The sequence below is a fragment of the Vigna umbellata genome, chromosome 1 (genome assembly GCF_029865625.1).
Source record: "Vigna umbellata cultivar VRB3 chromosome 1, Vumbellata_1.0, whole genome shotgun sequence".
Classification (NCBI taxonomy): domain Eukaryota; kingdom Viridiplantae; phylum Streptophyta; class Magnoliopsida; order Fabales; family Fabaceae; genus Vigna; species Vigna umbellata.
This window is the reverse complement of record NC_142165.1, coordinates 72,573,956-72,640,774: the sequence shown is the minus strand read 5'-3', so window position 1 is coordinate 72,640,774 and position 66,819 is coordinate 72,573,956. Positions and strand designations below refer to the sequence as shown.

Genomic DNA, 66,819 nt, shown 5'->3' with positions numbered 1-66,819 from the left:
GTAACTACTCCAAACCAACTTGACTACTCTAAACTTACCCAATCTCATTTGACCTCCTTCTAACACCAATTTTAGCAAACCAAAGGTATGAACAAATCATAATGGACTCAATAATACACCCCAAAACTTCAGTTTCCTCACAGCCTTTCTATTTTAAGTTTTCACTAGTTAGAACCTCCAATGAGAACTAAAATGTGATAGAAAATAAACATAATGGCCAAATATCAGTTCCACCTCCAATATTGCTTAACTCAACACCTAAACAAGTCCCAAATGACTTAAGAAATGACCCTAAACTTATGATTTTATCTTCCAACCAGAATCTCAAACCCTCAACTATTAAAACCCCAAAATTGACCCTAAAACCTTTTAAAACCACCACATTGACTTATATATTTCCTTATCATATTTTTAGCAATTCAAGGTGTTATCTAGTCTTTAATAAAATAGAACCAGACCTGAAATACCATATTTGTCAATCCAAACACTATTTCCCAAACTTACCTATCAAAACCTTCATTTTTAACCACAAAAACCTATGTCTTTTACAACTAAATATTCCTTAAACCTTGCAGCCAATTTCAGACATCAAAACAACTTTATAATATACAATTCATGACAACAATGACATCCAAATTACAGCACAACAGAAATTGATCCTTAAATAACCAAACATACTCATTTAAATGAACTAACACTATCATACGTATTGAAATTATAACTTAATCGATTTAACATATTTACAAGCACAAAAATTACATAACAAACATAATTTAAAGTTAGACATCTAGCTTCCCTTACGTCACAAAGAACTACCAAGCTCTAGAATTGCACCCTCGTTGCTTCAATCACAAGAAATTCTAAAACAGCCTACGAAACACTAAATGGTGATCGGATTGAGTACTTAGGATATCAACTTAACAAAGAACGAAGAAAGAAACACCAATGATACATGTGAAAGAGGTTTCCTAAGCATGATCACAAACTGATAGTTAAAGAAAAAGGAGGTAGAAACTTACATGCTTTAAACCAAGAACTGATTGGTAGAGAATGAAGATTACTCAATCGTGATCTCTTAGGAACTTTCTGTCGTCAAACATATGATCAAGGAGTTAGAAAAGGTAGAGAGAAGTGAGAGAGAACTCAAAGACATAGTTTTAGACAGATGGTTTGTAATTTAAGTAATAAGACGAGTTTACAAAATTTTATTTATATTATTGAATTATTTTAAAATAAAAAACTCAGTCTCATTATTTTAAAACACCTATCAAATCTAATACGCTATTTTCTAGGTTCTTACATTTTAAGAAAGTTAAATTATTTATTAAAATAAATACTTAATAATATTATGAAAATTAAAATTTGTTTTACTTTTACTTTTGTTTTTAAGAAATGTTAGTAAAAATGAGGTTTAATTGCTTATTTAGTTCCTAAATTCACTGTTAAGTCTCAACTTCGTCTTCATTTTTAAAAATGTCTCAACTTCGTCCTCACTTTTAAAAAATCTCAACTTCGTTCTCACTTTGTATAATTTGCACCAATAAAGTCCATTCTGTTAATTTTGTATAAATAGAGCTAACTGTGTGGTGACGTGACAAACAATTTACATTTCTTCTCTCTCTCCCCTGCTCCTCTACATGCGACGCATACTCATATCTCTCATATCTTTCTTTCTCTTCTTCTTGTTAAATAAATTACTTGTAGATCTTTGACAAAACTCTCGAATGCCATCTTCATCATACTCCCTCATTACTTATTCTGGGTGAGCAACTAATATGATTACTTTGTTCTGGCACTATAGCAGTACTCCCTGTAGAATGTTTAAAATAAAACCCTTTCTTCTTCTCAAATAGTCTTCTCTCATGACGCGTCATGCCAACTTGCAAAGCTCTTTCTAGATCTTCATCAGATATGTCCCTTCCTCCATAATATCTCTTTATAATCTGCATGTAAATTAACAAATAACTAACAATGATAATCACTACAAAAGTATAATGTAGAACCCATATTTTATAGGTATAATGCATTTAATATATATGGACAAAAATTCGTAAATATCAATTTAACATGGCTATATCTAACGATGTTTAGTTGAAATTATTGAATAGAATTTCATCATGTGGGTAACTACAATAGTCAATAACTATGTCAAAGCAACCAAAATAACAACACAAATACAAGCAAACCTTAGTCAGTTCTTCTTGGTGATTGAGAGGCATTCTTGGTCCATGGCATAAAAGAGCCATAAAAATTGTTCGAGAACTATAATGGAGATAAACCACTCTCTTCAATTTGTTTTTCAGTATTTTGACCTGAATGAACTACCCTCCGAAGGTAGAGAGGAATCCAAAATTCAGCAACTATTTTTCTCTTGTACTTTTCTCCTACGACATGTGCGACCTCATGGAAATCCACACAAAGTAGAACAATATCATGAGAACGGTGGCTTTTTAAATGCTCGGGGAAATGTATTCTATAACACGATGGAATGATTCAATATCGTAAATAATGATTTCCTTCACCACATCCAACACATATTTTTCTTGCTTTGGATATAGAAGTCATTGTCTTTGTCCTCTAGACGACTTTGGGTTCAAAAAGAAGTAGTATAGATGCATAGGAAAACTAATCGAGGTAAGCAAATTTGAAGTGAAAAATAAAATTAAGGAAAAGAAAGAAAGAAAGAGGAAAATGATAGAGGAATGAGAAAGAATCAGAAGTGAGATCGGTCGTGGTGATGTTTTCGTTGTTGGACATTGAGAAGAAGGTTGAAGAGGAAAAGAGGAAAACAGGAAGAGAATTAAAACCCTAGAAAGAAAGGAATGAAGAGAAGCAAAAGAGAGAAAGAGATGAGTCTATGTCGCACGCAAAGGAGTAGAGGAGAGAGAGAAGAAAATGCAGACCTTTTTGCAAACTCACCATGCAATTAATTTTGTTTCTGCAAAATTAATGGATTGGACTTGATTTGTGCAAATTATACAAAGTGAAAACAAAGTTAAGACTTTTTAAAAGTGGGGACGAAAGTTAGACTTAGCAGTGAATTTAGGGACTAAATAAACAATTAAACCTAAAAGTTATAGATTTGTAGGTAAAAATTAAATTATTGATTTTTTAAAAAAATTAATTGTTAAAAATTTGGAAGTGTTTAATTTTAAAAATGAAATGGTACGAAACATTTGAATATTAATGTATTTCTATAATGAATTATAAAGTTATTTATGCAAGGTTAATTAAATTAAAAATGTATAATTGAATAGAAGTTTTATTTATTGAATGAAAAAAATTACAAAAGTTGAAGGCAATTAATTATTAGATGTGGATCATCTCATGTTAGAGTTGTGATGACAATGATTTTTTGTGTGCCCTAGTGTTTGACCCTATAAGCACTTTTTTGGGTGTGCTGCTTGCAAGTATTATTACACCATTGCTGGTTCTCGAGTATTGTCAACTACTTCTAGTTCCCTAGTCTAACCTGACTACTACACAAATTTAGCTTAAGGGTTCAATACAAAAACACTTGGTGTTTGGTTACAAATACAGATTGAGTAAACTTTCATAGAAAGGATTACAGAAATATAAATCAATATGTGAACTCATGAGATTTGTACTCTTAAGTTGAGAAGCATTATACAGTATAAGCTCATGAAGTTCTTTCTCTCTTTTCTTTTCTTCTTCTCTTCTTTCTCTTTTCTTCTTTCTCTTCCTTTCATTCTAAAAGCATCATACATTGTAGGATTGAAGATATAGTAGAAGACTAGATGTGATGATAGCTTTGTCTTCACATTTTATCTTGCTTGAGCTTGCTTTCATCATATCAGTTGGGTTGAAGAGCATAAAATGATGTAAGCTTTAAGATGAGGAAAATATGATAAATGATGATCTTTCTTGAGCATACTCTTTCTCTATCTTTTTCTTCTTCTATTCTTCACTTCTTCTCTCATTTTTTTTTGCTTTAAATCGGAAACACCTTCTAGAACACCTACTTCATAATAAATAAAAATGAAAGTGTTTGTTTGAATAAATGATAATGTTTTTGCATAGTGACATCCTCAGTGACTTTGTTAAAGGTGAATGGCCATAGTGTGTGGTGTGTCGCATAAGACTCCTTCATCACCTCCTACAAAGGTTGAATGAGAGTTGTTCCAAAACATGGTAAGGGAGAAGGAGAATAAAGTATTAAGTAGGATGGAAGTGCAATAATATTGGTGGAAAAAAGGGATTAGAGAAAAGGATGCAAGGGAGGATAGTGTAGGGTGAGAGAGGAGTTGTAGCACAATGTTGGAAAAGGAAAAAGTAGGGTTCACTTTACAATTAACTTAAGGGTAGAATGAGTAATTTATAAATTAAGGGGTGTTGGATGAAAAAAAAATGGGGTGTAAGAAGTACCAACCTTAACCCAAGATTGTTTCATTTGGTTGGCTAATGTGTTTATCCAAACTTAACCCAACCAGCTCATGTATGCCAATAATCCCATGAGAAGAAGTGCTTCTCAAAGTATACACGATTTTCTATACATGTATTTGTATATTATGTTGGAGAGCTTACTTATAGCTTACATGTAAATAAAAGGCACAATGAGCCTACTTCTTCATGTATGCATTTAATAACAAACACTAACATTTCTTTTTAGTGTGATGAAATAACAATGGTTGTTTTAAATGTGTTGAATGTTATGATGACATGCTATATGTAATGCTTTATACCTTGATCCAACATTGCAAATACGTCTTGCATTATTTTATTGCATGAGGATTTAATGGGTTGGTTATTACTAATAGAACAAATGATGACTTCACTATTTAATTCTTTCACCTCTTATAAAATGTTCAAAGGTAGATGATGAGTGCATATTTATGCCCACATTTATGCTTTAAAATTAAATTTTTGATGAAATTCATGTGCTTGAATGATTGATTTAAAGAGGATTTGTGATGATTTGATATATTGTGTTTGGGATTAAAAGGGACTTAAAAAGTGATTTTAATTGCATAAATTATTCTTGGAAATTCTTACGTTTATTTGTGCAGCTAAAATTATAAGTTCTATTGGTCCAAATGGCAATTCAAGGCCCAAAATCAGGTTTTATTTGGAAAATAATGTACATATGGGCAAAACAGACAGACTTTACCCTTACACCTCCTAAAATCCCTACATACACTCCTATTTCTGAAACAGACCAAACAACCAAGCCCAAACACTAAGCCTTTTCTATTACACCTCCCTAAGTTTCTATTCCTACCCCTCTTAAATCAGATTGCACCAGATTCTGCCATGTGTCCAAATCCTCTACACACAGATTTGACCAACCAGAACATGCCACCTCATGCCTCTTGCCACGTCAACCTTGTCTTCTCTAACAGAGAAAACCTAATCCAGCATAACCCTAGCCGCCACCATGAAACAGAGTCTTGCCGTCAGCCGCCGTCGCACAGGAACTGCGCCGCCAGTGACCACCATCAACCACCTTCTTCCACGGCCAATAACCACAACAACCGCGCCGCCACCAAATCCAGTCCGTCGTCAACCTTCGAGCCACCACCGCGAAACCCCACCATCGACGCGAGTCCTCCTTCGTCAATCGCGACACCTTGCCGCCTCCACGCCACTCGCGCCTAGCCACTACAACACCGTCGTTGCCATTGACGCAACCATCAACACCAACACAACACTTCCATCGTCCGCGAGCACCTCCCCCAAACCAGCATCCAAAACGGCTGCCACTTGTACCCAGAAAAACCACACAGCAAAACCCAATCCTTTCGTGAAATCGACGCACTAGCCAAATCACCGTCAAGGCCGTAGGTTCTCCACGTTTCCGCTGCAATCGCCTCCACCGTGAAGCAAGAACGCGTCAGTGTCGCTGCCAACATCCCAGACCTGCAAATCTCATATTCCAGAACACATAAACATCCAAGTTCAGAGACCCTAGTCTATGAATCTAATGACAAATTTATGAACACCGAAAAACGGCGCCAAAAACTTGTTTAACCCTCGGCAAGTGTGACCGAATCATATCAAGTGATAAACTCGGTAAGACCAAGTATCGTTCTCCCAAAGGACTTACGGCCTAGTTAGTTATATAATTTCTTGATTATTTAAGACTTGGGAACAAATTGTTGTAAGTTTCAAATGCAAAAGACAAAATGTAAACATGTATGCATGTGATGATCAATGGGAAAGAAGAACACAAACACTGGATGAATTATATGGATGAGTATGTTGTTGGGGTAATCAATTTCATCTTATCCACTCTCATATATTTTAGGAATTCATCATTCTTTTCATCAATGTTAATGTCACTCTCTAAATCACCTTGCAAAGAAAGCCTATCCTTAATTACAAGTTTATACAATTCCTAACATCCCTAATAATTAATTCTGAAGCATAGAAGCTTAAAGGCAACCAACTCTCATATCCCTATGTCTAGGCAATATGCTATTGGGAGAATTTCCCCGGATCTAGATTTCCCCGTATGTGTCCATATCGACAAAATCAATAATCATGACATCGAATGAGTTAAACAATGCATGCTTTGAGCAAAGAAGAAAAACCCTAACTAATGATGAAAGATAGCATGTATCATAAATATGATGTTTAAACACAAAATTCCATATATGAGAGCTTCAAAAGATTACATTGATTCCCCAGCAACAATACGAAGTTTAGTTCACCATATTCATGGTGAAACTAGATGAACAATAATGAAAGAATGAAAGAGATAGAAAAACCCTAGAAAGAGAAGAGGAGAACCGTCACCATCTCCCAATCTATCCCCAAGGGGTGAAAAGTGTGTTTCTGCTTCCTCCCAGCCAAAGATACAAACCCTAGGACATCCTAAAGCTTATATTTTATTCTAAAAAATACAGAAAATTAGGCCCAAGCCCATAAAAGTAACAGAAAACCGGTCCAAGCCCATTTAGAATGGCGCTCAACGGTATTTTACCGCTGAGCGGTACTAGCGCATGATCCATTTTGCCCCTCAGCTGTTGTTTTGCCCCCCAGCGGTGATTTCGGCACCTGAAAACTGCCGCTCAGCACGAAATTACCGCTCAGCGCCACTTGGTCGCACTTTTTCTGCATTCTGGTTGACTTTTCAGCATTCTGGTTGACCGGTTGACTTTTCTGGTTGACTGGTTGACTTTTCTGGTTTTTGATTGACTTTTCCGCATTCCAATCATTCGGTACTTCAATTCTTCTTTCAAATCATTCAATTAGCCTACAAAATCAAGGGAATCTTGCACAAAACCATTAAATTCACCTTTAACTCTCTTATTCACAAAACTAAAGAAAAAATATGAGTTCAAGCTAGTTTCTAAGTCTTAAAGGTTGCTTTTGGTATCAATTTTAAGCATAAAAATAACAGTTTTTCAACTGTTATCAGAATCGCCACTATGCGAAATCGCAATCATCTTCTTCCTTGAGCCATCACCACCATGAACTTCTTCTCCATAGTGGCAGAAGCAGGAGCAAGAATTTTCTCCACTCTCTAAATCGCGGCGCAGGCATACGGCAAAGGGGGAAGCCCTTTCCCCAATCTGAAACCCTAATTGGGGAAGGAAGAGGGCAACCACGTGGCGAGTTCTCATTGGCCACGCCCTCTCTGGTCAAAACTGGTCAACAGATTTGAATCTGGTCAAGGTTGGTCAACTAAGGGGCTTTCCTGCAATTTTGGAAAATTCAGAAGGGGCTAAAGTGCAGATAGAAGAAATTTTAGGGCATTTGTGCAATTTTGGAAAGTCAGAAAAGCTAAAAGATAAAATTCAGTTGTTGAATTAATGTAATTTGGGAATATCAACATTAAATATCTTCCAAATAATGTTATAATTATCTAAATCTTTTAGTTATTTGGAATATATAAGATAAAAGATTTTGTCAACTGAATATTCAGAGTCCAAACCCAATTAAGCCCTATATAAAGAGACCCAGGGGGGACTTCACTTTACTTCATTCATTCATTCACCACTTCTCTCTCTCTTATTTCATCTTGTATTCAACTCCATTCATAGAGAGCTAAACATCTAGGGTTATTCTGTTGTAATTCCATTATGGATTCTAAGGTTAGGTTGAGTTAATGCAATTATTTATTTTGATTATTGCCTTAAGTTGTTCTCTCTCTATGTCTTTCATCTCTCTATCAAATTAAAAGCAAAGATTCTTGCATCATAATGTGTTTGAATCCACATGCATATTGATTATATGAGTTCTAGGGTTTCTAGGTTTAATTGAGAATCTACTTTGATTTAATTTAGGAACTTTCATATGATTAATTGGTTTTTACTATCAATTGAGAATGTACTTTGATTGATAGTAATAATTTCAACTATAATCAATTGAGAATTTACTTTGATTGATTAGTTTTTAATTTGGTTAGGCGATTTAAGAATAAACATGATTAAACACAATAGGATTTGATTTAGAATGTACTTTGGTTGAATTCATTGTGAATAATCTAGAAAGGTTTTGCATTTGATTGAGAATTTACTTTGGTTAAGTGCATGATCGCCCTCAAATTAATTAAGAATGTACTTTAATTAATTTGAAACTTAAATAATAATCAATTGAACAATTATCTATGAATAACCGATGATGAATCTATCTTGGAAAAGTAGTGGAATTAGCCTATTTCATTATAATCGTTTTTAAGTTTCTTATTTATTCTTTAAACATTCTTCAACCATTACTTTTATTCATAAGCATTGCATAACATTCATAAGAGTCAGATATTCGAAAGCAATTTCGTGTTCGTTGGGAGACGACTCATGGTTACTTTAACCCTATCTACTTTCTTGAATACTACTTGGCAATACTAAAGTTGCCTTGAAAAGTAGTATTAATTTGATAGCTTCAACGACAGCGTATCAGTAGACTTTTTAAAAAGGGTAGTTGAGTTTAATGGTAATATGTTTTTTATGGTGATGATAAATCAAAGTTCCATTTTTATTGGACAAAGAAGTTGATAAATTATAATGTACGGTATAAGTTTGGTAGGTCCTTGGAAAATATTAAGATGGTGGATACTTTTTATTTATTACCTCGTCATCTACCCACTTAGCACCTTATCAGTGTTGATTTACTGCTTCATGTCTTTAATATTTGGATATTATGTTTTGTTTTACTATGTGTCGATTTTTATTTGTGATTTTAACTTGGTTGAATATTTCTCCTTATTGCACATATCATGATGCTTGCAAAATCTAAAAGCAAAATTTGTTTAAGCAGTTAAGAACCAAGTTATTGTAAAGACTAAAAACGATTGTTCTTACAGAGTCAAATATACTCTACAAGGATTTTAATTTCAAGCACTTATATCTTTAAGCACGGGGTATTCTCCTTTTCAAGGGTACTCGTTCTCTTTAGGGGTATTCGTCGTCTCTAGTCTGAATAGGAGTTGTGTCTACAAAAGACAATCCAACGTTCAAGTTGATCAAGTGCATCAAATGATAATAAATGCAGTTATTAATAAATATAATTAATGAATGTAATTAATGTGCTCACAGAATGTGTTATTTATACTAATATTCATGGGTATTTATCTAGGCCTTACTTGGATAGGCTTGGGTCACATGGCCTAATTATCTACTAATATCAAGTTAAGCTTTTATCCTTACTTAATTGTGGACTATCATGATTGATAGTCCTCTTGGTATGATCCTATCTTGGTCGAATATGTGTGGGTTGGATACATGTTGATTAAGTTAACCAATATATACTTGGTCATGGACAATCCTTATTCTGATGTGGCCAAGGTACACTCTAATATGAATAGTACAAGGAAAATAAACTAGTTGGAGAAAATTGGGTAGAACACACAAACTTACATCCATTAAAAGTGAATTATAAGAGATTGTTTCATATTAATAGGTCTACCCTTTGTTCTTCAAAGAGGTTGAATCAATTGAAGGTTTAATTCCAACACTAACTCATGTTCCTTGGTTGAGATCTTTAGGTATAATAAAGATAAATTTTGCTCTAGCTCCTCTTGACAATGATGTCTACACTTCAATATCTTTGACCTAATTATTGAATTCTTCTATGAATCTTCTTCGTTCACATCTTAGGAGGTAGAAAGTGGATGAAATTTATTTTTGTATCTCATCTAAGTATGAGGAGTTAAAGAAAGAATTGACTATCTCGTCATGGGTCAATAAAAAAAATAAGTTCTTGAACAAGTATAGAAAATAATCTATTAAAAGATCATTACGAAGAAAGAAGTACCTTGAAATCAAGAAAATTGAATAAAAACTTAAAAAAAACATATGTGATTAAGAATTGAGTTTGACTCACATAACTTTACTTACACATGTCGAGCTCTATATAATATTAAAGGCTAATAAAGAAATAATTAAAATAAAACATTTTATAATAGACATACATGCGCTTGTCAAACTTCATTTTAATGCATACGTTTGAAGACAAATGTGTTTGATTTCAAATCCAACCATATAAAATATATCCTTCACACAAAAAAGAAATCGATTAAGATATATATTTTTGTAAGTAAACTATATTTATAAGGTTTAATACATTATTTGGTCCCTACTTTTAGGGATTTGATTCAAAGTAATCCTACCTTTTAAAAAAGTTCAGTAAAACCCCATATTTTGTTAAAAAATGTTCAATCTGGTCCTTTTCGCTCACGCCGTTAAAAACATAATGGTGCAAATACCACATCATCATCACCATCTCTAGACAAACCCTAATTTCTCTCCAAGAAACCCTAGCTGCCGCACCATCCAGCGTCGTGACCGCCATCCTCACCGGCAGTCACGCCACCATCAAAGCGTCTTCTCCCTTTTGTTGCACCTCCATCACCTTCGCATCTCACCTTCGTTCTCGCGCCACCACCCAACGTGATCTCTTGCTATGCCGCGACCACCAATCTTCACCATTTTCACCCTCGCGCCAGCCAAATGGTCGTCGCGCCAGTAGCACTGTCGTCCAATCTCCATCACAGAATCGTCCACAACTAACCACTAGCCAAATCGCCAGCTGCTGCATATCGCAAATCGCCACTCTTCTCCACCACTAATTGCGCCACTGCTTGCCTCCATCTGCAACCACAATCAGACCTACAAGCAAATCGTGGAGACCTAGGGTTTCTCGCGTTATCGTCACATAACTTTGGTTGTGGCGTGTGATGCGTTGGAGAGGACGGCTGCTGGCGAGGATGGTGGTGACGGTGCTGGATGGTGCGGCGGCTAGGGTTTCTTAGAGAGAAATTAGGGTTTGTCTGGAGATGGTGATGATGACATGGCAGAGACTTTTTTTTTTAAATTAAAAAATCATTTAAGTCCACCTATTAACGTTTGCCACGTGCTTATGAGATGCCGCGGTGGCATTTGTACCGTTATGTTTTTAACGGCGTGAACGGAAAGGACTGGATTGAACATTTTTTAACAAAATATGGAGTCTTACTGAACTTTTTTAAAAGGTAGGATTATTTTGAACCAAACTCCTAAAAGTAGAAACCAAATGATGTATTAGACCTATTTATAATAATGGTTTTCAAAATCAGTTAATTATTCCTTAATGAATATATTGAAGGATTAATGGCGTAATACATTGCACTCTTTCTCTTTTAATTTATTATATTTTAATTATTCATTTTATTAAGTTAAAATTTTAAAATAATAATATTTTATAAATGAAAATAGTTTACGTCAAGCATTTATATTATGCCATTATAATGTGTGGAGTGTTGCTTCTTCCACCACCACCAAATGTTTTCTGCATCACCCCATGCCTAATTTGTCCTTCCAATAAAACGGATGTCAACATCCGTTTCACCTTCAACCGACGTTGATATACGTGAACGGATTTTCACAGCCGTAAAAGGTTACATCTTTTAATTTTTTCTGTTATTTTAGTTTATTGTTTTTATCTGAGATTTTATTTTAATAATGCTTTTTATTTATATATATATTATATATATATATATATAAAATTAAATACTCTATAAATTAATTTAAAATATAATAAATTAATAAACTAAAAACTAAAAACTAAAAAAAAAACTTTGAACGAATGTGGCACATCCGTTAATGGATGTTCCATATCCGTTTAACTAATCAAATAAAAAATATTTAAATAATCAATTAAATAATAATACATAATTAAAGTAAAATAAAAGTCAAATTAATTAAATTAAGGGTTAAATATGTTTTTAGTCCCTAAACTATTAAGCGAATTTGTTTTTAGTCCCTCTTCCAAACTAAGCTACATTTTGGTCATTCTCCTTATAGAAACCATAATTTTTCGTCCTCCAAAACTAACGACGTTAAAAATAAGCTAAGGTGGCTAATGGTGGTATGTCACGTCATTTTTTTTTCTGACACTATTGAATCTTTCCCAGCTCCTCTCCCTTTCTCTCCCTCCGACTCTACCACATCCACCTCCGGCGCCAACTCCGACGCCACCTCTGGTGCCACCTCGAACACCTCTAGTGCCACCTCCGGTGCCAGATGGATGATACTTCACTGTTTTTTCTTCTCTTTTTTCGTTTCTTCATTTTTCGTCTTATCAGTCTTTAAAGATTATACCTTTGTAATTGGGCTAACTGCGTTTTACAAACTCTTGAATCGAAGGTTCAATTGTTTGGTATTCAATTGTGGTCGTAATAACTGATATGGTGTGTGCTGATGATTACCCAACTAAAACTATGCACAGGGGCACAACCTGTTATTATTTATTAATAAAATATTGCAAAGATATGTGTCATCACTTGCGGAGGAAGTTGAGATTGGACCGCAAGTCTCTGCCTTAGAGATATTTTCCTATATGCACGCAGCCAACGTCACTTTTGGTGTGCAACGTTCTTGTTTGTTTCCAACGGTGCTTTTCTCTCTCAACAGCCACCGATTTTGTACTTTAATTTTAAGGTTTGGTGCCACTTTTTACGTGAAGTACTCCTCAAGCTAAGGAGGGTTAGTTCCATCCTAGGCTCTATAAATAGAGCTTTACTTTCATTCAGAAAATATGATCAGAATCATTCTTCTCTCTTTCTCTTTTCTCCTAATTTCATTCTCTCTCTTTGCCTAAAAATATTCTGGGTTTATTTATTCTCTTTTTAAGAGATCCTTGCTAGTTCTGAGATCCTCAAAAATTCTGAGAAGTTATTGTTCGTGATCTTTATTCTACTATTTTCAGCTTTTACAACACAATCTCCTTGTGTGCGGATGAAAACCATCACAAGAAAGCATAAACACTCTTTCGGTGTACAAACAAGATCCTGGATTCTGAAAATACACAAATAAAATATCAATGTCCTGAAACTTCTTTTCCCATGAATTAACTGAATATTTCAGCCATCCACACTCCATTCGTTTAATGGGCATGCTCATATTTCCATATATTAATTTTAAGGTCCAGATGCTCTAATTTCCATGGATGAACAATTCAAAGAAATATCATGTAGGTATATTGTAAGATTACTGTATATCAAGCAGAAATTTAATTTAATATAAGCTACGGAAACGTGGAGACCATATAATATTCAAAGATTTTCCAGCATATTACTATGGTGGCATTTGAAGAGAAAATAAAAAAGGTACAAGTCGCCAAAAGGATTCTCAACGCTTATGAATGATCACCGACCACCTTCAACATGGAGTTTTGAAATTAAAACCACCAATTAATGGTTCTTTGAGGGTGCACACATTAAAACAAATACAAGCCACTTCAAACAAAATTCCAGATTCAAAGGACCAGTATTAGTAACTACAAACCAGTAAGGGATTAAAATGCCTGCCCACGGTGGCAGAGGTGAAGGACTTCAAGAGCTGGCTCTAGGGGACGGCCGTGGCAAGGAAGGGACGACTCGCGATCACGGTGGAGGTGTTCGAGGTGGTGCCGAAAGTGGCTGTGGTAGAGTCGGAGGGAGAGGAAGGGAGGGGAGCCAAGATAATGAAAAATTATGGTTTCCTTAAAGGGAAGGACCAAAATGTAACTTAGTTTGAAAGAGGGACTAAAAACAAATTCGCTTGATAGTTTAGGAACTAAAAACATATTTAACCCTTAAATTAATAATAAATATTTCATTCAATAAAATAAAATTAATTTATATATAATTAGGTAATATATTATAAAAAAAATATTTAAATACTCTATAAATTAATTTAAAATATAATATTTTAATAAACTAAAAACTAAAAAAAACTTGAACGAACGTGGCCCAATCGTTAAAGGATGTGGCATATCTGTTTAACATAATTAATTAAAAAATAATATAATTTAATTAAATTAAAAATAATTATTTTATTAAATAAAATAAAATTAATTTATATATAAGTACGTAACAAATTTTAAAAAAATATAATATATATATATTAATTTAAAATATAATAAATTAATAAATTAAAATCTAAAAAAGAAAAGATAAACTTTGAATGTGGCAGATGTGACATATTTGTTGAAGAATTTTTTCTTTAACATGCGTTAAAGAAAAAAAGTGGAGTGTAAGATTTTTTAAAATATAAAAGATAATTTTAGAATTTAAAAAAATGTGATGATCGAAAGAATAACGTGAAATGGTGTAGGGACTTTGTGTCTATCAATAATTTAAAAAGAATATATAAAGCCCATATTGAAAGAATGAGTTGAAAAGGAAAATCAAATCCTAATTTTAAAAGTTAATTTGACAGGAAAAAACAATTGTGAATAAAAATATATAGTTTTATAATATTTTTGTTTCAATCTTTTATCAACACGCCAAGATCCATGCAATTCATATTTTACATGCCACGTTTACAATATAACAACTAAGAATAAAATATCATTTGTGGAAGTTTATAAATTATAGAACACCGAGATCCATGCAGTTCATATTTTACTTGCCACGTTTACAATTTGACAACTAAGAATACAAAATCATTTTGTAGAAGTTTATAAATTATATCATGCTTATTAACAGGTGGATTTAAAATAGTGAAGGTAAGTTAAGTGATATATTTATTCACTCTCAATTACACAAGTCTATCATAACACAACGATCGATAAATTAAAATATATAAAATTATAAGAATAAAATAAACTATTTTTTAAATGTTTAGCAATAATTTTAAATAAATCATGAATATATTTATACACCCTGGTGGTGTACACGTATGTCGGCCATTGCTTGTCACGTGTAATGATGTAGAGTGTGTTCCTAGATTATTTTATTTTATATTTTCAAAATAGACAAATGGGCATTTGACTAAAATAAAAAGAGTACAATTTCTTTAAGATTAACAGAATGATGTGTTTCCTGTATTTTTCTTTTTAGTTAAATGTTGATAAATTTTATTTTTTATTTTATAATAAAATAATAATATTAATAAAAACTATAAGAAATAACAAATAAATTAAAAATAACAGACAAGGTCATTACATTTTTATTTACTTTTTACTTCTTACCAACAGACTTTACTTTCTTATATTAATTATTTTTTTCTTTTGTTTTTTACTTCTCACCTTCCATTACATAATTCAAATAAAGCCTCAAAATATGTTCGACTTAGAAGGGAGAAAAAAATGAAAAAGAAAATTCAGTGTAGAGGTTAAGTCACCGGATGAACTAAGTTAATTTTAATCTTTTTGGATTATTAACAATTTTAGTTTTAACTTGAATTAATTAAAAAAAGAATGCATTATAGCATAAATTATTTATCATAAATTAAAATATAATTTTTAAATAAAATGTTTATTTATTGTATATTTTAACTACAATACAATTTATATATTTAAAGTTACTTATTTTTTAAAGTTATTTGTTTGGTACATATTAAAATACAAGCAATTATAATTTAAGTATATAGAGCATAATACTAAATTGGTCACGATGAAACTTGGTTGGTGTTCTTGTCTCATGGGAAAGCGTGTCATCCATTTAATTGACATGTGAATAAGTGTGTGAAAGGATGTGATCTTGGTTGGTTGGGTTGTTTTTGAGAGCAGCGTAGCCTATAGCATCTATCTAGTACCTACTTCCTTTCCCATTTCTCTGTCTATCTTTCCCTCTCATTAATTCTACAAACCAAATTCGAATGAACTTTTTTCTTGCTTTTTAAGGTTGGGTGCAGTTTATATTTATTATTCAATTAATTAGTTTATTAATCATTTCAATTTCTTTAAAAAATATGTAACGATGAATTTGTAAATTGCTTTTCCGAGGGGAAGGGGCTTGGCAAATCACTTTATATAACTCTACTTTACTATTTATTAATCCTAAATTCAACTTAGGATATTAGAGACTGAAATAACAAAAGCAATGGATCTCAGAGATGGTCAAACTCAACAAATTTTGGATCCTAACCAACCCACTCATGTATATCATCTAGCTTTGGATATTGGAGGTGGGTTTCATCTCTTATCCTGTAAATTTTTTAATATTTTGTTTCTTTCTTGTTTTAGTTTTCAGAGTTGCCCCTTTGGTGTTTTTCATTCAAATTTAACATCTTTTCTTTGTGAAATTTTGTGTGATATACGTGTTTAGGTTAAACATTTCAATCTTTATATGCTGTTTCGTTTCTGGTTTTGGGTAGCTGATAGTTATGTTTTTTATTTTTATTTATATGTCTGTCATTGTTTATTGAAAACCTTTGTTTCACAAAGCAGTTTAGTGTTTGCTTGGTAATTGATCTTGCTGTTCAAATTCGATTGCATGGACTTAAGTTTCTCTGACACCTGTGTATTTGGACGGAACTCTTAATTCGTAATTTGATGCACTTGTTGATTGATTTAACTTGCTGAGAATGGAGTAGACATTGTAATTTGTTTACTGTTGAGAAACATTGGAGATCTTCTTGATTCAATTCCACTAGTTTAAACCATGTCAGACTTCTGGAGATCATGATCTCTAGTTTTGGATTTTTTTTTTAATTGGACTGCTAATCTGCATGGCGTCATGCACTGTTATTGCACTGTTCTATACTGATGTCATTTTTCTTGAACTAAGAGGCGTATTAAGATTGCAGATACATAGACTCTTGAGAACATATTGCAATTTTAGAAAATAAGGAATCATGATTATTATCTTCCTGTGCAACTTTCATTAATACTGTCAGATTTCTGCTTGTTATGGTGAATTACGAATGGAAGTTATGCTTCCGTTTCAACTGTATCTTGCCTAAAATATTATTGTCCATCTGTTGACAGGATCTCTTGCCAAGCTAGTATACTTCACAAAAGATGACAATCATTTGGTTGATGGTGAGGAGGGGATATCTCATAGAAAGACTTTGCAGAAGTCCAACGGACATAAGCAATACCCTGTTCTTAATGGGAGGCTAAATTTTAAGAAGTTTGAAACAAGCAAGATAAATGATTGCTTAGAATTTATCAAGTCCATGAAACTTCATATTGGAGGTGTGTACATATAATCATATGTGTTTATGGTTGACAATATTTGCCACAGAGTAACTGAAATTTCTGAAGCATTCAACCATGTGTCTGGTTAGCAATATATGGTTCCTTCCGTGACTTGATCACTTTGCATACTGAACTAAACTTGACTAACAATTTTGGCTCCTTCAACCACCTTTATGTGGATCCCATATTAGTTTAGTTTACCAAGCTGGCTGAATAGAACCTCTCATTCCTCTTTATTCTAAATTGTTCCTTCCTCTAAAGTTTGCTGTGCTTGTTTTATGTATAATTGGTCATAAAAGTCTTGAGTACTTGTTAGTGAGACTGTTGTTGTCTTTTATATTTGTTATCCTTTGACTTTGAATGCTGAGCTGGATCTTATTTACATATTAGATGACAAATAAACTACACAGAATTCGAAGCCAAAGTACTCAAAATTTCAAAATAATGGATATCCTTTAAAAATATATATATTGTCTTACTAACATAATCCCTAAAAAACATATATACCCATCTTTTATATCATCATGGTGTCCAATCCCTTTTTGAGGCCATTCTGAAATTTTTGCATCTGATACTGAATTCAGGTAGTCAGCCACAAGAAAATCCTGGAAGTCAGCCAATAGCTGTTAAGGTAATCAAACTAAAATGTTTAAACATGTCATTTTATGAAGATTTTGTTTCTATATCTGTCTTAAGTGTACAGATAGATCTATTGAAAAGAATCTTTAGATTCTAAGTTAATAACCAATTCAATCTTGGTCATGTCATGATTTGAAACAGTTTCCATTCCTTGTCTTCTTTTTTTTCCATGGTTGGAAGATATGTAATTCCTAAAAGCTGATTAAAATTAAAAGATTATTTATTAGTAGTTCCCAAAAGGTAACGCATTCACATGTTCCAGCTTTAATAGATATTTCTAACGAAAAATGTTCCATTCCATAAAAAACAATGTTTAGTTAGTCTTATGGTACTTGGATTTATGTTATATACTTATTAATAATGAAAAACTACTGGTGAGAAGGCCACAGGTGGTGGTGCATACAAATATGCAGACCTCTTCAAGGAGAGGCTGGGAATCATTCTTGACAAGGAAGATGAAATGGATTGTCTTGTTGCAGGAGCGAATTTTCTTCTCGAGGTAGGATTTAACATAAACTAATTTTTCCATATTGTTGGTAAAAGAAAAATATTGTCTCATTTTTAAATTTCAAATTAAATTATTCAGATTCGGATTCATTTTTTCTTCATTCATTCAACAAATAGTCTCTTATTAAAGATCAGCATGTGTATCTGACTGTGAAACTTTGACAGTACATACATAATGGTTAGGGACTTACGGTGCTGTAAGGTTTAGCCCAGATCTTATAGGGTGCTGTAAGGTTTAGCCCTGATCTTATTTTGGTGTTTGCTCACAAGATGCTTGTTATGAACAATTAGGTTTTGTAAATGGTAATGTTGTCTTAAAAATAAAACTTTTCCTGTTAGATTGAGCAAAATGTGTTGGAAGGTATTTTATGTTTGTTGATGAAGTATTAATTTCAAATAATTTTTGAAATGGTCATCTGAAAGATGGTTAAAAATTAAGGCTTTCGTGTGTATTCAATCTGAATGTAAATATTTGTGTCAGAAGACATTTCTGTCATTAATAAGCACAAATATTCTTTCCATTCACCAATGAATGCCTCTAGTTGTATAAGTAGTTTTCCTTTTCATAGTTTTATAAATATCTATCTTCAAGAAATATGTAAGCAGTGGTTGTGGGAATAGCAATGGTTATGGGTTACTAAATTCATAAATTTTTTGAAGTTTTTCAGGACTTCGTATTTTTTGTTTTTTTATTTTATTTTAGCTCTTGTCATTGTCATTGGCTATGTATGAAGTGTTTATATTTGGCCATGTGAGAAGTTATCTAGGTACAAGGCTGTTGTTTGAGATACGCCTTGTTCTTATTTTTCCAACTGTGCAGAAGATAATATCAAATCAAAGTAATGAACTTTAACCGTGGTTATCTTGTGGTCTGTCTTTGTAAAGAAGACTACACCATTATGTACTTTTTATTGTGATTTTGAGAATACCATTTTTTTAGTTGGCTATGAGTTTACTATCCAAACCGCATATGGGGTAAAATAACTGTTAGCTTTGAATGTCTATTCCCATCTAGGAAATGAAGCCAAAAACTTCAGTTTAGGACTGTTGTACCCAAGCTATATTTTAGTATACTTTTTCTCTCTATAGTTATATTTATATTTTATTCTTGTCACTGCTGCCATATGAGAAACCTTTTAAGGCATATGGTATATATACCTTTCACTGTCTCGTATTTGTAAGGAAATGGTACAGCAATTTCATTTTGTTTTCCTTTTCATTTTTCTTAAGAACTGCTCCCTCAGTTTTCTGTAAATAATTCTAGATTCTTCATACTCAAACACCTTGATAATTTCCTTGTATATGTCTTGATCTACTTTCAATAGGTGGTCCACCAGGAAGCATTTACCTATATGGGCGATCAAAAGCAATTTGTGCAGATTGACAAAAACGATCTGTATCCCTATCTTCTTGTTAATATTGGGTCTGGTGTTGGAATGATTAAGGTATTTTATCATGCAAGCTGTATTACTTCAATTTGTTTTCAAATATGCACTCTTTTTTAGACACTAAAAGTAATATTTTAATATTTTCATAAAGGTGGAAGGAGAGGGAAAATTTGAGCGAGTTAGTGGAACAAGTATAGGTGGAGGAACTTTCTGGGGTTTAGGCAAACTTTTGACCAAGTGCAAGAGGTGGGTATTTCTTTTCCTGAAGCCTATGAACTATTATTGATTTCTATGTGAATCACATAGGATTACCATTAGTGTACTTCATGATTCAGTTTCGATGAGTTGCTGGAATTAAGTTATCGGGGGAACAACAGAGCAGTAGATATGCTTGTCGGAGATATTTATGGTGGAATGGACTATTCTAAGGTATGACTGGTGTAAGTTTATGTCCCTTTTCCTGTTTAAAATTATAAGAGTATTTCTTCTGTTGCCATTTGATGACTCTAAAAGTGATTGTTTCAAATGGAGAATAATATAATCTAATTATTCTAGTGATTATTTGCTGGAATATATTTTTTCTTTGATTGATAACAGATAGGTCTTTCTTCCACTGCAATAGCATCTAGCTTTGGAAAGGCAATTTCTGATAATAGGGAGCGTGAAGATTACAAACCTGAAGATATTGCTCGATCTCTTCTAAGAATGATCTCAAATAATATTGGACAGGTCAGTTGTGTACTGTAGATTTCTAGTTAGACGAACACCACTCTGCACTACATGATGATATTAACTATACGTGATATTTATATATGTGTATAGTACATCTAGTGGAGTAAAACATCATGACAAGACTCCAAACCTGCAATTTGTCTTCATTTTCTGCAACGATTTTCAATGTTCTCGTTGCCTCTTACTATCTTTATATTAGTTGGTTTGTGTCGGATATCTTATGCTTACCCTGGTTTAGACATTAATGCTCGTTATTCTCTTTATTTTTTCCCTCCCATTTTTTCTGCTGATGCTTTAAATGGAGTGCTTAAAGGCTTTTGGATTCAACTATAATCGAAATATTACAATTCTGCAGAAGGACTTATCTCTGATGTAAAATGCTGGAAATTATTCCTCCAAATCTTCCACGGGAACTTTCATGTTCTTCGTGCAGGCTTTTAGTACCCTTATACCTTGTGAACGCTTAAATATGGACTACTCCTGACAAATGAATGATTTTGTACATTCCATTGTTTCCACCCTTGACTTACTTAATAATGGAATCTTTTATTAAATAAAGTTAAAATAATAATTAGAGATTTGTATCTTAAGCCAAGATGCCACCTTGCATTTTATTGACATTTTTTTTATCTTTCTCTTTTGGTTGAGGGATGGAGGGGTGGTAAGTAATAAATTTGTTGGAGATCCACGTCGACTAAAGATAAAATAGATTTATAGTATATAAATAGGTACAAACCTCACCTTAAGAGGTGGATATTGACTTAGACTTAGAGTTCACTTCTTAATAAAGTATTAGAGTCATGTAAAGTCTATCCTAGTAAAAATTGTTATTTATTGAATCTATTGTTCCACTATTATTGAATCACCCATTAATGTTTAGTCTCACATTTGAGATGTATATTCCTCAACATAAGGGGTGTGTGTTAAAGATTCACAGTAACTAAAGATAAGATAGATTCACCATATATATAAGTAGATGCAAACCTTATCTTACAAGTTGGTTCTATAGGGTTGAGTTAGCATTAAAGTCTACTTCTTAACAAAACTTCATGGCATATGCACAAGGTCATATCTCAGCTTTAGGAAGGACAAAATTAAAAATATCTAATAATTCATGCACAAAAATTTATAGAAGTTGCTGTGATCCTGTTAATCTGGATATTGTTTAGACTTCATTGGTATTTTCGATATAAACACAGCATATACTTAACAACTGTTAGAAAATGTAAACTGTTTCATTAAATTCTCATTCTTCTCCTTTCCATTAAATTTAAATTTGAGGTCCAAGACCCACGTCTTTGTATATTTTCAATGGTTGGATAAAAGTTAAAAGCCATTGTAAAGCATCGATACTGAGGATAATGAATACTTAGATCGGTTAAGAAATCCCTCTTATATATGTAAAATAATTGTCACGTCATCTAAACTGTAAATCTTCTTCACTGGCTGATGGTTTTTTGTTTGAAAAACATATTTTACATTATTTATACAGAAGGAAAGGATGGTTAGGTAATAGAATTAGGAGTCTTGTTCATTTGGGCATCTGTACTTGTCTATATTAATAGTAAAAATAGGTGTCACTTCTTGTATTGTAACACAATTTGGTAATAATCTCTCTCCATTCAACGAACTACCGTAATATCTGCATGATGCAAAGTTTCAATGCAAATGTGATTAAGGTGGAATATTCATTTTATAAGTTCTTCATGGACTTAACATTTACCACCGTGTGCATCTTTGTTTGTAATAGTTATGCTGTGCCTTCTCTTTCATTGTTCCCAATCTTAGACATAAGATCATGATAATATTTATCCTATCCTAAATAGTGAAATGTATTTAGGATGATTTGTTTATTCTGTTGTTTGCTTTCAGATCTCTTACTTAAATGCCCTTCGCTTTGGGCTGAAGAGGATTTTTTTTGGTGGATTTTTTATTCGGAAGCATCCTTTTACTATGGACACATTATCTGTTGCTGTTAACTTCTGGTAAGTGAGAAGGACGTTCCTCCACCCTACTGCAAACCATGGTCTATGTTGAGGGACATGGACTAGTTCTTACGTTTAGAATTTATGTGATGGCCATTTCCATGAGTGTGAGGGCTATATATATATATATCCTTTTATGAGCCTCACGACATGTTCACCTCTAAAACTCATGGAATTGCTGAAGTCCATCTCTTAAAAAACCATAATAGTTTGAAGATACAGTGCCAAAGAAATACTAGTCTCAAACATTATATTCAGAATGATCAAAGGGAATCGTAGAAACATAAGTATTTTCTATGTTGTTTGTTCCATCAACAAAAGCAAGTGGATTCTTAACTTTGCATCATTAGCATGTCCTGATTCCTTTTGGGTGGCAAGGAGGGTGTTGGGTGTGGACAATTGTAGGTTTGTATGTGCATGATGATATATTTATATACAGTTGGAACATAAAATTCAGTCACTGTAATTTCTCACAGTGGCTATAATGCAGGAATGTTTGATTAGACTTCTGAGCATGCTTGCTTCTGGTACAATTATAAAAACATAAAACAAAAAAGCATTTGACTCGTTATTACTCTTTTTCAGGTCTAAAGGTGAAGCTAAGGCCATGTTTTTGCGGCATGAAGGGTTTCTAGGTGCTGTAGGCTCTTTCATGAGTTCTGATAAACATGGTCTCAAGGAATTATTGGCCAACGAAGTGGTGCCAAGAAGTCCCAGCAAGTTATCTTTTGCCGTGGATAAAATATTGCGTAGTTTACCAGATGGAGAGTTTAATGGAGATGAGAGTATAGAGTGCAGTGTATATGCAGCTTAGATGAAGCAATTCCTCGTTGCTTCCACGACTTGTAGTTGTAATATAGTTTTATTCTGTATAATGGTCGGAATTAAGGATTATAACTAGTGATTATTATTGGCCTAGAATTAAAGCAAGAGGGAAAATTAGAATGACAACGAGTTATTTTTCAGTTTCTATCAATGAATTGTGTTGTATAACAAAAAAATGATTTGTATGAATAAATAAGGCAAAGCCATGTTACTCATTTAATGAGATACATTTTTTCTGTTTGTGGTTTTGTGTACATTTGGTGCTTTGGAATTTGAAATCAGACCTCTCTTATCAGAACTATTCAGTCGTTCCTTGACAACTTTATATTCAAATGAATCGAGCAATTTAAGATTAAGAACTCTGGGATCTAAAATCAGGTCTCATATCGAAACTATTAAGTCATTCCTTGAGAACTTTATATTCAAATGAATTGAGCCATCTAAGATCAAGAAGCCTCGCTCCAAAAAACAAAAAAAGAAACAATGAAAAGAAAACAAAGTTGATTATTTTCTATGGAAACTCATCTGACTGAAATGTCATGCAATGAGCTGAAATTAGTGACTGTAACATTGTGTGATAAATTCTTTAAACTGAACTACATGTAAACAATCTATATATAGTGCTTAGAAAGTTAAACAAACATAGGAAAATCACATAGCAGTCAGCTGTTTTCTATGAGTACGCTTTGCATTTTTTCTACGCAAAATCCATCTTTCTTTAATGTCATTTGAATTAGCAACCAGGTCCACATTTTGAGCAGGTTTTCCTTGCAGGTCCTGTGTCTCAGACTTTTCAACCTCATACCCTCCTCTGATTCTAGCAGTTTCTGCAAGCATATCATATATAAGCATCTCAGTTGTCCGGGCAGTAATTCCTCTCAAATACCACGATATGGGAGGGGGAGGGACAATTGCTGGCTGGAGTATTTGTTCCAGACTAACTTTAGATCCAATTCTTCCTTTGCCTCTTGTACATGCATTATAGTCTTCCTTTGTCATAGGCTTAAAGGGATGGCACATTGCTTCATCAACAAATAAAGGCTCTACCCTCCAGCAGCCCTCAAACTTTGTCATAAATCCAGTCTTAGTTTGCTTGAATTTCATCTGACACAAAATTATTTAGCAGTATGTAAGACACACACACTTCGTAGGATGAAAAGCAGAAGCTTGTAATGCATTTAAGAAAGCAGCAGTATAACTACGTTGAGTTTTGTGTGCCTTGAATAAATTACGTGCAACAAATAGGAAATCCATCAATTATTTAAAAGTGGGATAGATCCTTACAGAGTGGTCTTTCCTGTTTTGATCTACCAAGACATTAATCGAAATAGTCCCGGACCACCAAAGAAATTTCCAAATGGCTGCTTGGTCAAGATCAACCACTTGCCTATGACCCTCATCAACCAAAACTGTTCTGGATATCACTTCCTGACAAAAAAAGACATCACCAAGTTGAATTGCACAAAGTTCGGAAATTGCTAAAATAGTGGAGCAGACAGACTATACAAAACTAGAAGCTCAGTAAAAAAGCATCTGGGCCCACGAAGAAATAGAAAGTTGCATCAATGGTAACCTTCAATGTTTTTTGAAGTGATTTTGAGAAAGGTTGTAACCAAACACACTAAGCAGAAGTAAGGACATAAAGTCACTTACTTTGATATTTTTGAAAACTCTCCTATTATCAGGATCTGTCACTATATTATATACTGCATCAGGGGGCAACCCAACATCAACTTCTGCATTGAGGTTGCAAAGAGATCCTTTGGGAACAGTGACCTGCCAAAAGGAATATTACATTACATATACACGGAACACAGACAAATATAGATATTTCCTTAATAACTTAAAGTTTGACAGACTAGATTCTACATCCACTAGAATCCAGCAGGTCTAAATGATTTACCCAGTTCCTTTTTTGGTCAAGCAGTTGATCTGCCATACGTTACTAGATCTCACCAACAAACAAAGCATCCATCTTGAAGGAGTAGAGAAGTAAACTGCAAAGTATTTTTAAAATCTGAAAAGAAAAAAATAAAAATACCTACTACATACTTAATTTCTAAAATTTCCAAGTATCTGAACAGTTTAGAAATACATCTCTACGGTAAGCTAGTCTACATAAAGCCTGAAGCAACTAAAGTCCACTTATCATTTGTTTTATTAAGAAACCAGGATTTTCAAAAGGAAATCAAACTTTCACAAATAGTTGCTGCTCACCTTTACTAACGGTGGCCTATCAACCCAAGATGGATTTTCTCTCCACGCTTGTAGTTGCTCATTCAGTTCAGCTTCAGAGTAACTGAAAGGCTTATTGTCATTTTTTTGGGAAGATCTCACCAAATTGATTCCGTCCTGTTTAGCTAATCTACTCAGCCGTGCCTGTAGTCAGAAAAAAATAAACAAAAGTATTATACCATGTTCCTAGTAAATTTTTAAGCCACAAGATAAGTTATTGACCTTAACAACACTTTGGAGCTGCACAAAAAATTTAGATATTGCAGGATCCAGACCCCTTGGGAACCCACTTTTCTCATTCTTCCTGACATTTAAGCCGAATTTTGTCATCTGTGATTCACCCATCATAACATAAGAACCTGGAATTTTTCACAAACAGTTAAGCTTCATATTATACGTCCGAAATTACTATCTTCTCTAAAAGGCCATTTGAAGCCTGCCTCTTCGGACGTTCAAGGTTCCATCCTATCATTATGTTCCAAACTTGATGGAGGTTAAATAATTGACCTTTATAAAAGCTTTCTCAGGATCGGTAACAAGTTGATTCACAAGTTCTAAATGCAAATAAACATAGAAAAGAATATGTTCTAGTGGAAAAAGGTGAAATTTTTCCACGGATGGGCACATTCAACTTTGATAAAAGAAAATGGTTAAATATGTTTTTATTCTATGTCAACATTATAATTAATCCCTCTTCAAACACGTAGGATTTGAGTGATTTACACCCACAACGTTTCAATATTAGCTGTTTGAAACGTTAAATAACATACAAAATCAAGAAAGATGCCATCAACCAGACAAAAAAGAAAATACAAAAAAGTGACAATGCTTGATGCATAAAGTTTTGCAGAATACTCAAGAAGAGGAATTGAACTCAACCCAAATTCACAACAAGCATGATCATCAGAAAACACAGTGAAGAGGCAAAACACAACAAAATCAGATTAAAGAATCAGGAAGCAGAAAGGAAATCCATTGGCTCCTGAAACTGTAATAATGATGATAAGGGAATAATGAACTGAAAAAGAAAAAAAAAGAAAAAAAATATTTTCTTTTTTTTTTGGAGATATTCAAGTGAACTCACAGGGTAAAAACTATGATCACCCCCACAGTATATTCCTTTAATCGAAGCCCAGATCTTTGCTTGGAAATTGGAAATGGACAGTGCTTTATTTATTTTTCCTTTTATATGTTTTGATTTTTCAAAAGTATGGCAGAGACGGTGGAGAAAGAGGATAAGAGTAACACGTGCACCTCATGTTCAACTTCACTAATTGACCCATCAAACACGAGTTCAAACTGCCACATTTGACCCACTCAAAGAAATATAATTTTTTGGCTTTAGGTAAGGAATTTAAAAAATGTATTCAAAATGTTTTACTGTAAATTATACCGAATATATTCAAAATTATAAGATACCTTATTTTTTGTATTTCAATAAAAAATAACAATTTGGTTGCATTGAGTTTATTTATTTAAATTTGGCCAATTTTTATGTCAACATTTATTTTAAATAACTCTTCCAGAAAACGCGTTTGTTGAGTACTTTTTTATAATAAGATTGTTAATTTTCCACTATTACGGATTTTTCGCAGAATTCTTCTAAAATAAGAGGTAACTGAAAACAGTCATAATTCATATATAAAAGTTTAAGAAAGGAGACACCAGATATAAAAATAATATGAAAGATTCGTGTTTAAATGTTAAAAAAAATAGAAGAAATGAATAGTTACGAATATTTGAGCAAATAATCCGATTAACAGTAAGTTTGTTTTGACATTATCACTGACATAAAATTGGTGCATTTTATTTAAGAAATTATCTGACAACTGAATTGATGTTCATGGTTAAAGAAATAACCTCATCATTGCTGTCAATATAATTATAGCATTATAAAAATTGATATATCTTTCTTTATATTTTTTTTACAATTTCAATATAAAATTTAACAGTTAATAATCTGATTTTTTTAACCGTTTTTATTCTGTATATATTTTTTAATCGTTTCTTACATTTCTAAATATAATTATATCGAATATGAAAAATTAAAGAGATTATTGTAATTATAACACTATAAAAATTGATAAAATAATTATTTTTTAGGTATATACATTTTTAAAAAATTAAATATAAATTTTATTAATATCACTTTTCCATTTCGATAATTATTAAAATAATTAACTTTTTAGTTACAAATATTTTTTTATTGTCATACAAAGTTGGACGCGTGTATTTTCATTAGCAATAATAATTTGCATCTTATTTAATTGGTTGGTAAACTTATAATGATTTGAATATAACTTTCTTGGTAATTATATTTATTATATTAATTATTGTACAATTAACCTTTTAAGAATATGTTATTAATTTAGAAAATGGAAATTTTTATCAGTATACTTTTTGTTTGTTTAAATGGTTTTTTAATGGTAGGGAACTTACTCTTGAAATTATTTCACACCTCAAATCTCATAACTTCAAATGATTATGTACAAAATGTAGATTACTTTTAGACAAAGGTTGTGTTCTGTGATGTTATGTTCTGTGATGTTATTCCCATTAAAGCATGTTAGATACACCTTAGCAAATTGGAAAAAAAAAATTAACATGAAGAAGGAAAAAATTAATAAGATTTATCTTGTATACAAGGTCATAAGATAAAACATGCTTAACTTTAACCAAAATAATCAATTAAATATTAAATATGTCTTTTGAGATTATGTAAGTCAATTTTTAATTTTTTAAGCATCTGCAATCGTGGAAGAATCACAAACAAAATTATTTAAATTAAAAATAGAAAAGTTGTTACCATAGTTTATTATTTTAAATAAAAATGGTATATGAAATTGTATGAGTCCAAAAATTAGTTATGTATAAGAAAGGTATTAACATTCCACAAAGTTTATCTGAAAACAATTTCTGTTAATTAGGGGTGCAAAAATAAAGTAATTTTTAAAATATTTTTTCTCAAAAAAAATTAAACAAAATCAAACAAATACGAAATAATATACAATCATTTTGATTTGGTTGATATTTTTTAATTTTTAAAATTTTAATATTAATTATTAAGTGATTTAGAATTGATAAAAAATAGTGAGATTAAGTTATTTTAATAATTAAAATTTAAATTATAAATAGAATTCTTATATACCAGTTTCATCATCTTAAAATCACACCATTTCTCTATACACATTTTTCATTAGAGTTTTCTTCCTTTTCTATTGGTTTTCTCACGGTATGTGTTTGAAGGTTGAAGACTGCTAGAATGATCCTTGAGGCTAGCTCTCCATTTTTGTCTGTTCTCCAATAAAGTAAATTGGTTTTTTGCCTTTTTTTCTTGGTCTATATGTTCTTTATATATATGTTGACCATCTTGATTCGCATGTAATGTTTGAGTATTTTATAAGAGTCTCTACTGATCACTAGTCCTAATGGTGTGTCCCGATCGTGTTTGTGTTATTCATAAGGACAACCAGAGTTTTCTATTCGTCCAGAGGTGTTAATAGGATTCTTAAGCAATTTGGTTTGTCATTCAGGTAAGAAAAACTAATTGCATTACTTTTAAGTAATAGATAAGTTGTAATTGCTAATTATATGCTCAAACCATATTTGGTCTGTGGGATTGAGTTGTCTAATGAAATATGATATGTGGAGTTAAGTTAGGATTTAATTTGACTTACATCAATTGTAGTTTGAAATTTGGTATGTTATATGGTTGGTATTGCAATTAAGATTCATTGAGTCATTGAGTAATGTAAAATTTGATAGTTGGTATGTTTTGGCATCTATGGTGGTTGTTGGGCTGATCTATAGGGTTGAAATGACATAAATCTACATAATTATGTTATGCAGAATTATGCAGACTCGCTGGATGAGAATATACTTGTTGAGCGAAGTTGAAGTCAAAGAGTAATTGACTTAGTAGTTGTTGGGTAAGACCAAAGTCAAAGAGCTCACTAACGTGAAAGTCATAGAGCAAAAATATACTCATTGGACAAAGTCAAAGTTAGAGAGCTACTAATTTGGTGGTTGTTGGGCAAGAATAATCTCGCTGGATGCAACCAAAGTCAAAGAGCTTACTAACTTGACAATGGCTAGGCGAGACAAGTCTCTGTAAGACCCTAGGAAAATGTGGTAATTAGGGAATAATGTGGTTATGAGACTTGGTCATTTTTGTTTGGTAATTAGTGTTTAATGATTATATGTTTTCTAGAATTATAATTAGGATTAAATATGTTTTTTGTCCCTTAAGTATCACACGAATTTTGTTTTAGTCCCTACTCGAAACTTTGATGGTTTTTAGTCCTCATAGTTTTAAAACTCTTACTATTAGTCCTTAAAATTGGACGGCGTTAACTTTTAGTAGATGTGGCAAACGACGAGGCCACGTTTTATGCCAGTTGCCCTCTTCACTCTCTGCCACGTTGGTTGTTTAAATTTTGAAATGAGATTAAGTATGTTAAGTGTGCATTTGGTTGAAGCGCACTTCGTCATCTCTTATAAATGAGATTTTAAGAAGTTGGGTTCTTCTTCATTGCTGGAGTTGGGGGCAAAGAAAGCTGAGGAGGTACATCTGAGGAGGTCACCGCCACAGACTCTGCTAGTCGCTGCACCAACCTTTCTCCTCTTCGCGCGAGGTTCTCTCTTCTCCCTACGCCACATCTTCGCCCGCAAGAGGGAAGTGCCCCCGCCTTCTTGAACGACGCCAGTCGCCGCTTGCTAGAACCACTTGAAATAGGCCTTCTTCGCCAACATCGCGCCACTCCATCATCTACTCCGAAAACAACCTCAAGGAGAACGATCTCCCTAGTCAACTTCCGATTCAGCGCGGCTGGAAAGCAGGGGTTTCTCCTTCTTCTCCTTCTCTTCCTCGAACTCGCAAACACAACCAACTACAGCGATCTGTCACCTCCTTTTAGAAACCACACTCGCGCCATCGACAAGGCCGCTACATTTACCTACCTCAGGCACAAAAAACCTCGTCGGTGCTACTGCTCACTGCCATGATACCACAACGCCGTCGCCGCCATCGGCGCCCCTAGTCGTCGCCCAAGGCCTCCACTAGGAATGGAGCAAGTGTTGGCGACACTGATAACAGTTGAAAAACTGTTATTTTCATGCTTAAAATTGATACTAAAAGCAACCTTTAACACTTAGAAACTAGCTTGAAATCATGCTTTTGGTTATATTTTCATAAATAAGAGAGCTGGACAGGTTTATGCTTGATTTCAGTGTTTTTATGCAGGTTTTAAGGTGAATTTGGTGAAAGAAGTGAAGAAGGATAGAGATGGAATCAGAAAAGACATAAAAAAGTGCAAAAGGAGAAGCCGCAACTGCCGCTCAGCGGCAGTTTACCGCTGAGCGGCACTCAGGCAGTCACGTTGGCTCCGCTGAGGGGGTGAAAAGGCCGCTGAGGGGAGAAAAACAACTCACGCACTTACCGTTGAGCGGTAGTTTACCGCTGAGCGGCACTATTTTGGGCTTGGGCCTAATTTCTGTATTTTTAGAATAGGATATAAGCTTTAGGACGTCCTAGGGTTTGTATCTTTGGCAGAGACGAAGCAAACACTCACTTTTCCACACCTTGAAGGAAGATCTTGGATGCTCAGGCTACCTCCTCCTCTTTCTAGGGTTCTATCTTTCATTCTTTCATTATTGTTCATCTAGTTTCACCATGAATATGGTGAACTAAACCTTGTATTGTTGTTGGGGAATCAATGTAGTCTTGTGAAAATCTCATACATGGAATTTGTTTTAACGTCTTATATTAAGATATATGCTTTCTTTCATCTTTAGCTAGGGTTTTTCCTCTTTGCTTAATGCTTGCTTTGTTTAACTCATTCATTGCCATGATTATTGATTTTGTCGATACGGGAACGTACGGGGAAGTCTAGATCTGGGGAATTTCTCCCAATAGCATATTGGTTGCCTTTAAGCTCCTGCACTTTAAGAACTAATTATTAGGAATGCTAGGAATTGTATGAACTCGTAATTAAGGATAGGCCTTCTTGCAAGGTGATTTAGAGAGTGGCATTAGCATTGATGATAAGAATGATGAATTCCTAAAAATATATGAGAGTGGATAAGATGAAATTGATAACCCCAACAACATACTCATCCATCTAATTCGTTGAAGTGTTTGTATTCTGTTTTTCTCCATTGATCAAATTCATGCATACATATTTAATTATTGTCTCTTGCATTTAAACCTACAATCAATTTGTTCTTAAGTCTTAAATAATCAACAAATCATATAGCTAAACTAGGCCGTGAGTCCTTTGGGAAAACGATACTTGGTCTTACCTTGTTTTATTACTTGATACGATTCGGTCACACTTGCCGATTGTTAAACAAGTTTGTGGCGCCGTTTTTCGGTGTTCATAAATTTGTCATCAGACACCACCTTCCTTCCTCTCTTAACTCTATTTTGATTATATATTGACAATGAAGATGGTGAGATTTGAGGCTTCCTTCTCTGTTTGATCGATGTATGTATTCTACTGTATGTGTGATGAACTGGAAGAGAGGATTTGATGCTTCAAGAATTTAGATGGATGAAGCCAAATGATAAATGTTTGCGGAGGTAAATGAAAAGAAGAGGTTCAGGTTTCCCATTGTGAGAGTTTGGCTTGGTGATTGAAAAAATGGTGAGAAATGGGTGATGAAGGTTGGAGTTTTTTTTGGAATGTCCCGTTGGTAGGTAGCGTTATTGGGTGCCAGGAAAGCATAGCAAACATGAGTGAAGAGTGATGTGTTTTTGGCTGAAGGGAAAAATCAGTAGGTTGGGGATTATGCATGTGTGCGTGATGAAGGGATTGGTTTCAGATGGGGTGATTCTATTGAGTTGATAGAGAGGAGTGTGAGATTGAATGATGGAAAATGAGAGTGAGGGGAGTCGAGATCGGTGGCCAAATGAATCTTAAAATTTTCGTAGATGCCTCTTCCCAGTGCTCAAATTCCCTTTTCTCTTCTCTTAACCTATTTTCTTGTGTTTTCCTCCCCTCCCTCCAACCTTTAGATGTACCTCCTCAGCTTTCTTTGCCCCCAACTGCAATGACAAAGAACCCAACTTCTTAAAATCTCATTTATAAGAGATGACGAAGTGCGCTTCAACCAAATGCACACTTAACATACTTAATATCATTTCAAAACTTAAACAACCAACGTGGCAGAGAGTGAAGAGGGCAGCTGACATAAAACGTGGCCTCGCCGTTTGCCACATCAACTAAAAGTTAACGTCGCCCAATTTTAAGGACTAATAGTAAGAGTTTCAAAACTATGAGGACTAAAAAACCATCAAAGTTTCGAGTAGGGATTAAAACAAAATTCGTGTGATACTTAAGGGACGAAAAACATATTTAACCCTTATAATTATTATGTTTATTATTTAATGTTATTATTGATTAAGTGGAGCATATGATTGATATATTGTTATTTGGATGATTTGTGTGGTGTGTTGTTACTAATATGATGTATTGGATTGAGGGTAGAAGGGTAATTTAGGATTGAAAAGGTGTAGGCCAAATTCTAGGAAGAAATAGAGTTAAAATAAACTTTTGAGTTTTAATTTGTATTTTGGGCCCAAAGGCAAAAATGTCATTTTACCCTCATTAATTAGTGTAGAAATTAAGTTATTGGGATGTAGAAAGTAAAGAAAGAAAAATAAATTTGAAATTAAAAGATTTAGTGGTTGTTGATATTATTTTAAATAAAAAGAAAAAGATAGAAAAAGAAAAGATAAAAAGGAGAAAGGGAAATTAGGGTATCATAATTGTAACCTACATCTAAAAAAGAGAGAGATAGGAAGAGAGAGAGAAAGAAAGAGAGGCGATTCAAAGAGAGAAGAGGAAGAACTACAGAAACCCTAGAGATTTCTAGTGTTTTAGAGGGTGTGATAACAGTTGAAAAACTGTTATTTTCATGCTTAAAATTGATACTAAAAGCAACCTTTAACACTTAGAAACTAGCTTGAAATCATGTTTTTGGTCATATTTTTAGAAATAAGAGAGCTGGACAGGTTTATGCTTGATTTCAGTGTTTTTGTGCAGGTTTTAAGGTGAATTTGGTGAAAGAAGTGAAGAAGGACAGAGATGGAATCAGAAAAGACATCAAAAAGTGCAAAAGGAGACCGCTGAGCGGCACTCAAGCAGTCACGTTGGATCCGCTGAGGGGTGATTTGGCCGCTGAGGGGAAGAAAACAACTCACGCACTTACCGCTGAGCGGTAGTTTACCGCTGAGCGGCACTATTTTTGGGCTTGGGCCTAATTTTCTGTAATTTTAGAATAGTATATAAGCTTTAGGACGTCCTAGGGTTTGTATCTTTGGCAGAGACGAAGCAAACACTCTCTTTTCCACCCTTTTGAAGGAAGATCTTGGATGCTCAGGCTACCTCCTCCTCTTTCTAGGGTTCTATCTTTCATTCTTTCATTATTGTTCATCTAGTTTCACCATGAATATGGTGAACTAAATCTTGTATTGTTGTTGGGGAATCAATGTAGTCTTGTGAAGCTCTCATATATGGAATTTGATTTAATGTCTTATATTAAGATATATGTTTTCTTTCATCTTTAGCTAGGGTTTTTCCTCTTTGCTTATTGCTTGCTTTGTTTAACTCATTCATTGCTATGATTATTGATTTTGTCGATACAGGAACGTACGGGGAAGTCTAGATCCGGGAAATTTCTCCCAATAGCATATTGGTTGCCTTTAAGCTCCTGAACTTTAAGAACTAATTACTAGGAATGCTAGGAATTGTATGAACTCCTAATTAGGGATAAGCCTTCTTGCAAGGCAATTTAGAGAGTGGCATTAGCATTGATGATAAGAATGATGAATTCCTGAAAATATATGAGAGTGGATAAGATAAAATTGATAACCCCAACAAAATACTCATCCATATAATTCATTGAAGTGTTTGTTTTGTTCTTTTCCATTGATCAAATTCATTCATACATGTTTAATTACTGTCTTTTGCATTTAAAACCTACAATCAATTGTTCACAAGTCTTAAATAATCAACAAATCATATAATTAACTAGGCCGTGAGTCCTTTGGGAGAACGATACTTGGTCTTACCGAGTTTTATTACTTGATACGATTCGGTCACACTTGCCGATTGTTAAACAAGTTTGTGGCGCCGTTTTTCGGTGTTCATAAATTTGTCATCAGTAGACAAAGCCCTGGCATTGGCCAAGGTATGGGGAAACTTGGCTTTGTTTGTTGATTATTGTATGTTATATGTATTTTTGGGTATTTTTATTAATAATCCTTTTTTGATACATGTTTATATGATTATGATTATGATTATCTGTTGCCATTATTGGGCAAGAGTTTGTTTATGCATGGGCATAGGGTTTATGTAATATTTGTGTTGGGTTTTCCCTATGAATGTATGTATGGTTTGTTGGGTTATCCCAATAGAGGGTTTGATGTTAACGGAGAACCAAAATTATGATGCTTGAGGGGTTTTCATGCAAATAGACGTGTAAAGGTGTGGTAATAATCATATGTAGTATGATTGGGTTTTTATTGGGGATAACATGTCAATGATTGGATTGTTTGATTCAAGTGATGTATTATATGTGTTTGAGTATGTTTACATGAATATGTGATGCTTGAATGCATGTATGACGTGTTAAGTATGTTTTCACGTGATATAAGGTTGAGGTATGTGTGTTTTGAATGTTAGAATCATGTCCAGGATGTGTTTCGTTTCGGTAATAATCGAATATAATTAGTGATAATCAATTATCTGCATGTTGATATTGAGCCTGGTTGCGGGAATAATCAATTATCTGGTATGATAATTGATTATCACTTCTTGCGTGATGTTTATAGGTAATAATCACTTAAATAATCGATTATCAAAAGTGATAATCGATTATCACCGTGTATTTTTGTGAGAATTGGCGAATTTGATGAAGAATGGATGTGGACCAAACTTGAGAAGTTGACGTCCAAACACATTGGAGATAGGGTTGCTGACGTCAAATGGCATTTTGACATTTGATAAATAAAGGGTCAACGTTAATTTCTTCATTTTAATTACAAAAATGCATTGAGATTGGAAGCACTTTTAACGTTAAAGCATTGTTTGCATTATGTCAAATGAGTGACGTTGAAAACACTTTTTTGTGTTAGTGATCCTTGCCCAACCCCATCTTCTTGTTTCTTCTCCAAGGTGTTGTTTCATCCAATCTCCCTGCACTCATCTCCATTGCTTTGGCGAACAAACACTATGCACCTCTCTTTCTACACCGCTCAACTTCCAAGGACGTGGATCGGGACGTACCGCCATTGCCATCATGTGTAGAAGACAAGGATTCACCTCCATCGTGCTCCTATATTAATCTTGCTCCCTTCCTTTGTTTGGTGCAAAAGAATAGGTACGACAAGCAATGCTTGAATTCTATGGTAGGTGGGTTTTAAGTGGTGGTGGCAGACAACTTAAATGTGGAAAAAGAAGAAAGTTCTAATATAAACTGGATTGCACAATCTGGAAGCCACTACCAGATTCTAGAACCTTTTATGGATTGATCAATCCGGTTTGATATTATCGGATTACCCAATCCGATATTAGTTCCCAGATCCGGTACTAACTTTCAGATTAGGAAATTCAATTTTTTTATGCCTTAATACCCAACAATAATGTTCACTATCAAACCCAACATGTTTGACACGATCGAACTCCTCTACAATTTGAAAAACATATTTAGACACATTCCCCACAAGTCTTTTATACGTTCACCTTAAATGCATGACTCATGGCATGTACACATTGTAGTATAAGAATCTTGTGTATTGCATCCCAACACAAGCACAAGTCTCCCATACTATTTTGCAGTACTCGCTTTAAATTCTAATGGGCAATCTTAGCCCTATACAAACAAAAATTAAAAAAAGCATACTTATAATAGTACCAAAGCATTACAAATATATCACACCCAACAATGCAAGAACTTAAACATACCGATTTGACGTTGTGTTCCCTAAATGCATAACTTGGTCAGTCCATAACTTCATAAACATTTTCTTGTGAGGAATGATACACATATTATTCACTTGTTGAAATATAGAAACAAAATCATGAAATGATTGATAATATGTATAATCCATGATAGAGCCTCATGCATCCATCACAACATCTCATGCTTCACTAGAATCCACTAACATCTTGGATTTTGTTTTGACATTTTTATTGATATGGAACCAACAAAGAAGATAATAAGCTTCAGGAAATATAATGTTTATTGCATTAACTAAAACCTTGTCTCTATCACTAACAATCACTTTTAGCAATGCATCAGATCTCAACAATAATCCATATAGTCTTTCAAGAGTTCAAATGAAGTTTTTCTCTCATTCATTTGATAGAAACATAAAACATGCATTGAAATTCAACCTTGTTAATGTCACACCTACAATCTTAAGAAATGACAAACTATATTTGTTGCTAGTGTAAGTGGTGTCCATTAACAAAACAATCTTAAATGAATTCAATAATTTAATTGCATTAGATTGAATCCAAAATAATGTCAGTTACAACATCTACTTTAATGAACATTTTTGTCACGCTCCAGCAACATCATTAGTTGTTACACTTCAATTATGTATCTCTCACATATCTTTTATAATATATATATATATATATATATATATATATATATATATATATATATCGGATTTCTACGTAGTAACATATAAATTTTAAATCCATAAAAAATAATTTATATTAATTAAAAATAATTATAAAAAATTAGAACATTAATATAATTAAACTTTTATATATAACATATAAAATATGCATCCAATATATATATAATCAGATTTCCACATAGTAACCTATAATTTTTTTAATCTAAATTAGTTTTATTAATTTTAATAAATTTATAAAAATCAGATTTCCACATAGTAACATATAATTTTTTTAATCTAAATTAGTTTTATTAATTTCAATAAATTTATAGAAAATAATTTATATTAATTAAAAAAAACATATGATTTCATCCTAAACTCATACAAAATCATACCTAATTTTAAAAATAACTCTAAAAGAATTAAAACAATAATATAATTAAACTTTTATATATAACATATAAAATATGCATCGAATATTGATATCTGAAATTGTCACCATCGGATTACCACATCAGATTCGTACACATTCAGATTTTCATATTCAATAGAGCATTAAGTTTATTTGTTTTCAAAATTAATTTTATTAATTTTAATAAATCATAGAAATTAATTTATATTAATTAAAAATTATATAATTACGTTATAAACTCACACAAAATCATACATAAGTCTAAAAATAATTAGAAAATAATAAAATAATTAAATAAATAATATAATTAAACTCTTTATATAAAATATTAAACATTATTCGGATCATAGGATATCCACATCCGATTTTGATACATTCGGATTTTCATATCCGATACCGTCATTTTAAGTTTTTTTATATTCAAAATTAGTTTTATTAATTTTAATACATTCATAGAAATTAATTTATATTAATTAGAAATTATATAATACATTATAAACTCATAGATAAAATTAAAAAAAATTAAACTAATATAAGAAGTATTAAAAAAATTAACTAATATAAGAAGTATGTAATGTAAACATACAAAATATAATGTAATCGGATATCTATATTCGAAGCTTCGTATATCGGATGTCCACATCCGAGTCTGCTTGCATCGACTCTTCACTATCGATAAGTTCAGTTTCGATTTTTCATTTTATACATGCAAACAGATTAACGAAAATAAAATATCTCTCCATCAATATCAATGCAACCAAAAAGTCTAACTATGCACACAACCCGTGGTGGGAGTGAAATTTGTTTAGATTTGAATTATAGAAAGTTTGTAATTTTTTTTTATTTAAGAAAAATTATAATTAAGTGAGCCAGTGAATCAACCCGTTTACATGTGTAAGCGAAAGGGGTGTCTGAAATTCAGAAAGTGGAAGACAAGTGTGTGATACAGATTGGACGAACGGTTTTGACGGTAGGAGTAAAACTTAAACTTTCAAATTTTTGTGTCACTTCTCTACATGCATCATTCATCTTCAACCTTCTGAATCTCCTCCTCTCTACCATCTCCACCTTCTCTCTAAGAAAATCTCATCTTTTCTTCTTCCGATCACCTCTCAGGCACCGTTTGAACTCTCCCAGCGTCAATGGGCTTTCATTTAAACCGATCGAGTTGTGGTTCTAAGCCGGTGAGTTACTTTCTCCTTAGCACGTTCGTTTCTTTTCACATGGAAACCCAGATTTCTGGTTGCATGAGTGGATCATCTTATTCTGAGTATTTCTAGTCTTCTGTTTGGTTTAGTTTCTTAAAGCGTGACTGCCAAACGTTAAGGTCTCTGGTAGTGGTGAGCTATATTCTGCATCTGTGAGCGTTCGGTTACGTTTAGAGGTAAGGGAAGCTTATATAATTTGATTAAGATTCTTGTTTTGAATGGTTGTATGTTTGTATGATACTTTGTTTGATTATTTGATGAATATGAAATATTCGTGTTACTGCATATTTGGATGTGTGGATGGATGATTGATAAATGGTGTGAACTGAGTTTAAATAGGGTTTGATCTTCACACTGCAGTATTCTGAGTAAATTCTGTAAGTGTGGTCGAGCGTCATTCGTGCTCGTTCGATTCTTCATGGAAGTGTATGGTCTTAACTGAATTTTCATGCTTTAGGGATATTGTTTGAGAGTCATTCTGTAATACTCTGCAGAATTATGTAAACTGTAACCGAAAGTCAGTATTGACCATTCGGTTTTCCTTTGAGCGTTCGTCTAAACTAAATTCTTCTTCTGGAGAGAATTTAGTTAATGACCATCGTTTTATATTATTAGAGATATGTAAATGAGCGTTCAATCTAAGTATAGTTCTTCTTTATGTTTCCTAAACAGTTTAGTTAATATATTATATAATAAGTAAAGTCGTAGATGATATTGTTATTTTTCATGAAAAATAAGTGTGGCGCAATTTGTATGTATATATTCATTCATTTTATTTAAGTTTAGTAGTGTTCGGTCTTGGACCAAGCGTTCGGTCTCAGTAGCGCTCGTTCTTCATAAGTGCTTGGTCTTGGAGCCAGCGCTCGTTCAATAGTGTTCGGTTTCTACTAGGGCTCGGTCTTAAACCTAGCGCTCGGTCTCGTTTCAGTAATCTATTATTACCATTTTTAAAATAAGAGTCTTCGGCCAAACTCAATAGCGTTCGTTTCTTCATAGTATCACATCAGTTATTAGGATTTTGGTGTCAAACAGTATTGGTCTTTAAATGGTGTTCGAACTAGAGTCTTAGTACTCGGCCTAGGCTTCGTGGCGTCCGATTTGAACTCTTAAAGGTCCGTTCATTAAAGTGGATAGCTTTGTAAATAACGCTCGGTCATGTTAGTTTCTAAGAAGTGATATTCCATTCAGACTTGTGCTATGATGAGAAAGTGTGATCTTATTTTAGTTGAATATATTGATGATGAAGTATAAGGGAATTTGAAATGTGATGCGAATGAAATAGTTTGGTTATGAAAGAGTATTCCAGGGAGGAATATCTCAGAAAGTGGTTATTGAATGGTAAAGTATGAATGTGGGCAAAGCTTAGTGGGCGTTTATCCTGATATTCCGTGATCACTCATTCTCACATAGAGAGGAGTAAGTCATGTGTGGGAATGGCAGGAGGCATAAGGTTAACTTGGACGGAACGAATTAACCTCGGGTGGCAGCTGTTGAGGGTATCCCAGTTACTACATCACCCGGATGCACAAACGTCGTAACTACACAGGATTCATACAGTCCGGACAGTCAGAGTCAAGTGGTCGGTCTTTGCATGCCATGATGTATGAATTATGATTTGGTTGTTGTTTGATTTAATCAAGAAAATTTTATGTTTTATTGAATCAATTAAATTACATAAGCTTACCCTATTTATTATCTTATATGTGTTGTACGCTCGGTTGTTGGTCCTGTTGCAATGATCATCCGTGTGGATGTGAGCAGAAGGAGAAGAATTGTTGGAAGAAGCACTGGAAGAGGTGGAAGTGAAGGCCGAACCTTAGGAATGTTCGGTTATTATTGCTACTTATGTTCGGTAGAACCGTTCGTTATTGGCATTTTGGAAACCGTTCATTTTAGGCGGTAGAATTTGTAAAGTTTTAAATTTTGTAGTATTTTGTAAGGCCATTCGGCTATAATTGTGCTTCCGAACTTTTGTAGGACTGATTTGTCATATTATTAATATGTGATTATTCTCTTATATGGTTTATATTGTATTTTTGGGATGTTACATTTAATGGTATCAGAGCAGCTTTGTTCCTTTATAATACTGTAGGTTATGAGTATAATATGCTTTTGTTGTGTACTCACTGTTTGTTTAGTGAGTGTTTTGGACTCTTTGAATTAAATTGATGGTTATTTTTCTTTGTTAATCATAGAAGATGGCTCCTAGACCTCCTCCCCCTATTTCTGCCGAGCGTAATCCATCTGACAACACCAGGTTGTTAGAATCTGTGATAGAGGCTCTTCAACAACAAAACGCTGCCCTAGTACAACAAAATACAACAACGTTACAAAGTTTGGAGGTTGCCAGAGAAAACTCAAAAGCAACTCAAAGGCAACTCATGGAGATCATATCCACCACTAGGAACCTCGCTGGGTTGTCTACTTGCACAACGACTCATCATACTGAATGGAGTTTGGAGAGTTTCCTCCAACACCACCCTGCAAAATTTAATGGAAAGTGTCTGTCGGATCAGGCCGATCAGTGGTTACGTGACATGGAGAGGATTTAAAATGCAAAGAGGTGTTCGAATGACAATAGGTTGTCGTTTACCGAGTATCTCTTGATTGGAGAGGCTAGTCATTGGTGGACTAGCATGAAGATGATATTAGCGGACAGCCAAACTCCCATTTCTTAGGAAATTTTCAGAAGTAAGTTCTATGAGGAGTACTTCTTGGATAGCATTCGGTTCGCTAAAGAGGTGGAGTTTCCTCAGTTGGTGCAAGGTGGGATGTCAGTATCGGAATACACCAACAAGTTCAAGCATTTAGTGAGGTTTAATACTATGGCTACCAGTGAAGAGTGGCAGCGTCGGAAGTTCGAGAATGGATTAAGGAGCGATCTCAAAGTACTGATTTCAAGCCTATAATTAAGTCTTTTCCGACAATGGTGGAGAGAGCCAAAGTATTGGAGAAGAATATTTCAGAAGCAGAACAGCAGAAGAAGCAGCAACAGCAAACTGCTAGAGGACCTATCTCTTCTAGAAACATTTCGAGTCAGAGGAGGACCCCTTATACTCGCCTGCACTACCCTCTAGCTCTAGTGGGTCTCTTTCCCAATCCTCGGGCGTTTTCGGTCAGTCTGGATAGCAAGGAGCAGTGGCCTGTTTTCATTGTGGAGGGCCTCACTACAAGTCGTCATGTCCTCAGTTGGTAGAAGGGAAATTTTGTGCTCGGTGTAGAAGGAACGGTCATTTGGAGAGTGAGTGTAATATGGGAAGGAGGGCGTTGATGAGGCCACCGAACGCTGGAAGACTTCAACAGGGAAGGAGTGGCCGAGCACAAGCGATCGGTGAAGTTTATGCTATAACTGGTGTTGAAGTAGCAAGTACAGGTAACCTCATTATTAGTACTTGCTTGCTGTTTGGTTTTTCCTGTCGTGTGCTGTATGATTCGAGAGCAACACATTCCTTCATCTCGAAGGCATGTATTGAGAAATTGGGATTGATCGAGAGTGAGATGCAATTTGACTTGGTGGTGTCTACCCCAGCAGCTGGTGAGGTTAGGACGTCTACTGTTTGCATTAGATGTCCTATTGAGGTTGAGGGACATAGATTTAAGGTGAACCTTATTTGCTTACCTCTCCAAGGTTTAGAGGTAATTCTAGGAATGGATTGGTTGGCTACCAATTGCATTCTCATAGATTGTGGTGAGAAGAGATTAGTATTCCCTGATGAAGAGGAAGAGTTTTCGGTAACGATCGGTCAATTGAGGGAAGATATCATGGAAGGTGCTAGTTGCTTCCTGGTATTGTCACATCTGGAAGTGGTTGAAGGAGAACACTTAAATCAATCGGTGCAAAGTGAGCAGACTGAGAACCGTTCGTTCATAAGTGAATTTAGGGATGTTTTTTCTGAAGAAGTACTAGGATTACCCCCTCCAAGAGAAGTGGAATTCTCTATTAACCTAGTGTCAGGAGCTGGTCTAGTCTCTATTGCAACATACCGAATGTCTCCAGTAGAGTTGGCTCAACTCAAGAATCAAATTGAAGATTTAATGGACAAGCAGTTCATTCGGCCAAGTGCATCACCTTGGAGAGCTCCAGTGCTGTTAGTGAAGAAGAAAGACGGTAGCTCTCGGTTGTGTGTGGACTATCGGCAGTGGAGCAAGTTGACCATCAAGAATAATTACCCTTTGCCAAGAATTGATGATTTGATGGATCAACTGTATGGTGCAACGGTATTCTCAAAGATCGACCTAAGGTCAGGATATCACCAAAATTTGGTTAATGAGGGAGACGTCCATAAGACTGCATTCAGGTCTAGATATGGTCATTTTGAGTATGTAGTAATGTCGTTCGGTGTTACTAATGCTCCAGCCATATTCATGGATTACATGAATCGTATTTTTAGACCCTTCCTGGACAAGTTTGTGTTCATTTTTATTGATGATATCCTTATTTATTCCAAGAGCCGTGAAGAACATGAAGAACATTTGAGGATAGTGTTTGGTGTGTTAAGAGAGAAGAAGTTATATGCCAAGTTATCCAAGTGTGAATTTTGGATGGAGGAAGTGCAGTTTTTGGGGCACGTAGTCTCGGCATAAGGTATCTCGGTGGATCCGGCTAAAGTGCAAGTTGTACTAGAATGGAAGTCCCCGTTCGATCATTGAGGTTAGAAATTTTGTGGGACTAGCGATCTACTATAGGCGGCTCATTGAAGGATTCTCTAAGATATTAGCGTCGTTGACTCAACTGACAAGAAAAGATCACCGTGTGCATGGACCGATCGGTGTGAATCCAGCTTTCAAGAACTGAAGCAGAAATTGACGAGCGTTCCAGTATTGGTTATTCCTGACACGGCCAAACCGTTTGAAGTTTACTGTGATGTTTCTCATCAAGGTTTGGGCTGTGTGCTTATGCAAGAGAGAAGGGTAGTCGCTTATGCTTCTCGGCAGTTAAAGATTCATGAGAAGAATTATCCTACGCACGACCTAGAATTGGCAGTTGTGGTCTTTGCGTTGAAGATTTAGAGGCATTACTTGTATGGAGCTACATTCCAAGTTTTCAGTGCACAAGAGTCTCAAGTATCTCTTTGATCAGAAATAATTGAATATGAGGCAGAGGTGGTGGCTAGAGTTCTTGAAAGATTATGAGTTTGAACTGCTTTATCATCCAAGGAAGGCGAACGTAGTGGCTGATGCGTTGAGCAGAAAAGTAGTTCATGTCTCAGCAATGATGGTTAGAGAACTAAGTCTGGTTGAAAGCTTTAGAGATTTCATACTGCAGTTTGAGTTAGAACCGAGCAGTATAAGGTGTTGAAGTCTTAGAATATCAAGTGACGTGTTTGACCGTATCAAGGAGAAGCAGTCGTCCGATGTGGATCTGCAACAGACCTTAAGATTAATCGGTTCAGAGAAAGGAAAAGACTCCAATACAGGGACGGATGGTCTCTTACGGTTCAGAGGCATGGAGTGCCATCTAGCATCAACTTTACATCCAAGAGATCGTTCGTTTGCATGGAGTGCCATCTAGCATCATCTCAGACCGAGATCCCAGATTTACCTCTCGGTTCTGGCAATCGCTTCAGCAAGAATTAGGGAGTCATTTACAGATGAGCTCAGCATATCATCCTCAAATGGACGGTCAATCTGAGAGAACAATTCAGACGCTTGAAGACTTGCTGAGAACGTGCGTATTAGATTACTTGGGTGTTTGGGACGAAGTACTACCTTTGGTTGAATTCACCTACAACAACAACTTTCAATCCATTATTGGAATGACACCCTTTGAAGCTCTTTACGGGAGAAAGTGTAGAACACCACTTTGTTGGTTTCAAGAGGGAGAAGTGGTGTTAACTGTGTTGGAACAATCGGTACCGTTATAGAGTCGCGCAGTGGAATAAAATACTTAGAAAGCGTATTACGGTCACAAATCAAGTTTAATGGTCCCTTTTAGAAAAACAATTTTCTTAGAGAAAATTTATCAAACAGTTGATATGCGTAAAAGATAAAGAGTGTAGGGAATAGAAAATCACACAAGCAATTTTTATCCTGGTTCGATTCAAAAGAATCTACGTCCAGTCGTTAATCACTATAAATAGTGATTAACCTTTTTCACTAAAAAGTTATTTAACAGATTACAAGAAATAGTGAATAAAGCAGATAAATAAACCTTCCTTCGACGAACGAACCGGAAGAAGAACACTCTGCCAACTCGAAGAGAACCGCTCCGACTATCGACAAACGAAACACGAGCTTCTCCTATTCACGAGACCAGGCAGAGCACCTTGCTAACTCGAAGAGAGCTTGCTCCGACTATCGACACACGACACGCGAGCCTCTCCTGTTCACGAGACCAAGCAAGGGAACTTGAACTATAGCTTCTGAGAACTTCCTCTGACAAACAGTATTCTGCAAGAGCTTCTGTTCAACAACGTTACATTCTAATTTCTCCAAAACAAAATATATAGCCAAGTACACTGAATGCCAAAGGTCAGCTCCCAACTGCCATGAATAATCGATTATTGTAAGTGATAATCGATTATTCAAGTCCGTTACAAGTTTTCAAGAATGTGATAATCGATTATATGATGTGATAATCGATTATTCCTGTATGACTCTGTGATAATCGATTATTGCCATTCCATAATCGATTATTACAGTTAAAAATGCAAGTTTACAAGGTTTACAAGAATTTCCTACTACATTTAATTTCTACAAATTGCTTTTAACTAATTCTAATATCTTCTTCAACTAAAACTTCTTGTAGCATCATCAAAACAAATTTCTTCAAGATTTACCAATACTCCTTATTGGTAACAATCTCCCCCTTTTTATGATGATCAAAAATTCAATTTTAAAAGCAAGTTTGGCTTACCTGCAAAACATACAAGCTAACAAACAACAACAAGGTTAGCACTACCTGTAATAATTTATACTTCTCCCCTTGTATTATTCTTCTCCCCCTTTTTGATCAGAAGCAAAAAGTAAAATAATGGAAAAACTCCCCCTCAAATTTTTCTCCCCCTCAACAAAAGAATTGATGCATTTCAAAACATAAATAAAATTGAAATTTCATAACATGAAAGAGCATAATACCTCATATATCTTCCCCTGAATGTAATAATCCCCTTTTAAAAACAGACTCCAAAAAAATATAAAAAAAAGTTTTTTTCTTTTTTTTTTTTTTTTTTTTTACGAAAACTTAAGATAATCGATTATTACTTTAAATAATCGATTATGTGCGAGCCAAATTGTCAAAATCCAAATTTTTGAGGACGAGATAATCGATTATTACCCTTGGTAATCGATTATTTACGTTAATTTCCGGAAAACACAAATTTGGGCCAAATTTTCAACTTAAGACACATCTAACATTCATAAATTATTTCAAAGCTCTTAAAAAATACCAGGATACCATAGAGTCTTCTTTTCCTTTTGAAAAAATTAACCTGCAAAACAAAACAATAGAGTTTTGGTCCCCATAATCTCATTTGGGTCCTTTGAGGTTAGAGACAATTTACTTTATAACAGGAATCCAAGCATATTTTCCATTTGGAACATCAAAATGTTTAATTCTACATTTGTTAGAAGTGTGCCCCTTTTTCATACAATAAAAGCATGTGACAACATTTGGATTTCTATAAGACACAGTTCCTTTTTCAACCCATACCCTACGGGTTCTTTTAATTTGGTTCTTACTTTTAAAAACACTTTTGTTTTTATAAACCTTTCTAACAGTTATAGGCATTTCAACATTATTATTTCCAGTTGCAACTTCAAGAAGATTTTCAAGAATATCAATATCAAGCATATGATTCTTACATGAAAGACATTCAACAGGATTTTCAACATTTGAAGACTCTTTCATTTCCAAGTTGCAAATTTTATTTCTCAAACTTACTTCCTCATCTAATGCCTTCTCATATTTAATTCGCAATTCTTTAAATTCCTTTTTCAAATTTTTATGAGCAACATTCAATTTTTCAGATTCATCAAGCAATTCAAGAAAAGCTTTTTGCAAATCAAATTCACTAGATTCAGAATTAGAACAACTTACTTGGCTTGCAGTGTCATCAACATTAGCTGTCAAACATAAGTTTACTTCTTCAACAGAATCACTTGAACTAGAGGTGGTTGATGCATTATCCTCCGACGCAACGTGAACCTTTTTCTTCTTGTGAATTTTCTTTTCTTTTCTTTCTTTACTTCTTTTGTTGCTTGAACAATAAGCTTTCACATGGCCTCTTTCACCACATCCATAACATCTCAAGCTTGAAGAGGAACCTTGATAGTCCTTCTTTTCCTTCAATATTTTGCTTTCAGATGATTTATCATTGGCCATCAAGCATAGATTTTCTTGCTCATTAGAATCGCTTGAGCTTGAGGAGTTTGATGTAGAGCATGAATTCGAACAAGTCAACTTAGCCACATTCGATACTTCATCATGACTGACTCTTAAAAATTCCCACATTTCCTGAGCACTTTTATAAACAGATACTTTGAAGAAATCATCAAGGGTTAGTGCAGATAAAATTATGTTCCTAGCCCTAACATCATATTGTGCTATTCTATTTTCATCCATAGTCCACTGTAAAAATGGTTTTTCTACCTGCATATCATTTACAAAAATAGTGGGAACAATTGGTCCATTTATAACAACTTCCCAAATACCCCTGTCAATAGACTCCAAAAATATTTGCATTCTAATTTTCCAAAACGCATAATTTTCCCCCGTAAACAAAGGAGGTCTATCAATAGAAGCACCCTCAGCATAAACTTGGTTATGACGGCCCATTTTCGAAAAAATTTGAAAAAATATCAAAGCAAGCTCTGATACCAATTGTTGGAACAATCGGTACCGTTATAGAGTCGCACAGCGGAATAAAATACTTAGAAAGCGTGTTACGGTCACAAATTAAGTTTAATGGTCCGTTTTAGAAAAACAATTTTCTTAGAGAAAATTTATCAAACAGTTGATATGTGTAGAAGATAAAGAGTGTAGGGAATAGAAAATCACACAAGCAATTTTTATCCTGGTTCGATTCAAAAGAATCTACGTCCAGTCGTTAATCACTATAAATAGTGATTAACCTTTTTCACTAAAAAGTTATTTAACAGATTACAAGAAATAGTGAATAAAGCAGATAAATAAACCTTCCTTCGACGAACGAACCGGAAGAAGAACACTCTGCCAACTCGAAGAGAACCGCTCCGACTATCGACAAACGAAACACGAGCTTCTCCTATTCACGAGACCAGGCAGAGCACCTTGCTAACTCGAAGAGAGCTTGCTCCGACTATCGACACACGACACGCGAGCCTCTCCTGTTCACGAGACCAAGCAAGGGAACTTGAACTATAGCTTCTGAGAACTTCCTCTGACAAATAGTATTCTGCAAGAGCTTCTGTTCAACAACGTTACATTCTAATTTCTCCAAAACAAAATATATAGCCAAGTACACTGAATGCCAAAGGTCAGCTCCCAACTGCCATGAATAATCGATTATTGTAAGTGATAATCGATTATTCAAGTCCGTTACAGGTTTTCAAGAATGTGATAATCGATTATATGATGTGATAATCGATTATTCCTGTATGACTCTGTGATAATCGATTATTGCCATTCCATAATCGATTATTACAGTTAAAAATGCAAGTTTACAAGGTTTACAAGAATTTCCTACTACATTTAATTTCTACAAATTGCTTTTAACTAATTCTAATATCTTCTTCAACTAAAACTTCTTGTAGCATCATCAAAACAAATTTCTTCAAGATTTACCAATACTCCTTATTGGTAACAATCTCCCCCTTTTTGATGATGATCAAAAATTCAATTTTAAAAGCAAGTTTGGCTTACCTGCAAAACATACAAGCTAACAAACAACAACAAGGTTAGCACTACCTGTAATAATTTATACTTCTCCCCTTGTATTATTCTTCTCCCCCTTTTTGATCAGAAGCAAAAAGTAAAATAATGGAAAAACTCCCCCTCAAATTTTTCTCCCCCTCAACAAAAGAATTGATGCATTTCAAAACATAAATAAAATTGAAATTTCATAACATGAAAGAGCATAATACCTCATATATCTTCCCCTGAATGTAATAATCCCCTTTTAAAAACAGACTCCAAAAAAATATAAAAAAAAAGTTTTTTTTTTTTTTTTTTTTTTTTTTTTTTTTTTTTTTTTTTTTTTTTTTTACGAAAACTTAAGATAATCGATTATTACTTTAAATAATCGATTATGTGCGAGCCAAATTGTCAAAATCCAAATTTTTGAGGACGAGATAATCGATTATTACCCTTGGTAATCGATTATTTACGTTAATTTCCGGAAAACACAAATTTGGGCCAAATTTTCAACTTAAGACACATCTAACATTCATAAATTATTTCAAAGCTCTTAGTTAAACAGTATTTGTATTTTGGTATTTCAACTTAAGACACATCTTCAGCCAAACTCATCAGTTATTAGTATTTTGGTGTCAAACAGTATTTGTCTTTAAATGGTGTTCGGCCTAGAGTCTTAGTACTCGGCCTAGGCTTCGTGGCGTCCGGTTTGAACTCTTAAAGGTTCGTTCATTAAAGCGGGTAAATTTGTATATAGCGCTCGGTCATGTTAGTTTCTAAGAAGTGTTATTCCATTCGGACTTGTGCTATGATAAGAAAGTGTGATCTTATTTCAGTTGAATATATTGACGATGAAGTATAAGGGAATTTGAAATGTGATGCGAATGAAATAGTTTGGCTATGAAAGAGTATTCCAGGGAGGAATATCTCAGAAAGTGGTTATTGAATGGTAAAGTATGAATGTGGGGAAAGCTTAGCGGGCGTTTATCCTGATATTTCGTGATCACTCATTCTCACGTAGAGAGGAGTAAGTCATGTGTGGGAATGGCAGGAGGTCCCAGTTCCTACATCACACGGGTGCACAAACGTCGTAGCTACACAGGATTCATACAGTCCGGACAGTCAAAGTCAAGTGGTCGGTTTTTGCATGCCATGATGTATGAATTATGATTTGGTTGTTGTTTGATTTAATCAAGAAAATTGTATGTTTTATTGAATCAATTAAATTACATAAGCTTACCCTATTTATTATCTTGTCTGTGTTGCACGTTCGGTTGTTGGTCCTGTTGCAATGATCATCAATGTGGATGTGAGCAGAAGGAGAAGAATTGCTGGAAGAGGTGGAAGTGAAGGCCGAACCTTAGGAACGTTTGGTTATTATTGCTACTTATGTTCGGTAGAACCGTTCATTATTGGCGTTTTGGAAACCGTTTGTTTTAGGCGGTAGAATTTGTAAAGTTTTAAATTTTGTAGTATTTTATAAGGTCGTTCGGCTATAAGTGTACTTCCGAACTTTTGTAAGACTGATCTGTCGTATTATTAATATATGATTATTCTCTTATATGGTGTATAGTGTATTTTTGAGATGTTACATGTACAGTGAAACACTCTTTAAAAACACACGAACCAGCCTTATCTATTATGATCATGTATTTCTTCCTGCACCCCTTTTAATTTCTTGCGGCACCCATAAAGCCTTAAACACTTAAACTACTCCTTATTAAAAATATAATAACAATCCTTGCACCAATTGTTTTTTTAATTTTTCTAATTAAGTGTTCTGTACTTTCAGATAATACTCAATTCGGAAACCTTTTTACATTCTAAAATGAATGTTTTAGAAAATATTTCAAGATCCAAAAATATTTTCCAAAACATTTAATTCGGAATATTTTATTTAATGTTGCTAAATACACACAAGAATTAGGGAGCCATTCACTACCTTTTCAAAGACACAAACCAATACCCAAAAGTCCAAACCAATTTTGAAAGAGAAGTTAAGAACTAATATAACAATGCTCACCCACTTTTTTTATAGCATTTGTATAGAAATTGTGAACTCATTGAGAATCTTTACTCACTTTAACGATTTGCAATGATACATGACTTTTTAGTCTTTCACAAGTAGGGGTACATTATATTTCCTGTGATTTTCTTCAACAGGGATGAAACAAAAGGCCAAACTAGTCACTTAATGTAACATTCAAAGCCAAAACCATCCCTTGCATCGAAAAGTGTTTGATTTTTTTCTCCAAATCAGGCAGAGTTCACACACATGAATAAAATCAGAATTTAGGCTACTGTCTCCATCGTAAATTTTGTGGTAAAGTCATGTATCGCGTATATGACATATCTTTGGATAAGATTTTAATCATGTGGAAGCAAGTGCCAACTTTAGAACAGTCAAATTATTCAAAAGAAGAATTAGAGTAAAAAACTATAATACCATACATTAAAGACCATAATTAACACAATACAACATCCAAGCATTCCGATTATTCTGCATAACTCACAAGACACGCCACTGCTATCACGAGCAGATATAACAAGTAATCATCACCAAAAGCTTGACAAGCAGATTTCAGACTTTTTTGCAGACTTCTCCATCACATACCCATCCATCTTTGCTTCCTTTGTCCTCCTTCAACACACATTTTGGGTGCAGATCAAAGTCACACTTTTCACAGTAATACGACCATGCGTGGCCCTGTTCATTGCATCCATCACAGTAATACACCTTGCGTCGTGTCAAAGCAAGCTCATGCTCATGTGTTTCATGTGTCAACTTCTCTGGCCACCCCTTTGCAATCTCATCTTCTTCTGCCTCTAATTCCTTTATTTTCTCATCAGTGAAAGGGTATGCACGAGCACCATATTGCAAAACCATATCTCGAGCCTTAGTTGTCAAAGTTCGGCCGCTTGATCCAATTGCCACAAGCATGGGGATGCCAGATACCCTGAACTTGCGACTCAAGAATCTCTTCCTAGAGTCGCCAAAGGGAAGTGCTAACCATGGCATTCCTCCAAAGAATTCATCAAAGGAGGCTTGATCTTTGTCACTTGAGATGAAAACAATTTCTAATGCATTGCCCTTTGCCTTAATCTCATGATATGCATCAACAAGTTTTGGAAGGAATGCGCGGCATGGAGGACACCAGTGTGCTGAGAAGTATAGCAGGACGACCTTCCCATTTAATTCGGACACAGGAACCTGAAATGGGAATCGCTACTGACTTGTTAATACCAAAACAAAGAGAATGAAAGGAAGATAAATGCTAGTGTACTACAAAAAGGGAAAGAGGGAATGAACTCAGCATAATTTTTGTCATATGAAAAGATTTACCTGCACCCCATCTTTGCCAATTACAAAATCAAGATCCTCAGACACCAAAATTGACTCAATGGTTTGAGCTGCCTCCCTGGCCTTCAAAATTTCATCAAGCTCGGCAAACTTTTCAGGAGTGAATGGGTATGCAACAACCCCATGATCCTCAATAGCTTCAGCAACATTAGAATTAAGAGTTTTCCCATCAGGCCCAAGGATAACCAAAGTAGGGAGGGTTGAAAGCTCAAAGTATTGAGCCAGCTTCCCGCAGAATTTGTCCTTGAAAGGCAAGGATAACCAAGGCACACTTCCCAATACTTCCTTGAATGATTCTTCATCTTCATCTAAGGGTATCAACACAACCTCAAAGTTCTCCCCCCTGGCTTTCAGCTCCTCATAAACTCTCACAAGCTTTGGAGTAAAGTCACTGCTTGGTCCGAATGAATTATGAGAGAAATACAGCCCAACTGTCTTGCCCTCAAGCTCAGAGACAGGTACCTATGTGCGTGCACATGAAAGGAAAAGTCAAATTCGGAAAATTCGGAAATGAACAATGTGTTTTGAGGTAAACAAACTACCGAGCATTAACTAATGGCAACTGCAATCTCATACAAACAGAGTGAAGTTGCTAGCTTACATTGTTTCCATTGGATGATATAACAAAGTCACGAGATGGAGAGATCAAGAGTGATCTCACGGACTGGTTCCTCCTGGCTTCCTCTTCCAGATCTCTCAACTCTTGGATCCTTGCTGATGTAAAGGGGTATGCTTCAACACCATATTCACGTACAATATCAACTCCATCTTCAGTCACTACTTTGCCAGTTTCATCAAGTAACACGAGATTGGGAATACCCCTCACTTGAAACAATTCATCAAGGCGGCTGCGTGTCTCCGAATCAGAAAATGGAATTGCAAGCCATGGCATCTTGGAAAAGTAACCTTTAAAAGCCTCGTCATCTTCATCAGCCGAAGCAAAAACGACCTCAAAGTCACCTTTTGACACAACCTCATCGTATGCCTCCACCAATGTTGGCGTGAATTTTCGACAGGGACCACACCAGGATGCCGAAAAATATATACCAACTTTCTTTCCCTTCAAGTTCTCAATTTTCACCTGTGAATTCAAAAAATAGAGCATATGAAACCACAATTTTCAATCTATACGAAATAAACATGATTTTTCTTCATTCAATAAAGCTATTCCTTCAAAATTATATGAGCTACAATGTCCAATAAAACATTGCATCCAACCACAGGTAAACCCAGTCACACTTGGTTCATTAAAATGCAGCAAATTCAAACAAAATGGAATTACCATTCCTTTCATAAGAATAGAATGAGCAATTACCGTTCCAAACAAATCAGTCCTCATTTTTTAAAATCTTATTAACCCATCCTTCAGCCCCCACACCCTCCCAAAAGACGCAGAATTAAATTTAACACAAATCACATTTTCGTTTGATTCAGCAGCGTATCTGACCCCAACTCTTAATTACATTTCACATCAACAGAAACAACATATGCACAGTCAAATCAACATAATAGGTGTATGTACAAAAAAACCGTTACCCATGCCACTGACCAAAATCTCATGAAATCCATGAACAATCCCTTAACCTTCCATCACGTATGATCGAAAAAACAATACTGAAACTTCAGACAAAATGGGTTCCTCAACCAAAACAAACCACGATAAAAGCAGAAACAATTAAAGTTAAAAACAAAGTAAAGTGAGGGACCCCTTATGCCTGTCAGATGCTTTCCAAAACAAACAGAGAAGGGAAAACTTTTTATAAGAGATTTTGAAGGTGTTACCTGATCGCCGTTGTTCCTCAGAAGATAGTCCCTTTCGGGTGAAGAGAGGAGGGAGACAACATCGTGGGTGACATCCGCAGATGCTGCCATCTTAGTCGTTGTAACTTAGAACAAATACACAGTTACAGAATGAGATCAGAGACAACAGAATCAACGTTTATGCCTATACTTATAGAGGGTACAGGAGAACTTGACAGAGATGGAAAATTTGTCAGCTTTTTCTTAATCTTTTCTTTGAGAACAAGAAATTAAATTCTTGGTTTCTTACCATTTAAAAATCGTATTTTTAACTCGTTGGTCCACATAAGAAAATACAAGTGCTTTTTAACTCGGTATCGGTCAATACTAGTAGTTTCCATATTCCACTATGGAGAAAGTGCTTTTGTTTGAAATTCTTTTGTTTTAAAATTCAGATTTCGAATTTTGTCCTAATATTATATAAAGCAAATAATCAATATATGGACTGTGTAATTAAATTGTACAGTTATTTGGTTATAAATTTCAAGATTAAATTATTGATTTTTACAATTTAAAAATTTAAAAGTGATGTAATTTAATATTAATGAAACTTAATTATTTTAATATTAAATAATTTTAATATAAATAGTTTTATTATAAACGAGTTTTATTATATATAATATATTTTTTTTATAAATTATTCTTTTTAGAATCTTATAAGTTATTAGTATAGGAGTTTATTTTTTTGTTTATTTGATTGAAAAATTAAGATCATATAATTAATCCTAGCTAGCGGCGAATTCTTTAATTTGAACCGATTAGTATTTTTGTTTGAGTAAGTTTTCAATCCTTTTTCTTTGTTCTTTTCTCATATTTATTGCATGTGGGCTTCGTTCAGTTTGTATGTGTTTTTTAGTCTTCAATTTGAGTCTTTGCTTATTAGTAGTTCTAATTGTGTACCTTGATCGTGTTTCTGTTGTTCATAGGAGCAGACAAAGCTTCTTGAGTTTTTGGAGTTGTTTTAAGTCCTAAAATTGTTTGGTCATTTGTAAGGTAAGGGAAGCTAATTACTTTGATTTCAATTGATAGACAAATTCTGATTGATGCTTGTATGCTTGGATGATAGTTAGATTGTATAATTGAATTGTCTGGTGAGATATGACCTATTAAGCTACTAAAATTGGTAAGCTATTATATTAGAATGTTATATTATATAATTGTTTCAATTGTTAAAAAATATGTATTAATTTAAAATTTAAAATATATACAAATCTAAAACAAAAAATATATATTAGAGATTGAAATAAAAGAAATAAACTATAGACGTACTGCATTAAGTAACTTCAACGATTTTTTAATAATTATCCAATTACAAACTATTATCTATTTTAAGTTTAATGATTTTCTATAATTGCATTTTAAAAATTATTTTATGGATTGATTTTAACCGTTAAACTCTTAAAAAAAAGATGTTTAAAATGTTGGGAAAAGTTGATATGAGAGTGCAGTTATTTCGGCTTAAAATTGCTCTTTATTTATTTAAGGGGTAAAAAATATTGAAGAGTTGGTGAAATATAAACTATGCCAGTTAAGAGAGATGGGGAAGAAGGTGATTTCATATGCATGTAATTGATGTCTAAGAAAACTTTCACCAATTCTCATCCATAATAACTTTTGACAGTCACTAATACAAAATTATAAACTTTAAAAATGTTATTGTAGCCATTCTTTGCTCTTCTTGTGTTTAATATTATTATGAATATATATATATATATATATATATATATATATATATAATATAAAATAAAAATTACTAAAAAGGATTATCAAATTTGTCATCAGTTGTTAATTATATTCAATTTGATATACATAAAAATTACTTAAAATTAATTTTAATAATTTATAACGAATGTTTGATAAAGATTAATTATTGACGTAACTTTTCACTCAATACATATATTTAACAACGTTTAATTAATGATTTTTATCAATTGTATTGTTAAGAAAATGAAACACGTTATCTTTTATTTAACAAAAACGAAAATAATGGATTTAAAATTAAAATGAATATATAAGTGCATCACCATGCCTGTGAGTAGTCTCTTTACTTGCAATATAAATATTTTTAATTTTGATACAAACTGTGACATCCCAAAATACAGTAATTACCATAAATCAGAATTAATTACAATTAACAGCAAAATATACAGTCTTTCTATTCATAATTAAGTTCCAGAGCCGAATGGCTTCAATACAAAAGCGACGCTCATAAAACGTATACAGTGGAAGTCTAAAACGAACGGCTTAAGTGCGCATATACAAGGGATTTGGACGAACGGTTTTACAAAATTAATAACCAAACGTCAATATAAGCTAACGTTTACAAACTAAACATCTATGAGCGTTCTAAGCAAAAAGAAAGACGGACGTCCTAATGCTCCGCTTTCACTTCCACTTCAACCAAGTTCTCTTCCTCAATAACGTCCTCCAGTGTAGCCTCGCCTTCTGCTCACATCCACATGGATGATCATTGCAAGACAGGACGAACGTACATAGACAGTATGACAACACAAGGAAAAACGAAAGGGTAAGCTTATAATATTTAATTCATATAATTAACACATACATTTAACATTTCCATTCACACATACAACATGTAACTTAACATAGACAACATAGAAATAAATAAATAAATATATATATATATATATATATATATATATATATAAGACAGACCGTCCGGACTGTATGAATCTGTGTAGTTACAAGCGTCCTTGCACCCGAGTGGTGTAGTAACTGGGATACACCAAACAGCTGCCACTCGAGGTCAGTCCGTTCTTACGTCGCCCATGTTAACTTATGGACTAAGGACCTCCTGCCGTTCCCACGCATGACATACTTCCTCTACATGAAGATAGTACTCACGGAACATCAGGATGGACAGCGAGTCTTAACTTATCCACAGTCATACTTTACCAAATTTAATATTAACATATCTGAGACGTTCCTCCTTGGAACGCTCGTTCAAATTCCATAATCGTAGAATCACTCAATATAGTGTTCACATGGTAATATCTTATAATTTATCCTCATTCTCATCTTTAACTTTAAGAGCATAAAAGGACGAACGTTCAGTCCTTTGAAGAATTAGGACGAACGTCCAAATAAAGTACTGGATGGACGAACGTGACTCTCTGTTTGGTCAGTTAAATGAACTGACTCTATTGAAGGTATAATGATACTTAGAAAATTTTCGTAATGAAGATCCTGGACCAGATTTAATATAAGAAGGATGATCACTAATACTTAGAAATTTTTATTTGTAAAATTTTGTATATACAGAACCGGTGCCAATATTTGAACGAACGTGAGAGGATGAATATTTTAATACTTGAACGAACGCTATTTTTATCAAATGGTTATTCAACATTACGAGCGCTTGGTATGCGACCGAGCCCCGTTCATGACGAACGCTAGGTATAAGACCGAGCGCTATTTAGGACGAACGCTTGGTATAAGACCGAGCGCTATTCAGGACGAACGCTTGGTATAAGACCGAGCGCTATTTAGGGCGAACGCTTGGTATAAGACCGAGCGCTATTTAGGACGAACGCTTGGTATAAGACCGAGCGCTACTTATTTCAGTATTATTTAATTTAAGGTGTACGACATCTCTATGCGGAGCCGAACGCTCAAACATAGTAATTCGAAATAGGACGCTCGTTCTCAAACCGAATTCTTCCCAAATGAAAGAATTCTACTCTAAGTCTTTTCAGGGAAACCGAACGGTATAAGACCGTACGATAACGAGCGTAATTTGTCATAGGGAGTAGATTTACGTTTCATATTGTTCTTCTATCTTAACTTGATATTTCTCATACAATTCATACTTTATAGTTTCATATCAATATCAATTTCCAGACTTTATACGAATCACATTAATCATACATAATCATACGTATCAAACATGATCATACATAACAGCCAACATATACTCTATTCATTCAGTTCACCATTAATCATACATTTATACTCAGACACATACATTCATTCGTTCATCAACAGGCATGCATTACCATCAATCATACAACAAAATATGAATTAAATACATAAGCTTCCCTTACCTGGATAGCAGTGTACTCCCAAAAAGCAAGAATTAGTGCTTCCTCTAACAACTTCCTACCCTCAGGTTTCGCTCAACAGTTTCCACTTAATCTAAAACACCAGAAATCGGAATAACTCAGACCTAGAACCCATGCATGCAACCAGAACTAGGGTTCGCATGAAACCAAAAGGATGAAAGCTTAGCAATGAGGACTTACCAGCTCCGTTCCAAATTCTGTTCGGATCAGAATGACGCTCACGTCTCCAGGAACGTTTCTACGGTTCTGAAATGTGATCGGAGAAGAAGGTGATGAGTTACAGTAGAGAGAAGTTGAGAGGGTCTAGAGAGAAGTTGGAGAAAATGAAAGGTTTGGTTCTGAGGAAGAAGAAGAGTGCGTGCAGGTGAGAGAGCGTTTTTCGAAACTCAGTTTTGTTAATTTCCACGCCCAAACGAACGAGCGTCTCCTCTGCTGACACCTGCACTCTCACTTCTGACTTCCGAAACTTCTACGTGACAAGTGGCGCTCATGCATGCAGCGTTTAGTGCGTTTTTAATGCACTGAACGTGTGGCGCGGTGCATTTATGGAAGCAGTCAGGTGACTCAGCAGTGCAATAAATGACAAATTTGACAGTAATCATGGTTTAAATTTCCGAGACCTCACATTCCACCTATCTACAAAAATTTTCGACCTCGAAAATTAAAGACTCACCCGGAAATAGATTAGGGTATAAGTCCTTCATGGCGCTCTCAACTTCCCACGTTGAATCACCAGTCTTAGCGTCCCACACCATCTTCACCAAACGAACGTCCTTGCCTTTATAGTACTTGGTGCGGCTATCTTCTATACGGACTGGATGCAGCTCCAACGTTCGGTCTGGACGAAGCTGAACGTCCTCCAACTCCAGTACATGTGATGGATTCGCTATATACTTCCGAAGTTGAGAAACGTGGAAAACTGGGTGAAGGTTTGATAGTTGAGGCGGCAATGCAAGCTTGTACGCTACTGGTCCGATCTTCCTCAGAATCTGGTATGGTCCAATGAATTTGGGAGACAGCTTCTTTGGACGAACGGCTCGGCCTACACCAGTGATTGGGTTGAGTCGAAGGAACACATGATCTCCAGCAGTGAACTCCAACGGTCTTCTCCTCTTATCAGCATAAGATTTCTGCCTGCTCAAAGACGTCTTCAACCTCTCCTGAATTTGCTTGACTTTCTCGGTCGTTTGCTGGATAAGCTCAGGTCCAGTTAGCACGTTCTCTCCTTCCTTGAACCAACAAAGTGGCGTTCGACATTTCCTCCCATAAAGTGCTTCAAATGGTGCCATTCCAATGCTCGCCTGGAAACTGTTGTTATACGTGAACTCCACTAGCGGCAGAACCTCATCCCAGGCGCCTAAGTGATCTAGGACGCACGTCCTCAGTAAGTCTTCAAGCGTCTGGATTGTTCTCTCAGATTGACCGTCCGTCTGAGGGTGATAGGCTGAACTCATTTGTAACTTACTACCGAGCTCGCTTTGAAGTGACTGCCAAAACCGTGAAGTGAACCTTGTGTCTCGGTCGGAAATGATGCTCGAAGGTACTCCATGTAAGCGAACGATCTCCTAGATATACAACTTAGCCAAGTTGGTCATCGACATCTTCAAGTTTACGGCCAGGAAGTGGGCGCTCTTCGTTAGCCTATCCACGATTACCCAGATTGAATCATGATTCCTGACCGTGCGTGGTAGATGAGTCACGAAGTCCATGGATATGCTATCCCACTTCCATTCGGGAATTTCCAACTGTTGAAGTAATCCTCCAGGTCTTTGGTACTCCGCCTTCGCTCGTTGACACGTTAGACAAGATGCCACAAAACGAGCGACATCACTCTTCATTCCAGGCCACCAAAATGATTTCCGGAGGTCTTGATACATCTTAGTCATGCCAGGGTGCATGCTAAGACGGTTGTGATGACCTTCCTCCAGAATAATTCTCTTCAGCTCGCCATCATTTGGAACGCACGTCCTACCCAGATAACGCAACATGCCATCCGTTCCCGTATTGAACCCCTTAGCTTGATCCGAACCGAGCGCGCTTAAAATCTTCACCAGCTCCTCATCCTCACGTTGCTTCATTCTAATCCGATCAAACACATCGCTAGATATTCTAAGGTTACAGCACTTGATGCTGCTCGGCTCTAACTCAAACTGTAACCTTAGATCTCTGAAACTCTCTACTAAACTCAACTCGCGCACCATCATGGACAACACATGCACCACTTTTCTGCTTAGAGCGTCCGCTACCACGTTAGCTTTCCCAGGGTGATACAGCAGCTCAAAATCATAATCTTTCAGAAATTCTAGCCAACGCCTCTGCCTCATGTTCAACTCCTTCTGATCAAATAAATATTTGAGGCTCTTGTGATCACTGAAGACTTGGAACGTGGATCCGTACAAGAAATGCCTCCAAATCTTCAGCGCAAAAACGACCGCTGCCAACTTCAGGTCGTGCGTTGGGTAATTCCTTTCGTGAATCCTCAACTGACGAGACGCATAAGCCACCGCTCGCTTCTCTTGCATCAAAACACAACCCAAACCTTGGTGAGAGGCGTCGCAATATACTTCGAAAGGTTTAGACGCGTCTGGAATAACTAACACTGGAGCGCTCGTCAATTTCACTTTCAACTCCTGGAAACTGGCCTCATAACGATCGGTCCAGGCGAACGGCTGGTCTTTACGAGTCAACTGAGTTAGCGGCGCCACTATCTTAGCAAAACCTTTAATGAAACGTCTGTAGTAGCCCGCCAGTCCAACAAAGCTACGCACCTCAGTGACCGAACGCGGACTCTCCCATTCCAGTACCGCTCGCACTTTCGCTGGATCTACCGAGATGCCTCCAGCCGACACCACATGACCCAAAAACTGAATCTCCTTCATCCAGAATTCACACTTGGACAACTTGGCATATAACTCCTTCTCCCGCAACACTCCAAGTACAAGTTTAAGATGTTCTTCATGCTCGTCTTCGTTCTTGGAATAGATGAGAATATCATCTATGAAGACGACCACAAACTTATCCAAATAAGGCCTGAATATGTGGTTCATATACTCCATGAACACGGCTGGAGCGTTCGTTACTCCAAAAGGCATCACCACGTATTCATAATGCCCATAGCGAGACCTGAATGCTGTCTTCTGGATGTCGTCTTCCTTAACCCTGATTTGATGATACCCGGATCTCAAATCAATCTTTGAGAACACTGCAGCCCCATGCAACTGATCCAGCAGGTCATCTATCCTTGGCAATGGGTATTTGTTCTTGATGGTCAGCTTATTCAATTGCCTGTAGTCTATACATAACCGAGAGCTGACATCCTTCTTCCTTACTAACAGCACGGGCGCTCCCCAGGGTGATACGCTCGGCCTAATGAATTTCTTCTCTATCAACTCTTCAATTTGCTCATTGAGTTCAGCTAACTCAGCAGGCGACATTCGATATGGCTGAACCGAGATAGGAGCCGCTGTCGTCACCAAATCAATGGTGAACTCCACTTCACGATGAGGGGGAAGTCCAGGTATCTCTTCCGGGAAAACGTCCGCAAATTCATCCACAACCGATCGTCCATTGCTGCCACTAGTGGACGATCGTCCTAAATTCACATTCCTAACTTCTCCATCTTCATGCGTCATAATGAGAAAACAGCTGGCGCCCTCCATAATGTCTTCTTTCAGTTGGCCGAGCGTCACTGAAAGAACTTCTTCTTCTTCACCAGGGAAGATCAATTCCTTCGCTCCACAATCAATAAGAATGCGATTGGCAGCCAACCAATCCATTCCTAAAATCACCTCCAAACCTTGAAGAGGTAAGCAGATGAGGCTAACCTTAAACTTACGCCCTTCCACTTCTATAGGACACTTGACGCACATAGTGGACGTCCTAACTTCACCAGCTGTTGGGGTAGACACCACCAGATCAAACTGCATCTCGCTCACTTCTAATCCCAGCTTTTCAACACACGCCTTCGAGATGAAGGAGTGCGTTGCCCCCGAATCATACAAAGCATAGCACGATCTACCAAACAGCATGCATTCACCAATTATAAGATTACCTGAGCTCGCTGCCTCAGCGCTCGTTATAGCATACACTCGCCCACTCGCTTGGGCTCGTCCTCCTCTTGGCTGATTCCTCCCAGCATTCGGCGGCCTCATCACTGCACGCCCACTCATATTGCACTCGTGATCCAAGTGCCCATTCCTTCCGCAATGGTTGCAGTGCTTTACTCCCACCAACTGAGGGCATGAAGACCTATAATGCGGTCCTCCGCACCGGAAACAAACTACACTTCCCTGTCCAGACTGTCCGACAGGGACTACTGCTTGAGATCCGCTCGTCTGAGAAGGCTGGTTTGGACGAGCGTAAGGAGGTCTCCTCTGAACAGCTCCTCCCCTGGACACGATCGGTCCCCTACTCACCTGTTGCTGCCTCTTCAACCGTTCCGCCTCTGCCATATTCTTCTCCAAAACCTTGGCTCGCTCAACCATAGCAGGAAACGACCGGATACACAAACTTGAGATCAATACTTTCAGGTCACTCCTCAGCCCATTCTCAAATTTCCTGCACTGCCACTCCTCACTGGTGGCCATCGTATTGAACCTCAGAAGATGTTTAAAAGTGTTGGTATACTCCGACACTGACTTTGCCCCTTGCGCCAGTTGAAGAAACTCAACTTCCTTAGCGTAATGAACGCTATCTGGGAAGTACTCCTCATAAAATTTGCCTCTGAAAACCGCCCAGGTGATGGGATTCTGAGCGTCCGTTAAGATGGCTTTCATACTCGTCCACCAGTGGCTAGCTTCACCAGTCAGCAAGTACTCTGTAAAAGCCAAGCGGCTTTCATCTGGACACCTCTTAGCATTGTAAATACGCTCCATGTCTCTCAGCCACTGGTCCGCCTCATCAGGAAGGCATTTTCCACTGAATTTAGCCGGATGATGTTGGAGGAAACTCTCCAAGCTCCATTCAGCGGCAGGCGGGGCAGCGTTGGAAGAAGACGCTCCCGGGGTGTGTCTGGTAGCAGCTAGGATCTCCATTAATTGTCTTTGTGTTGTTTCAGAGTTGGCACGAGAGGCCTCCAAACTCTGCATAGCGGCCTGGTTTTGCTGCATCAGTGTGGCGTTCTGCTCCATTAATGTTGTGTTTTGCTGATGCAGTCTCTCAACAACTGTTTCCAACAACCTAGTGTTGCTGGACGTATCAGACTCGTTCGGTTGCGGAGGAGGAGGGAGTCTAGGCGCCATTAGTTCTCTGGACCAGAGAAAAACGAGCGTTAGTAATGTTCAAGAGTTAAAACAATAACTCATTAAACACATAATAAGCACACAGCAAAAACATAGTGCACTCATAACCTACAGTGTCCCTTAAAAGAACAAAACTGCTCTGATACCACTAATGTAACATCCCAAAATACAGTAATTACCATAAATCAGAATTAATTACAATTAACAGCAAAATATACAGTCTTTCTATTCATAATTAAGTTCCAGAGCCGAACGGCTTCAATACAAAAGCGACGCTCATAAAACGTATACAGTGGAAGTCTAAAACGAACGGCTTAAGTGCGCATATACAAGGGATTTGGACGAACGGTTTTACAAAATTAATAACCAAACGTCAATATAAGCTAACGTTTACAAACTAAACATCTATGAGCGTTCTAAGCAAAAAGAAAGACGGACGTCCTACTGCTCCGCTTTCACTTCCACTTCAACCAAGTTCTCTTCCTCAATAACGTCCTCCAGTGTAGCCTCGCCTTCTGCTCACATCCACATGGATGATCATTGCAAGACAGGACGAACGTACATAGACAGTATGACAACACAAGGAAAAACGAAAGGGTAAGCTTATAATATTTAATTCATACAATTAACACATACATTTAACATTTCCATTCACACATACAACATGTAACTTAACATAGACAACATAGAAATAAATATATATATATATATATAAGACAGACCGTCCGGACTGTATGAATCTGTGTAGTTACAAGCGTCCTTGCACCCGAGTGGTGTAGTAACTGGGATACACCAAACAGCTGCCACTCGAGGTCAGTCCGTTCTTACGTCGCCCATGTTAACTTATGGACTAAGGACCTCCTGCCGTTCCCACGCATGACATACTTCCTCTACATGAAGATAGTACTCACGGAACATCAGGATGGACAGCGAGTCTTAACTTATCCACAGTCATACTTTACCAAATTTAATATTAACATATCTGAGACGTTCCTCCTTGGAACGCTCGTTCAAATTCCATAATCGTAGAATCACTCAATATAGTGTTCACATGGTAATATCTTATAATTTATCCTCATTCTCATCTTTAACTTTAAGAGCATAAAAGGACGAACGTTCAGTCCTTTGAAGAATTAGGACGAACGTCCAAATAAAGTACTGGATGGACGAACGTGACTCTCTGTTTGGTCAGTTAAATGAACTGACTCTATTGAAGGTATAATGATACTTAGAAAATTTTCATAATGAAGATCCTGGACCAGATTTAATATAAGAAGGATGATCACTAATACTTAGAAATTTTTATTTGTAAAATTTTGTATATACAGAACCGGTGCCAATATTTGAACGAACGTGAGAGGATGAATATTTTAATACTTGAACGAACGCTATTTTTATCAAATGGTTATTCAACATTACGAGCGCTTGGTATGCGACCGAGCCCCGTTCATGACGAACGCTAGGTATAAGACCGAGCGCTATTTAGGACGAACGCTTGGTATAAGACCGAGCGCTATTCAGGACGAACGCTTGGTATAAGACCGAGCGCTATTTAGGACGAACGCTTGGTATAAGACCGAGCGCTATTTAGGACGAACGCTTGGTATAAGACCGAGCTCTATTTAGGACGAACGCTTGGTATAAGACCGAGCGCTACTTATTTCAGTATTATTTAATTTAAGGTGTACGACATCTCTATGGGGAGCCGAACGCTCAAACATAGTAATTCGAAATAGGACGCTCGTTCTCAAACCGAATTCTTCCCAAATGAAAGAATTCTACTCTAAGTCTTTTCAGGGAAACCGAACGGTATAAGACCGTACGATAACGAGCGTAATTTGTCATAGGGAGTAGATTTACGTTTCATATTGTTCTTCTATCTTAACTTGATATTTCTCATAAAATTCATACTTTATAGTTTCATATCAATATCAATTTCCAGACTTTATACGAATCACATTAATCATACATAATCATACGTATCAAACATGATCATACATAACAGCCAACATATACTCTATTCATTCAGTTCACCATTAATCATACATTTATACTCAGACACATACATTCATTCGTTCATCAACAGGCATGCATTACCATCAATCATATAACAAAATATGAATTAAATACATAAGATTCCCTTACCTGGATAGCAGTGTACTCCCAAAAAGCAAGAATTAGTGCTTCCTCTAACAACTTCCTACCCTCAGGTTTCGCTCAACAGTTTCCACTTAATCTAAAACACCAGAAATCGGAATAACTCAGACCTAGAACCCATGCATGCAACCAAAACTAGGGTTCGCATGAAACCAAAAGGACGAAAGCTTAGCAATGAGGACTTACCAGCTTCGTTCCAAATTCTGTTCGGATCAGAATGACGCTCACGTCTCCAGGAACGTTTCTACAGTTCTGAAATGTGATCGGAGAAGAAGGTGATGAGTTACATTAGAGAGAAGTTGGGAGGTTCTAGAGAGAAGTTGGAGAAAATGAAAGGTTTGGTTCTGAGGAAGAAGAAGAGTGCGTGCAGGTGAGAGAGCGTTTTTCGAAACTCAGTTTTGTTAATTTCCACGCCCAAACGAACAAGCGTCTCCTCTGCTGACACCTGCACTCTCACTTCTGACTTCCGAAACTTCTACGTGACAAGTGGCGCTCATGCATGCAGCGTTTAGTGCGTTTTTAATGCACTGAACGTGTGGTGCGGTGCATTTATGGAAGCAGTCAGGTGACTCAGCAGTGCAATAAATGACAAATTTGACAGTAATCATGGTTTAAATTTCCGAGACGTCACACAAACACATATTATATATATTATACATATCAATAGTTAATCATTGTTTATATTCTAATACACTTTTAATTTCTTTATTAAAATTCATGTAAAAAAAGTCCCCAATAATGTAAAAATCACTCTTTACTTTAGTTTCGTTAATTTTTTTCTCTTTATTATATAGAATTTATAAACTCTTCTATACGATAAATGATGAATATCTTTTTGACACAACCACTTAATAACAGAACTATAAATTTGTATTTATTTCGCTTATTATTTAGTATTTTTAAATGATCTTATAATTTTAAATAAATTTTAACCAATTACAATGTGATTAAGAAAATTGTCATTAGTATTTCTTTCGTACCATACTAAATATGTTTTAAATGATGCATTTACGACGTCACAACGCAAACGTCAGTGTTCGGTGGAAGGTGAGAACACTGTCGGTGGAAAACAACGTGGCATTTTCTCATTGGATAAAACGACCAAAACCTTTTTCAAGGTAGGATAATTACTCTGTGAAAAAATAGTTTCTGAAAATGAGAAAAAGAAACTCAAATAATTGATGGGAACGAAAAATGGGACCATTTGTAGACTTTGACAGCAACAAATAGATAGAAAAATATAACGAATAAAAGGTAAAAAACGGGGATGTAAATATATATTTTTTATTATTTTAAAATTTAGAATTACTTTTTTAATTTTTTAAAAATTGAAGTAAATAATTTTGATTGAAATATGGACATGTTCTGATCTTAAGTACACCAAAGTAGCATCATTATGATTAATTATTATATTTGAAATATTATTTACATTAAGATT

The 66,819-nt window shown here is 35.2% G+C and overlaps 3 protein-coding genes across 4 annotated transcripts; 1 reads left to right on the top strand and 2 right to left on the bottom strand.

The window, feature by feature from the left end:
* Positions 1-15,899: 15,899 nt before the first annotated feature.
* Positions 15,900-23,662, top strand: PANK1 (pantothenate kinase 1). 2 transcript variants are annotated; one of them, XM_047293647.2, is made up of 11 exons: positions 15,900-16,047; positions 16,219-16,331; positions 17,134-17,343; positions 17,931-17,977; positions 18,368-18,484; positions 19,818-19,937; positions 20,032-20,126; positions 20,216-20,309; positions 20,478-20,609; positions 22,485-22,597; positions 23,183-23,662. In XM_047293647.2, the coding sequence occupies exons 2-11, from the start codon at positions 16,247-16,249 to the stop codon at positions 23,409-23,411; spliced, it is 1,242 nt and encodes a 413-aa protein (XP_047149603.1). In that variant the 5' UTR covers positions 15,900-16,047; positions 16,219-16,246; the 3' UTR covers positions 23,412-23,662. The 2 variants fall into 2 exon arrangements, with proteins under 2 accessions (XP_047149603.1, XP_047149602.1); XM_047293646.2 differs by having other exon boundaries at positions 15,904-16,331.
* Positions 23,663-23,906: 244 nt separating this feature from the next.
* Positions 23,907-26,893, bottom strand: LOC124821719 (uncharacterized). Its single transcript, XM_047293650.2, has 6 exons — positions 26,742-26,893; positions 25,880-26,016; positions 25,640-25,801; positions 25,076-25,198; positions 24,707-24,850; positions 23,907-24,526 (listed from the first exon to the last, which is right to left on the bottom strand). The coding sequence occupies exons 2-6, from the start codon at positions 26,003-26,005 to the stop codon at positions 24,074-24,076; spliced, it is 1,008 nt and encodes a 335-aa protein (XP_047149606.1). The 5' UTR covers positions 26,006-26,016; positions 26,742-26,893; the 3' UTR covers positions 23,907-24,073.
* Positions 26,894-51,165: 24,272 nt separating this feature from the next.
* LOC124820055 (DC1 domain-containing protein) lies at positions 51,166-54,101 on the bottom strand. The gene is made up of 4 exons (XM_047291684.2): positions 53,885-54,101; positions 52,704-53,183; positions 52,085-52,564; positions 51,166-51,952 (listed from the first exon to the last, which is right to left on the bottom strand). The coding sequence occupies exons 1-4, from the start codon at positions 53,972-53,974 to the stop codon at positions 51,323-51,325; spliced, it is 1,680 nt and encodes a 559-aa protein (XP_047147640.1). The 5' UTR covers positions 53,975-54,101; the 3' UTR covers positions 51,166-51,322.
* Between the last annotated feature and the right edge of the window lie 12,718 nt (positions 54,102-66,819).

Bases quoted from the DNA above. Each gene is read 5' to 3' on its own strand.
- PANK1 (XM_047293647.2), top strand. From the start codon at position 16,247: ATGGATCTCAGAGATGGTCAAACTCAACAAATTTTGGATCCTAACCAA. The intron at 16,332-17,133 runs GTGGGTTTCATC...ATCTGTTGACAG, and splicing joins TCTAGCTTTGGATATTGGAG to GATCTCTTGCCAAGCTAGTA. The intron at 22,598-23,182 runs GTAAGTGAGAAG...ACTCTTTTTCAG, and splicing joins TCTGTTGCTGTTAACTTCTG to GTCTAAAGGTGAAGCTAAGG.
- LOC124821719 (XM_047293650.2), bottom strand. From the start codon at position 26,005: ATGATGGGTGAATCACAGATGACAAAATTCGGCTTAAATGTCAGGAAG. The intron at 24,851-25,075 runs GTAAGTGACTTT...TTTTTTTGTCAG, and splicing joins GAGTTTTCAAAAATATCAAA to GAAGTGATATCCAGAACAGT. The intron at 24,527-24,706 runs GTAAGGATCTAT...ATTTTGTGTCAG, and splicing joins AAAACAGGAAAGACCACTCT to ATGAAATTCAAGCAAACTAA.
- LOC124820055 (XM_047291684.2), bottom strand. From the start codon at position 53,974: ATGGCAGCATCTGCGGATGTCACCCACGATGTTGTCTCCCTCCTCTCT. The intron at 52,565-52,703 runs GTAAGCTAGCAA...GCACGCACATAG, and splicing joins TATCATCCAATGGAAACAAT to GTACCTGTCTCTGAGCTTGA. The intron at 51,953-52,084 runs GTAAATCTTTTC...TTCCCATTTCAG, and splicing joins TTGGCAAAGATGGGGTGCAG to GTTCCTGTGTCCGAATTAAA.